Source organism: Spermophilus citellus (genome assembly GCF_964194105.1).
Source record: "Spermophilus citellus genome assembly, chromosome: 18".
NCBI classification, from domain to species: Eukaryota; Metazoa; Chordata; class Mammalia; order Rodentia; family Sciuridae; genus Spermophilus; species Spermophilus citellus.
This window is the reverse complement of record NC_138200.1, coordinates 12,957,072-13,027,694: the sequence shown is the minus strand read 5'-3', so window position 1 is coordinate 13,027,694 and position 70,623 is coordinate 12,957,072. Positions and strand designations below refer to the sequence as shown.

At 54.1% G+C, this 70,623-nt stretch overlaps 2 protein-coding genes across 2 annotated transcripts in view; both read left to right on the top strand.

Annotated features, from left to right (window-relative positions):
- The window catches only part of LOC308637395 (cell adhesion molecule CEACAM1-like), a gene marked incomplete at both ends in the record, with an annotated part of 14,892 nt that extends 739 nt beyond the window's left edge, over positions 1 to 14,153 (top strand). The window contains 9 exons of the mRNA XM_081273699.1: positions 6,038 to 6,271; positions 9,755 to 10,033; positions 10,534 to 10,788; positions 10,916 to 11,182; positions 11,820 to 11,940; positions 12,872 to 12,924; positions 13,268 to 13,299; positions 13,790 to 13,831; positions 14,088 to 14,153. Coding sequence (XP_081129825.1) covers positions 6,038 to 6,271; positions 9,755 to 10,033; positions 10,534 to 10,788; positions 10,916 to 11,182; positions 11,820 to 11,940; positions 12,872 to 12,924; positions 13,268 to 13,299; positions 13,790 to 13,831; positions 14,088 to 14,153 — 1,349 coding nt within the window. The remainder of the gene's footprint in view (positions 1 to 6,037; positions 6,272 to 9,754; positions 10,034 to 10,533; positions 10,789 to 10,915; positions 11,183 to 11,819; positions 11,941 to 12,871; positions 12,925 to 13,267; positions 13,300 to 13,789; positions 13,832 to 14,087) is intronic.
- A 12,634-nt stretch (positions 14,154 to 26,787) lies between these two features.
- Positions 26,788 to 50,362, top strand: LOC308637394 (cell adhesion molecule CEACAM1-like; the record flags this gene model as incomplete). The annotated part of the gene is made up of 14 exons (XM_081273698.1): positions 26,788 to 26,851; positions 27,708 to 28,015; positions 28,861 to 29,017; positions 29,514 to 29,634; positions 30,575 to 30,627; positions 31,067 to 31,098; positions 31,598 to 31,639; positions 39,994 to 40,162; positions 47,114 to 47,353; positions 48,019 to 48,139; positions 49,069 to 49,121; positions 49,465 to 49,496; positions 49,998 to 50,039; positions 50,297 to 50,362. The coding sequence occupies 14 exons, from the start codon at positions 26,788 to 26,790 to the stop codon at positions 50,360 to 50,362; spliced, it is 1,500 nt and encodes a 499-aa protein (XP_081129824.1).
- Between the last annotated feature and the right edge of the window lie 20,261 nt (positions 50,363 to 70,623).

The following is a 70,623-nucleotide window of genomic DNA, read 5'->3' as shown; positions in this document are numbered from 1 at the left end:
AACTAATTCAGAATGCCCCACGTTGGGCGCCAATTCTACCACGCGGCCTGCGCAGTGGTTTCATTAATGAGGTTCTGGCATTAAGTTAGTTAGAAGAGATCAAAATAAAACACACAAACCAGTACCTTTTTTACATTGCTAGGTCCAAGACGGCTCCAGCCGCCCAGCAGGGCAGCGAGGATTACTCTGGGCTAGCAGGAGAGAGAGAGAGAGCGAACACGCCTGGGAGTAGCCCTTTATTGGGGAACAAGAGATTCAGGGGAGAATTCCATCCAATGAAGGTTGAGGGGGGCTGCACTCCAAGGTCAGGTTCAGTGATTGGGTCTCCGGGGTCAATGGTCAGGCACACCCCCACACGGATGGGCTCTCTCATCAGGAAAGGGTCGGAAAAGCTCCGACACAGCCAGAGCGCCTCAGGCCCTTAACGGGAGTCACCCAATCACGTGTCAGAATGGCTCCCCACACCCAGCACTCCCACGGCTGGGCATGTGCCCACAGGATGGGAAACAGGGACTCCAATAGCTCCCCAAGGCTAAGGCTCGCCACACCATTCTTCACAACAGGCAGGTGTGGAAACAACACCGTGTCCATCAGCAGAGGAATACATAAATAAACATGGCTTACAAATATGTTGGCTTATGATTAGCCATAAAAAAATTAAGTTCTGATGCACATTACAACTTGGGTCAACCTAAAAACATGATTAAACAAGAAGCAAAATGGTATGTGGTTGTATAATTTCATTTATATGAGATATCTAGAATTGGGAAATTCATAGAGACAGGAAATAGATTCAAGGTTACCCGAGGCTAGAGGGTCCTGCGCCTTGATAGCTTAATGGTCAGAGTTTTAGTGCAGGTGATGAAAAAATTCTGGAAATAGTATTGATTGTTGTATATTTGAATGGACTCATGGCATGTATTTCTACAGTTAAAAGGGTTAATAGAGCACATTTTTGTAATAAGTATTACACAATGAAAAGTTTTTAGGAAAGATGTGTAAAATACACCCACTCTGCTGAGTGTGTGTATGTGTGCATGTGCGTGTGCATGTGTGTGTGTGTGTGTGTGTGTGTGTGTGTGTGAGAGAGAGAGAGAGAGAGAGAGAGAGGCAGAGAGTGACAGAGAGAGAGGTGTGAGGCCTCTAAAATCTGGAACAAGACAGGAATGCCCTCTCTCACCACTTCTATTCAATATAGTTCTCGAAATACTGGCCAGAGCAATTAGACAGACGAAAGAAATTAAAGGCATTAAGATAGGAAAAGAAGAACTTAAATTATCACTATTTGCAGATGACATGATTCTATACCTAGAAGACCCAAAAGGGTCTACAAAGAAACTACTAGAGCTAATAAATGAATTCAGCAAAGTGGCAGGATATAAAATCAACACACATAAATCAAAGGCATTCCTGTATATCAGAGACAAATCCTCTGAACTGGAAATGAGGAAAACCACCCCATTCACAATATCCTCAAAAAAATAAAATACTTGGGAATCAACTTAACAAAAGAGGTGAAAGATTTATACAATGAAAACTACAGAACCCTAAAGAGAGAAGTAGAAGAAGATCTTAGAAGATGGAAAAATATACCCTGTTCATGGATAGGCAGAACTAACATCATCAAAATGGCGATATTACCAAAAGTTCTCTATAGGTTCAATGCAATGCCAATCAAAATCCCAATGGCATTTCTTCTAGAAATAGATAAAGCAATCATGAAATTCATATGGAAAAATAAAAGACCCAGAATAGCAAAAGCAATTCTAAGCAGGAAGTGTGAATCAGGAAGTGTAGCGATACCAGATTTCAAACTATATTACAGAGCAATAGTAACAAAAACAGCATGGTACTGGTACCAAAACAGGCGGGTGGACCAATGGTATAGAATAGAGGACACAGAGACCAATCCACAAAATTACAACTATCTTATATTCGATAAAGGGGCTAAAAGCATGCAATGGAGGAAGGATAGCATCTTCAACAAATGGTGCTGGGAAAACTGGAAATCCATATGCAACAAAATGAAACTGAATCCCCTTCTCTCGCCATGCACAAAAGTTAACTCAAAATGGATCAGGGAGTTAGATATCAAATCAGAGACTATGCATCTGATAGAAGAAAAGGTTGGCTCCAATCTACATATTGTGGGGTCGGGCTCCAAATTCCTTAATAGGACACCCATAGCACAAGAGTTAATAACTAGTATCAACAAATGGGACTTACTTAAACTAAAAAGTTTTTTCTCAGCAAGAGAAACAATAAGAGAGGTAAATAGGGAGCCTACATCCTGGGAACAAATGTTTACTCCTCACACTTCAGATAGAGCCCTAATATCCAGAGTATACAAAGAACTCAAAAAATTAAACAATAAGAAAACAAATAACCCAATTAACAAATGGGCCAAAGACCTGAACAGACACTTCTCAGAGGAGGACATACAATCAATCAACAAGTACATGGAAAAATGCTCACCATCTCTAGCAGTCAGAGAAATGCAAATCAAAACCACCCTAAGATACCATCTCACTCCAGTAAGATTGGCAGCCATTATGAAGTCAAACAACAACAAGTGCTGGCGAGGATGTGGGGAAAAGGGTACTCTTGTACATTGCTGGTGGGACTGCCAATTGGTGCGGCCAATATGGAAAGCAGTATGGAGATTCCTGGGAAAGCTAGGAATGGAACCACCATTTGACCCAGCTATTGCCCTTCTCGGACTATTCCCTGAAGACCTTAAAAGAGCGTACTACAGGGATACTGCCACATCGATGTTCATAGCAGCACAATTCACAATAGCTAGACTGTGGAACCAACCCTGATGCCCCGCAATAGATGAATGGATAAAAAAATGTGGCATTTATATACAATGGAGTACTATGCAGCACTAGAAAATGACAAAATCATGGAATTTGCAGGGAAATGGATGGCATTAGAGCAGATTATGCTAAGTGAAGCTAGCCAATCCCTAAAAAACAAATGCCAAATGTCTTCTTTGATATAATCAGAGCAACCAAGAACAGAGCAGGGAGGAAGAGCAGGAGGAAAAGATTAACATTAAATAGAGTCATGGGGTGGGAGGGAAAGGGAGAGAAAAGGGAAATTGCATGGAAATGGAAGGAGACCCTCATTGTTATACAAAATTACATATAAGAGGTTGTGAGGGGAATGGGAAAAAAATAAGGAGAGAAATGAATTACAGTAGATGGGGTAGAGAGAGAAGATGAGAGGGGAGGGGAGGGGGATAGTAGAGGATAGGAAAGGTAGCAGAATACAACAGTTACTATTATGGCATTATGTAAAAATGTGGATGTGTAACCAATGTGATTCTGCAATCTTTGTAATTTTTTGAATAACCTATAAAAAAATTAAAAAAATAATAAAATAAAAATGAAACAAATTTAAAAAAAAAAGAGAGAGAGAGAGAGGTGTGAGGGACTAGGGATTGTCCCCAGGAGCAGTCTAACACTGAACTACGTTACATTTTTTATTTTGAGACAAAGTCAAACTAATTTGTATGGGCTGGCCTCAAACTAGCAATCCTCCTGCCTCAGCCTCCTGAACAGCTGGGATGAGAGGCTGTGTCATGTGTCTGGCCAGAGAATCTCCATAATACTCACACGACACCAGCCAACCGCAGACATACCTCATAAAGCCAGTGCTTGCCCCCTAAAGTCTCAGGAGACACCTCCCCATGTCCTTCCTTTGAACCCTCAGGCACAGAAGGCCCCTCCTGAGGCTGCCCATCCCCTGGTGGCACAGTCCTCCCTACTCTGGAGCAGGAGTCCCCAGGACAACTCCCGTCCTCTCCCTAGACTCACCCTGTACTGGACAGAGTCATGTATCCTGGGGACACTCAGTAAACAGAAACAACTCTTCAGCCAGTCGGTCAGGGCCACCTGTGCCCAGGGACAGGGCCAGCTCTTACCATTTGGACCCTGGACAGCATCCCTGCTACAGTCCCTGACACTGGCCATAGTTCTCCTCATGACCACCAGGGGGCGACATGGGACTCACAGTCAACACTTGGCAAATGGATTCTGAAACTTGGACTATGGTTCAATAGGTGGAAATGTGGCCTGATTTCCATCCACAATAGACTACGGGGTGCCTCCCACGAACCTGCTCAGCTCCCACCCGCACTCCTTCCTAGGCCTGTGAGGACCTGGCACTGCCAGGGGTCTCTGAGCAGGCCTTTGCCTCTGGGTAACACCCATGGAAAAAGTCAGGGTGACCACAGGAGACTCACTAGGTAGAGGACAGAGGCCACCCAAGGAAGGCATGGGCAGGCCTGAGCCACAGCTGCACCAAACAATGAAGAGGGAGGGTCTCCCTAAAATCTCTCCCTGAGGACCAAGGAGCCCATGGTCACCTACCTCCACTAGCACAGTCCTCCCCTCCCAGGACACAAAGGATGTGAATATCCTGAGATAGCCACTCCGAGGCCAGGCTGGAGATACCAGGTACAGAGAGCAGGTCCCCTCACCAGCCATCACTCACTGGGCCTCTTTCTAGACCCCAGAACTGTTTCTGTCCCCTTCCTGTAGGGAGGAAATCCACCTTCCTAGAGCATTTGAGAAATTGGGGAAGACACAGGACAAAACCGTAAAGGGGAAAATGCCCAGGGTGAGGGGACCCCAGGGGCTCCCTGGGTGGTGCTGAGAGCCCTGAGGCCAGGACACAGCTGAGGCCAGTGCTGGGTGAGCCACTTCTCTCAGGGGACAGCGTCCCCACCTGCCTTGCTCCTCAGGGTGTGGCATGCAGTAGTGAAACCCAACAGGGAAAGCAGAAGGGACAGGAGGCAGGACTGAGAGGGAGGGGACAGAGAGGTTCCTCCACAGAGACCCCGCCCCCAGCCCTGTGACCCAGGAAAGTGCTCCTGCCCTGGGAGGAGGCTGAGCTCAGAGAGGAGCAGGGCAGCAGGGCTGACTGGCCTGGACCTCGGCTTCCCAGCGGGTCTGCAGTGAAGCTCCTTCCACAGAGGGGACAGAGCAGCAGGGACCATGCAGCCCCCTCAGCCTGTCCATGCAGAGGGGGCATCCCCTGGCAGGGGGTCCTGCTGGCAGGTAAGAGGGGACAGTTCCCTGAAAGAGGGTGGGAGGTGGGAGCAAAGTCCTGCTGGTGTCCCCAGGGAGGACCCAACCCTCACAGGGGACACAGGGCTTTACTCTGTCCATTGGGAACAGAACACAGAAGACAAAAGCTCACCAACAGGAACAGATGAAGGGGGATGGAAAGCTCAGGGGTTCTCTTCTCCAAGTAACTCACCAGAGGCCTTTATATTTTGAAAATTGACATTAACAGCTCTGTCAGGGCCACTATCCAAATAGAAAGGCAACTTGAGCATTGGACACTGTCTGTAGCCACCAGCTTCAGACATTGGCACAGACACCTGGATGCTCAGTGTGGGGACCCTGCTTCACTCATCCACAGGAGGCTGAGCCTGGTCCAGGCCCTGGGCTACAACAAGGGTCAGACTAGTCTCTGCCTCCTGGAGCTTCTCTCTAGAGGGCAGGAAGCCAGGCCACAGGGAGATCTGCAGGTGAGGACTGTGCTGTGTAGATCTAGGAGGGCAGAGAGCAGGGGAATGTCCACAGGGAAGACCTGGGGTCTCTAAGGAGGTGGTCAGGGGAGGCGGGTGCCCAGGTGCCCTGGGTGTGAGCAGGGATCTGAGGGCACTGAGGGGCCAGCCTTGAAGACCCATGGGGAAAGGTGTTCCCAAGAGAGGATGACAGATACAGGGGTACTGAAGGAAATAAGGTCAGGCTGCTAGCCTTGACACAGGGACAACCATGTATACACCCAACACACCCCCGAGGCTGAAATGAAGCCTCCTGCTGAGGTCCTGGGCCCCATCTTTCCACCTATATTAAGGACCCATATTGATGGATTTCTCTCTCTTCCCTCCTAGTCTCACTGTTAACCTTCTGGAACCCACACCCCACTGCCCAGCTCACTATTGAACCAGTGCCTTCTGACGTTGCTGAAGGGAGAGACGTTCTTCTCCTTGTCCACAATGTGTCGTGGAACGCTGTAGGCTACACCTGGTTCAGAGGGCAAATAACAGACCGCAGCCGTCTAATTGTATCCTACTCGAATATCATACACTCAGCTACCCAAGGCCCTGCCTTCAGTGGTCGAGAGATAGTATACCCCAATGGGTCCCTGCTGTTTGTGAATGTGACAAAGGAGGACATAGGATTCTACACCCTGCAAACCACAGCTGCCAATTTTGTTACTGAAACAGCAACTGGAGAGTTCCGTGTACATGGTGAGTGATGCCCAGCCTCTGGGTGTTGGAGGGTCAACTCCACTGCACACACAGGACCCTGAGATCCGGGTCTGCCTCCCTCCTCCTATGCATTGTGTCCCCACAGTGGAGTTGGAGCACTTACTGAAGGACACACACAGGGCAGACAGACTTCAGAAGACCTGAGTCCTCTGCCTGAATCCACTGGCAGAGAGCAGGCTGGTCTGGTGGGAGACTCGGCCCAGTCAGAGCAGTCTCAGCCCAGCCCCTGTGTCCTTCCCAGGAGCATGGCCCTGAGAAAGACCCTGCAGGACTGAGTCAGACCTGGCCTGAGGGCCCTGGAGTCCTCACAGAGAAGGTTAGTCCTAGGGTGTACCTGCTCCAGACCTCTGTCCCAGGCTCCTGGCTCCAGGTGACCCTGAGGACGCGTGGCCAGGGTTGGAGTTTGGCTTCCTGCTGAGGGCTGCTGGGGAGCAAGGATTTACTGGCCACCTGATCTGGTAGCTCCTGGAGGTGGTCACCAGCCAGGGCACAGTCCCAGGAGCCACATCTGGGCAAGGGCACCTGGGCATCTCCTTCTCCTGGGACTAGGTGTGGTGAGCACAGAGGGACAGGAGCCTCAGGCCAATCAGGTGCCCTGATGGACCTCTATGAGGCTCCACAGGAAGGTCCATGTCCCCAAGGGGAGGAACAGAGGAAAGAGATGCTCCTGGTCCTCCCGGGACCAGCCCAGGGCTCTCACTGGGAGGCAGATCAGAGTAGGGGCTTTTTCTTTAGGGACAGCTCCTCTAAGCCCAGGTCAGGTTACTGAGAGTATTTCAAGGTTAATTTATAGACAACATGGTGAACCAGACACCACTTCCCATGTATCCAATAAAGGGAAACTGAGGCACAGGGAACACAGACCACGGGTGGCAGGTCAGTGGTGCATGTCACTCTGTAGCCAGAGCCCCGTGCTCTGCATGCTGAGGGCCTATTAGGCGTCTGTGGACCAGAGACCAGTCATTGGCTCAGCTAGTTTAGTCCTGGGCACTGGCAGCCTGGAGAGGACAGTGTGGTCTGGGAGTGAGAGCAAATGGAGAATAATCACTTTTACTCTGGAACCAAATCACCTTCCTCAACAAAATATCTAGGCCTCCATTCACACAGCCGGTCCACACACTCCCTTGCTGGACTTGAGGTCACATGTTTCCTGGTGTGTTGGGTGTCACTCCCTCTGGAGCATAAGGGACAGGACTTTCTCACTCCCCACTGGACCCTGCAACCAGCACAAGGCCCAAGGTGTAGACAAGTCTCAGTGGTTTTGTGGGGAAGGAGGGAGGGATCATGAATGAATGACCCTGAACCTCTTCAGAGCCTGGAACCTGCATGTGCAATCCCAGGGGGTTCTGCCAGCTGCTCCCTGTCCCTCCTGGAGGCTGAGGCTCTTTCTCCATCCCAACAACCACCTCTCCTGAGGCCACCCAGGAGCCACATCACAGGATGCCCTTAGGGTGGCTGGGCTGTGGAGGGTCTTTAGGGTGGCCCTGGGTCAGTTCTGAGGCAGCCATGAGGCTCTTGGACCTGGGGCTTTAAGTCACTGTAGCCCCACTGCTCCCTGCCATGGCGATTCTGGCTGTCTTGCTCCTGCCTGTCCGTCCTCTCCCTCCTTCTCATTCAGGCAGGACTGGCCCTGCCCTGCACAATGAGCCATGCCCTTCCCTCCTGCACTAATGGCCATCTGTCCTGTCCACTTCCTGCTAACACCTGGGGCCAGACCCCTCCTGGCCGTAGTAAAGGGCACAGAAACAGTTGAGACAGGTGCCCCTGTCACTTCACCCACTATGAAGGAGGCCCCATTGTGTCCCTTCCAGGGCTCTTTCCTTCCATGACAATGACATGTGAAATAGGCCAGGACACAGCCTGAGCATCTCCCCATCTACTCTCTGCACTGACTCAGCGAGGGGGGCAGAGGCAGGACAGGGCGGCAAGCCCCTAGGTCCCAGGCTCCTTACACCCAGATGACTGGTGGCTCCATCCTGGTCCCTAAGTGGAGCTCACGCTCCTCCAGTGACTCCCAGGACCTTCCCCAAGGGGGCGCTGGACTGAACGGTGCTGTCTCAGGGCTAACTGTCTATTCCATATGTGCCTGTGTCCCCATGAGGACACCATCACCACAAGGGAGGTCTGTCCCCACATGGTGTGATGCTCCAGCCACGGTCACTTACATTAGGCTCTAGGCTCTGATTTGGATCAATTTGATGATCTCACTGCACTTCCTGGGGTGAAAAGAAAAGGAAGAAGGCATTCCACAGGCCTGTGTCAGGTTCTTCCCCACTTTGCTGAGTCTCCATAGCAATTGGGAACATAGACTTCTAGATTGATTAACATGATCAATAATACTTCTCTGAATTAGGTGTTGTGCCTCATTTTACTTAACAGAGACCCTCAGATGTCCCCTCTGACCATTCAGTCCTCCACCAGGACCCACAGGTCTCTCCTTACTCAGGAGGCTGCTAAGGTTTCAAAGTGACCTTAGCATCTGCCTTGGGTCATAATGTGACCCCTCAGGACTTCAGAGCTCAGTCTAAGACACTGTGCTCCTTAGAGAAATTTTTCTTTCAGAAAGGAGTCTTAGATCATGGGTATCTAAAACTATTTTCCCATATGGGATAACTTTAACATCCCTCATTTCTACTCCAGGTCTGCCACACACAAGCCTACGAGGGACCTATTTTCAGCAGGGTCCTGGTCCCCTTTTCCACCTCTTAGTGCTAATGTGTTTGGAACCATCCACTGGTCTCTCAGGACAATTCCACATGCCTCACCGGCTCTCTGCAGGGGGAGAGGGATGTAAAGACCAAGGACAGGAACATGATTCTGCTCTAAACCTTGTCTGTCCCCCTCACCCTAGAGCATTCTTTGGACTCATGCTTTGCCTTTCAGGTGTCACTGGCTCCTGTCCATCACCAGGAAACACCTGAGCAGAACTGCCCCCCTTCTGGCCCCAGGATGACCACCAAACTGAATGCCAAGCTTGCCCCTGGTATCCTGGTTTCTGTTCACACACCCCATTCTCAGATGAGGCTGTGGGGTTTTCTTGGGGTTTAAGCACAGTGGGGTGTCCCACCATGACCCACCTCTAGGATGGCCTTGAGAACCAAAGGCTCAGAGGACACACACGTGGGCTGAGCCCTGGAGTCTGTGCAGCTGGAGGGACTCTGCGTCTCAAGGCCAGCCAGGGCCAGCGAGGACCAGAGGAGACACGGGGTTGCTAACTCCCAGTCCTGGGTCTGTCCAGGACCAAACTCTGCAATTAAGTGCACCTGTGAGAAACTCTGTGCTTCTCCCAGACACAGCCCAAGGGGCCCCACCTCCTCTGATCCCTCAGATCCTCCTGCATCTGCCCAGGATACCCACTCTGCCTGGTTCTTCAGGACTCAGGTTGGTGGGAGGTGAGAGGCCAGCCCAGGTGGAAAGACGCTTTTGCGGGGATCACAGGGCAATCCTCTGTTGTCTGCACAGAGAAATTACCCAAACCCAACATCACAATCAACAACTCCCAACCCATGGAGGGTGAGGACTCTCTAGCATTAACCTGTGAACATGAGATTAATTATGCAACCTACCTGTGGAAGATAAACAATCAGATGATCCCAGATGGTGAGAGGCTGAAGCTGTCCAACAACAACAGGACTCTCACTTTATTCAGTGTCACAAGGAATGACCCAGGACCCTATGAGTGTGAAATCCAGAATCTAGTGAGTGCCAGCCGCAGTGACCCACTCACCTTGTATATTTCCTGTGAGTAACTTCTATTCCTCCATTACCCTGGCTGTGAACTCAAATACACAGGGCCAGAGGCTGGGCCACTTAGTCCCTCTTGGGTCCAAGTACACAGACCCTCTCTCCTGGGCACTTGGACTGGCTGTGCCATTTACCCCAGGCACATCCAGGCAGGTCCCGCCTTGGGCCATGAATAGGAGAGGAGAGCTTGTGGTTCCCTGGGTAGGCCTGGAGTCAGCCACCTGGGACAGAGAAGCAGGGGAATGTCACAGACTAATTTCAGTGAACAAGGGATTTGGTTGAGACTTTCTGTGAGTGTGTATGTTGCTGGGATTTGAACCCAGGGCCTCATGCATGCTGGGCAGGTGCTGTACCACTGTACTCCCCAGCCTAGTTGTGACTTTTAAAAAAAACCAAGGTTGTGACATGGATCAGTAGTTATATTGTGGTCTTCTACAGTCTAGGATCTTCCACTTCCCTCTGATGACATTACATGTGGCTTTATCTGTTTGCTCCAGATGGTCCGGATGCCCCCATCATAAACCCCCCAGACTCACATTTCCGTCCAGGGACAAATCTCCACCTCTCCTGCCACACAGACTCTAACCCGCCTGCTCAGTTCTCTTGGTCTTTCAATGGGAGGCCCCTGGAATCCACACAAGAGCTCTCAATCCCCAACCTCTCTACAAATAATAGTGGATCCTATGTGTGTGTCGCCCATAACTCTGTCACTAACCTCAATAGGACCACAACCAAGAACATTACCATCTCTGGTAAGTGGACCCAGGAGCACAGTATCAAGTGCTGGGTGGAGTCTTGATTTTTCTGGAAACAACGTGGAAGAAGTTATTTGCTAGCCTCAGGCCCGCTGTCAGTCAGCCCCTTGCTGTTTTTCCACAGGGCTAGTGGCCCAGCCCTCCCTCAGAGCCACCAACACAGAACCACACTCTGTGGCCATGACCTGCCTCTCAGGTGACCCTGGAATCTCCATCACGTGGATCTTCAATAGCCAGACTCTGCAGCTCACAGACAGGATGCAGCTGTCCCCGGACCACAGGACCCTCAGCATAGACCCCGTCAGACAGGAGGATGCCGGGGAGTATCAGTGTGAGGCCTCCAACCCCACAAGTTCCACCAGGAGTGACCGCTACAGACTGGCTGTGATCTGTGAGTGGCCCCCGTCCCACCCAGTGCTTCCCTCACATATTTCACCGTCAAGGGCCATCATATGGCACCAGCCAGGAGCATGGGGTAGATGCCAGAGCTTGGAGAGAATGTGGTTGACTACCCAGAAATTAGGTGCCTTGATGTCACCTTGGTTCTGATCTGACCTGAGGCTAGGCCTGGGCTAGATAGTCTGTGAGGGCTGCCCACTGACACTGTCCTGAGATGGGAAGGAAGAGAAGAGGAAGAGGGGGTGCGGTGGGGCTCAGTGTTAGAGCACTTGCCCGGCCTGTGTGAGAACCTGGGTTCAATTCTCAGCATCATACAAACAATGAATAAAATAAAGGTCCTTCAATATGTAAAAAATATATTAACATGAAAGAGAAGAGGAAGAGACCTTAACAGGAGCATGAGCAGGATGTGGCCCAGCTCCATGTGGAGAGGGTCAGGCTAGAGCACATGCAGGTTTCAAAACCAAACGTGAAGAAATCGCCAGAAGCAGAGTCGGGAGGACATGGTGACGACATGACAAACTGCACTGGGTCCTTGGTGCCATTTCCTTCCACCCTCTGTGGCCCCCTGCAGGGCCCAGCTGGTTCCCCTGAAGACCTGACCTTCAGCCCTTTCTCTTCTCTTTCAGCAGAAGAGAGGACCCCAGGCCTCCCTGTGGGGGCCGTCGCTGGCATCGTGACTGGGGTCCTGGTCAGGGTGGCTCTGGTGGCTGCTCTGGGGTGTTTCCTGCTCCACACAAGAACTGGAAGGTACCCAGGCTTCCCCCACCTGATCCCACCCAGGTGACCCCAGGCCTGAGGGAGGAAGGCCCATCCTCAGACTCTGGACTGACTCCGACCTCCCCACTTCCCGAGGAGCCTCCCCTCTCACCCAGTCGCCCCCCCGTCCCTCACCAGCTGCTGGCCCTGGGCTGATTGCTCAACAGCTGCCTCCTCTGCACATTGGTCACCAGGACCTGTCCCCACAGCACTGGTGTCCCTCCCTAGACTAGTGTTCAACACGGCACCTCCTGCAGTATTTGCCCCCACACCAAGAGAGGGATGAAGCTATGTGTATGAGGGGTCCTGTCCCAGGTCACTCAGGGCAAGGGCTGGGGCCTGGAGAGGTAGGAGGGTCCACTCTGCACACCTCCTGTGTGACCCAAGGCCCCTGATGTGTGAGGTGGGATCCCAGGGCCCAGCCAGATAGTGTGTCCTGGAAAGTTCTTTGCCTCCTGGCCACGTGGGTGGAGAGCACTAAAGGCCACTGTCACATTACCTCATCTCCTGGCCTGAGCAGAGGGTCCTCCACAGCAGGATCACCACTGGGGGTCGGGGATTTTCAAGATGCACGTGGTTCCCAGACGTCTTGCCTACGTGGTGACCCTGCTTGTCCCCAGGGCTCTGGACCCTTTTACTCACTCAAACTCTCCTGCTCTAATTCTTCCTCAATCCTCAGTCCCTTTTCTGGGTCCCTCAGCCAACGTTCTCCTGGGTCTGCACCTGGGAGGGTCCTTCACCTTGGCCCAGGGCAGCGGTGTCTTCTTAAGGCCTTTCCTCTGCTCCCCTCCCCTGGGCCCCCTGGTACACAGACCTGATGGGGAGAGGAAGCTTTCACACCCTCCTTGGAAATGGGGTGCCCTCCTCATCCTCTATCTGACCCCAGTCCATGACCCTCATGAATAAGCCTGACCTTTCCTAGGGCCAGTGTCCAGCATGGCCTCAGAGAACACTGCACCCCAGCATCAAGACCCGGTAAGTGCCCCCTCAGCCTGAGGGTGGCTGGGAGCCCCTAGGCCTGCCCCACAGTGTCCACCCTTGCCCACAACCACACGTCCAGGGTTGAATGTTTACACTGGGGATTCAAGGATCCCTGTCATCAAATACAACAGGGGACCCACCTGGCCAAGCCAGCCCAGACTTGTGGCATCTGGTCTCCTCCTCAGGTTCCTTGGCTCCTTGGGCCACTGCAAGGGCTACAGGGTCTCTCCCAGGACATGCTGTCTCCCTGACACTCTGAAAGTTGAGGGCCCCTAACCCCTCCTGCAGCAGGGGCCCAGCCCTCCTCATGTCTGCTAACTCTTGTCTCTGTCCCCAGGCCAAGGTCCCTCTGACAGCTCCACCTCCCTGGTGAGTCCCCCAGCTATCTCTACACAGGGGACTAGCTCTGCAGGCTCAGGGGCACTGTCAACCCCCACACAGCACAGACACCCCCACTCATGCTGGACCAGGACAAGGTTAGCCTGGCCCTGGCCAGAGACTTGGCCACGCTCAGGGACAGAACCACCATCACTCTGTCCTCAGCCCAACATACTTCCTGCCATCTCAGGGGAGTCCTGGTGCAGAATGGGTGCTGGGAGCTTCTATCGGTGGCCCTGGGTTAATGATGGGGACCATAGTCAGGACAGAAACTGGGGTGTCTGTCCTGAAGTGGAGGCTGGTGCTCAGGACCCAGAGCTGGTAACTCCTGAGAAGAAAGGGCTAAACAGACACAGGGAGTAAGCTCTGGCCTGTCAGAGACCAGAACCTTCCAGGCACCACCCAGCACCTGCTCCCTGGAGTCTCAGCCTTGATGACCCTCCCTTTGCTGACCCTGATTTCCAATCTCCCTTCTTGCCAGGCCCCACTCCCTGGCCACGGAGCTGCTGTCCCCATCTACCAGGTGAGTGTGGGTGATGACCCTTGCCCACAGTCCAGGGCGTACCCAAGAGATGCCCCTCCCCACACCTTCCTGATCTTGCCAGGAAACAGCAGCCAAAATGGGATCAGGGGGTGGTGAGCAGGGGAGGGGGGGGCCTAGGAACAGGAGCCTCTGAGCCCAGACAGACACAGGGACAGAGCAGTCCCAGGTGGGCCAGGGCCTAGGAGTTCATGGTCCCCTGGTTCAGAAGGGTCAGAGCCTCTTTGTTCTTTTTCAGGAATTACTAAACCCTGACCTGGACACCTACTGCCGGGCCGACCACAAGGCTGATGTGGATTCTTAGTTTCCACCACACGATGCTCCATGTGGGCTGAGGGAGGGTCCTGCTAGACCCCAGATGCTGGGTGATGGGACAGAGGTGGAGCCTGACCCTACTGGACTCTGGAACCTAGAGGGGGAGGGGTCCCTGGGGATTCTAGAGACACAGGCTGCCCTGGGCTGTCAATGGCCAGAACCAGGCTGCCTGTGCCCAGGGGCAGGGGCTTCCAGGGAGAGGGAAGGGCCCCTATAGGTCACCTGGAAAGGTGCTGAATAAAGACCCCCTTCCCTCCTTCGCTCTTTTGGTTCCTGTGGGAACGTCTCTTGGCAGACACTCCCCTCAGGTTCCAGGTCAGCTCTCTCCTGTGTCACGCAGGGGAATCATGGTCTCTAAGTTGTTCCCACAGGGTTTCTCTTCCTGGGAGACAGGAGCTGGGAGGTGGAGCCAGGGCAAAGGTCAGGTCTGTTCACAGGGAAGGGTGAGGGTCCCAAGGCCCTGCAGCCAGCAGAGCACTCAGTGGCCCTCACGCTCCAGGGACCTAGGGTGGCTAGCTGTGGCCAAGATTTCTTCTCTGTCCAAAGGCCCGTACTCAGGACAGCTTCACCTCTGCTGGACAGAGACAGTAACTGTCAGAGTAATCAGGGGACAGGGCCATGCTCAGACTCAGGCCCTGAACAAGGGACTCAGGCCCTACCCGAGGCTCCAGCCCTGCCCTCCCATCACCTTCCACTCTGCCCTGCCTGGTCTCTCTGGGACCAGCTTCCTCTCCACACTTCAGCACCCAAGGCAGAGGCTCAGGGCTCCCCACATGGGGCTCTCCAGGCTCCATGGTGATGGGACAGAGGGTCTCCTCCTGACCAGGATGTGCTCTACAGCCTCCTCGATACACCTGGCCACTGCTCTGACTCCTTCCCTGAAGGCTGGGCAGGGGACATTCTCATGTAGGTTCATGTAGATCAGGCCTCTACACTCCTGGAAATTAGAGGTAAATTTCATAAAGATTAGGGGACACTCTGCTGATGCCTGAGAGTTGTCTGTCCTGAGATGAGAAGTAGGAAGTCATCCTCAGAGATTCCGCTGTGACTCAGCTCTAATGAGGCTTGTCCTGCGTGAACATAGCATCAGGTCACACACGATGACTTCTCTTTTCTTGGTTTCCTGGTGCAGCTGCCACAGACTGGCTCCCACACAGTGGCTCCAAACAGCAGATACCAAGGTTTCCTGAGCTGCATTCTTCTGGAGGCTCTAGCGGGTGTGCACAGCAACATAAGTCCCCTGAGACTCAGGCCACTGCTGCATCCTAAAAGCTCGTGGAACCCTTTCCCCCAGGTCCTGCCCTGGGAACCACAGCAGCTGGAGCTCCCCCTGAGCACCGCATCCTGCTCCCTGAGCCACACACAAGCCCCTGGGAAACTGTGTCAAACCAAGCCCTCCAGGAAGTGTCATGCTCAGGCAGAGTCATGTCAGGTCCCAGTCACCCCCCAGGTTGCCCAGTGGAAGAGTCACCTGTGCACTCAGGGGAGTCTCTCTGACATGGATGGGGTGGATTCCTCTTCACCTTCTGCATCTGAGCAGTCCCCAGGGTGCTCTGTACCCTGTCCCTGTGCCCAGTGTTTCTCCCTGGACACAGCCTCAGACCCTGACCCTGACAGGGGCAGATGAGGGGCTGACTCTCCAGCAGTCCTTCCCATTTTCCCCAGGTCAACCTGCTCAGACCCCGAGACCCTCCCTCTACAGGAGCCATGTGCTCTGAGCTGCTGAACACCTGCCCCCACACATGCCAGCTTCAGGTCAGTGACAACCACCAGCTCTGACATCTGCCCCCAAGGCAGGTGTCTGAGCAGACTCACCAGGTGGGACACCTGAGGCTTCAGCATGCAGGAGCACCCTAGTCCCTCTCCTCCCTCCCTGAGGGCAGCAGGCCCCACAGGGTGTCTGTGAAAGCAGCCCTGGGTCCAAAACACAGCTTCAGGTCCCTCCTGACCCTCTACAGGGAGAGGCGCTGGGGCAGAAGCAGCCACTAGGAAATTTGACTGTCAAGGAAACACTCGCCCCATCCCTCCTCATACCTGTGAAAGGACAGACACGTACAATACCGCTGGCCTCACCATATGGCCCAGAGTCATTCCCAGGCAGCTGCAGCCAGAATAGCAATCTACTTGCTGGTCTCTCCCTGTGACAGCAGGTGCTGCTTTTGCATTGTGGCTGGGGTGCCCTCCACCCCCCCAGGGAACCCAAACCTGCCTGTGCCCCGTCTCAGCCACACTTCTCAGCCTCCTGCTCCCCTCCACCTCCCTGACCTGCACAGAGAGGGGACAGCCCTCCTAGCCCCTCCCTGCTCACTGTCAGCCCTGGGTGCTCATCAAGGGGTCTGTAGGAGTCACTTCTGCTCAGGTTGGACATTTGAGGGACCAGGCACACAGGAAAAGCCTCCCACATGCCTTCGACTATCAGGGAAAATAAACAGAGAACAACTCCAACCAAAAGTCAGAGGCAAGAGCGTCCCGTGGGTTCCTAACAGTGCACCATCCTGGTTGTGATCTTCTTCAAGAGACACCTCCTTGTCCTTCTTTTGAAACCTTAGGACAGTTGGCTCCCCCTGAGGCTACCCATCCTTGTTTGCAAAGTTCTCCTGACTCTGAGCAGCAGTCCTCAGGACAACCCCGTCCTCTCCCTAGACTCACCCTGCACTGGGTGTCAGGCACCCTGGGGACCCAAGGTGAACAGGACCTCTCCTATAGCCTGTAGGTCAGAGCCACCTGAGCCCAGTGTCAGGGCCAACTGTCACCATTTGGACCCTAGGCAGCATCCCTGCTACAGTCCCTCACAATGGCCATGGGTCTCCTCATGGCCTTCAGGGGCAACAATGGGCCTCACAGTCAAATTCAACCTTGGGATTCTTTGAGACAGGAGTGTGGCTTTGGCTGGAGATGGAGGGGGAGATGTTGCCTGATTTTCAGCTGGGCACCAATGGCCCTGTGGGCTCCACCTCCATGCCTGCTGCCCCTGATGGAGACAGGCTCTAGAGCACATCCTGATCAGGGAGGAGACCCTCTGTCCCATCACCATGGAGCCTGGAGAGTCCCCTGTGGGGAGCCCTGAGCCTCTGTGCCTGGGAGAACCCTGCTTGGCCATGGGTCCCTTGTAGTCGCCTGCTACCTCCATCACTCATGGGGAAAAGCAGGGTGACCACAAGAGAACCATCCAGGCAGAGGACAGAGGCCACCCACAGAGGACATGTGCAGGCCTGAGCCACAGCTGCACCAACTAATGGAGAGAAAAGCTCTCCCCGATCTCTTTCCCCAAGAGCAGAAGAGCCCAGGGTCACTGTCTGCCATTGCCAAACCTCTTTCTAGGACACAGGTCACCTGCCCTTGCACAACCAGGCCTGAAGTTCCCTCTGGGACACTTGGATATGGGATCTGAGCTAGGCTGGAGACACGTAAGATAGAGCGCAGGTCCCTATACCAGTCATACCTCAGTGGGGCCAATTCTAGCCTCCAGAGCCAAGGTGTCCCTTTACTGCTGGGAGGAAAGCCACCTTCCCAGAGCTTTGAGAACAGGGGGAAGATGCAGGGCCAACCTGGGATTCTCCATCATAAAGGAAATATGCCCAGTTTTGTGGAACCTCAGGGGTTCCCTGTGTGGAGCTGAAAGCCCTGAGGCCAGGACACAGCTGAGGCCAGTGGTGGGGTGAGACCGTTCTCTCAGGGGACGGTGACAAAGCTCTGTTTACCATGCACAATGCCCTGAGTTCAGTCCTCAGCTCTGGTGGAAACTGAAGGGAATAAATAAAAGCAAGTAGTGACAGGACAAGGGACCCTTAGGACAGAGGCATCCCAGTGTCCCCACCAAGGGGGTGACTGGTGAATGAGCAGGCAGCCCCTCCAGCTGAGCGCTCACTGTGTCCCTCAGCCTCCCCCCACCCCAGCACCCAGGACTGACCACATCACCAGAGAAGGCCTGAGACAGAGAGCTCGGAGAGAAGTGGACACATGGAAGCCCTGGGCCCTGCTGCTTGCCTTCCAAGGACAAGTCCCTAGGTCATTGTCCAAGAGGGGGGGCCTCTGCCCAGCCTGGCTCTGTGGACAGTGCCTGTGTCCTCCTGCCCTGCCCCGCACACTCCCTGGGTCCTTCTCCAGGTGCCTCTAGACAAACCTGGTGTGGCTGTGCCCCTGTGAGGTGTGTGGAGAGGCTGAGTCTCTGGGGCATGTGTCTCAGAGCCACGTCATGAACATCTCTGGTGTCCAGGATGGGAGAGGAGGGACAGAGCTCCAGCTGCTTTATGTGAGACAGGAGGTGCCAATCCTGGGTTCCCTAAGTGCTGCATGGGTCCTTCTGGAGGGAGTCAGGCCTGGTCACCCTGGAGCAAGACCTGGGCCAGGCCCTCCTGTGTCAGCGCATCCTGAAGTCTGTGTCTGGGGAGGCCGATGCTCTGTTCCTGGGACACCAGGCCCCGATGGGACACTTCCTGCCTGACCTTCAGGAGGCAGGCCCCTCAGGCCTCAGTTCTGTGTGCACAGAAAGGGTCTTTCCGCCCATAAATAAAGTGTGTCTTCACCCTGCTCAGACCCCTCCTCCTCCTAGTCTCAATCACTGGATGAATGTCACACATCAGTCACCTCAGAAGCAAGGAGGTCCCATCTCCCCCTCCTCCTGTCTCACAGAGCTCTTCCAGATCCTTCTCTGAAAAGAATCACAGGACACTTGGGGGAGATTTTGGCCTGGCTACATGCAGGGTCATGTCTGCTGGACCATCCAGGGATTGCAGACGGTGGCTACTGCTGGGATATAGAGAACTGGGGGTGCTGGGGGGAACCACATGTGGCCAGGCATCGAGCTTCCTGCTGGGAGGACCGCAGAGCTCCAGACACAGTGGTGACCTGGGGGGATGGGCAGATTCCACTAATGAGACAACACCACTAGAGGACCCCTCCAAGCTGACCATGAGAGTCTGCCCCATCCTGCTTTCAGACCTGCCCTAGAGGGGGTTTGGCCCAGTCAGGTGAAGTCACACTGAGGGCCACATGCAGCCCACGGTTCTGACCTTGCCAGCCAGCAGGACAGCAGACTCAGATTGTCCTCAGTGTAAATCACTAGGTCTATTTCCCCAAATCCCAGCACGTTTGCCCTCCTCGGGGCCTTTGCTGTCTCCCAGGGGATGCCAGGGCACCGGGATGCCACATGTTCCTCACAGGTCCATCCTTTTCCCCCCTGATCCACGTCAGGAGCCATAAACACACAGGGATAGAGCAAACCCTCAGCACCTGGTGTCTGGCACCGGAACTTTCCAAGGCTGAGCGCCCACACCTCCTCCTGAAGACCTCACTTTCCTTCCCACAAAGGCACCCTCCCCTTGTATTTGAGGGAGACCCTAAGTGCACTCTCCAGCTTCACTTTATTTTAGTTGACTTTAAACAGCACTAGTTTTGGAGTCACACCCTGGAGCAAGACACTGTTAGCCTCCCACTAGCTCAGCTCTAGAGGACAATTATGAGCAATGCGCTCTGGGGTTAAAACTGTTCTCCAGCAAAAGTTGGGGTTCTTTTTAAAATTGTTTTTGGCTTTTGCTCTTCTCCCTTGTTCTGATATTTTTTTGAGGGGTGCTTTCAGGATCCAACCTAGAGGTGCATAACCACTGAACCACATCCTCAGCCCTTTTTATTTTGAGGCAGGATCTCACTATATTTTTGGAGCCTTGCTAAATTGCTGAGGCTGGCCTCAAACCTAGGCTCCTCCTGCCTCAGCCTCCAGAGTTGCTGGGATTACAGGTGTGCACCACTCTGTGTAGCTTTTGTTCTGTTATCTTAAACAATGAGGTCAGCTATTCCTGAGAAAAGACAGTGTGTAATCAGTAACTTTTCTCTAGAGTTACAGACCCCAGAACATTTGGTGACTCTCAGATAACAGTAGCACATGCATCAGAGAAGCAGACCCCCACTGGGCCCAGTGTCAGTTTCCTGGAATCCCAGTGACTCAGGAGGCTGAGGCAGGAGGTCACAAGTTCAAGGTCAGCATCAGCAACTTAGGAAGACCCTGTTTCTAAAGAAAAAACAAAAAAAGCTGGGGATGTAGTTTGGTGGTAAAGCACCCAGGGCTTCAGTCCCTAATTTAACATAAAAAGGAAGAAGAAACAGAGAGAGGAAGAAAACAGACCACACAGGATTTATGAGCCCCTAGCACCCAGACTGTCTGAGTCTAAGGAGATTGTTCACTAAAGTCCCCACCCAGGCCCTGGGCCTGTGTCCCCCTGGCAATGGAACTCCCCATCTCCTAATGGCAAGTTTGTCATCAAAAATACTCTCCCCATCACTTCCATGAGCATGGGTGTGCCATCGACATGAACAATGTTCCAAACAGAAAATGAACTGTGAAGAAGAGAGGCCAATCCACAACAGGAAACACCATTGATTATCAGTGTAGGTCCAGATTCTCGCATTTAAATAAATATTTGTTAAATGACTCTCAAAATCCCTTGGCCTGAGGTTGCATGACTATTCTGGTGCTTTCTGTCCCTCTCTCTCTCCCTTCTCAGGGTACCTGCAGGATTTGGACAGCACCAGGAGACCTCAGGAGCACACACAGCGAATGACCAGCACGATGCCCCTGGGCAGTCAGCTGTCTGACTCTAGGGGAAGGTTCCAGATCCTCCTCTGCCCTGCAAGGGGGTGGTGGGAAACCCCATTCCCTACAGACAACCAACACACACGCCCAACCTCCTGGTCCCGACTCAGGGGTGACAGTGAAGCCCAGAGACCCCCTGCTCCCTAGGACCCTGATGGACATCTGTGCCTGGTGACTGTCACACCCCTCCTGATTCTTCCAAGTGAGGATACCTGGGAGGACCCGTCTCCCACTGTAGAAGGTCCACTCTGGAATATTCCACCGCAGCCCTGATGACACCTATTGACACAAATCCCAGGTGACACAGCCTTTAGGGACACAGGCTCAAAGCCATTTTCCCCAGTGGCCATAAGGCAGGAACATCAGGGCCCTGAGTGTCCATTCACTGAGTCTGGGACCTTCTCCCTCCCCACTGTCGAGTGCCCTGGAGTTGGTTTCAGGTCACCAGTCCATGTGCCCACGCCTCCTACGAGAGGTTCTTCCCTGGGTTCCCTGGTGCCTTCCCAGGGGCTTCCTCCTGAGCAAATCTGCAGCTCAGCCCAGGACTTGGGGATGGGACAGGAAAAGCAGCTGCACAGGTCTCAGAGGAGTGGGAGGCTCCCCTGAACTTGGGGAAGAGCCTGCTTGCCCTCTGGTGGACACGCCAAGGGGCCCATAGAGTGCAGGTGAGGGCTGACCTGGGGCAAAGGGCAACTTTGGAGGATGGAACTGAAGATGCAAAGGGAGGAGGTGGATTTTGGGGATAGGTGAGGAGGGGTGGGAAGGAGCAGGTAGGGGAGACTCTGGGGAGGCCAGAGAAGGGCGCAGAGCAAGGCTCCGCTCTCCTCTCCACTGACACTGGGGCTGGCCATCCTTGGGGGGCTGTGTGCTGTGGGGTGTTGAGCACCATCTGGGATTCCACCTACTAAGTCCAGTAGGACTCCCTCCCCCAGCTGTGACAATCAGTTGGTCATCTCTGAGGATGTCCTTGAGTTTGGGATATTCCCATGTCCCCAGATGTCCCCTGGGTGGCAACATGGCCCCTGGCTGAGACTCACTGGTCTACACCAACCTGCACTAAACAACTCCACAGATGAAATCCACCCCTCTTGTTAGGAGACCTGAGTGTAAGAGGGCAGAGACTGACTGGTGCTGGTCACTATCAATCACTTGAAGTCTCTGGAGAAGACGTGTTTCCAGGTGATGGCCGCACACCTGCCTGAACCTCCACGGCACTGTGGGCTTCCCAAGGGTCAGTAGCCCCACATCAGTGACACCTGCTGGGTTTCATGACACCATGGACATAGGGAGCACTGGGAAGAGGAATCCCGTGATCTGAGCCCACACCCAGCACCTGGACAGTCCCTGGGCCACTCTCACCATCTCAGGAGGCCTCTGAGCAAAGACAGCAAAGTCATTTCTAAGTTAGGAAGAAAGGTCTTAGAGGAAAGGACAGCACAGGAATTTACTTCATGTTTGAAGTTGTAGACAGTGGATCATTCATTAAGTTGACTTGACCCCACACAGACCAAGTGGTTGGACAGAGCTGGGATCTCACCACCCCCTGGGCCTGCAGCACTCTGCTGCCCCAACCCTGGGCCCACTCGGAGCCACAGGGGTCTTGTTGCTCTTCTTCAGGGGGCAGGTGACAGGGGAATCGTTAAAGTCCTCACCATTCACCTGTCACCTCTCAGGCTCTGGGCGATTCTCTTGTCCACTCTTGCGATGTCCTTGTTCCTGACCTCTGCTCCTCTCACTCATCTTGACATCATCACAGGCCCAAGTGACCCCTGCACGTGATCTGAAGGGACACATTCTCATGTTCCCTTCACATGACCCTGAACAGACCTCCACCTGGGGTCCCAACACTGTGACCAGCAGAATTTGGACCATTCTGGGTGGTGGGATGAAGGGGAACCAAGACACTTTTCAGCTCTTGGGGGAGTGTGAGCCTCCTCCCGCTGTGTGCAGGGGTGACCAGTGGACAGGGACACGGAGCACCTCATTGCTGTGCAGAGAGGGTGAGCCACACAAATGTATGACAGCACAGTCCACATTGTGTGGACAGCTCTCCCATCCTTAAGAGATAAAGTGCTAATTCTGACATTCACAGGCTTCTAGAAGAACAAAACACGCATCACAGTTACTGGAACTATTTTCCTTACAAGTGCGTTCTGCTCATTTTTAAGGTATGGGAGGGAGGCCTTTCTGCTCACACATTATCTACAGCATTGAGTTCTGGTGGAAATGACTAGGCTCTTCCTCTTTGAATTTGTTACATTACTAAAGGTGGCTCCTAACCCCCTCCAGGACCATCAGCTGCTTCCTGCTGCAGTTGGTCATCTCTGAGGATGTCCTTGAGTTTGGGATATTCCCATGTCCCCAGGTGGCTGAGGGGCTGGATGTGGAGAGTCTCACACTCTTTTTTTTTTTTTTAATTGCAATTCTCCCTGGGGTCCTGCCTTCTCTGCCACTGACTGTGCTCACAGGAACTGGAAACTTCTGGAAGCTGAACCTATGAAAGTAGCAACCTATGCTCAGGTCTGTTTGCACTGCCTGGTCCCACCCAAGCACCGGGAGCTCTGTGGGGCCACAACCAGCTGTGGGAACAGCTGCCCCACTGCATCATGGGGGAGATGCGGCTGGTACCCCCACATGTGTGCCAGCAGAGAGACACTGGGAACGACTTTACAGAGCAAAACTGATGGCACAGGAAAACTAACTCTGACATTGTCCCCATTCCTAGAATGCCATGAGTGGATCAGAATGTCCTCTTTCATGTTTGGACAGGGCCATCCGCATCAAGATTTTGTAGCAAAATGAGGTCAGAATCTGTCTTTGAAGGTAAAGAGAGTGGCTGGCGCTCCTCTCAGGCTTAGTGCAGAACTCTAAAAGTTTTGCACAAACTCTACCAACACAACTGCTTTATGACCGTGACCAGCTTGTCCATGTGCTCGAGGGACAGAGTAGCAGCAACTCCAAGAAGAGCAGGTTTAGCAGAAACTCTGCACAGAGAAGAGCAACTGCAGGAAGATAAGCTGCCCCAGTCCTCTGAGCTGTTGGGAGAGAAAGAAAAATGCCCAGGACACAAAATCCTCTGCTTCTGGAAGAGAGAGAGGGAGAGGCCGAGAAGGGGGAGAAGAATCCCGAACAGACCCACCTCAACAGCACCTCCCAGGAAGCAGGAGGCAAAGGGACAATGGATCCTCACTTGTAAAGACGTTCAAATGTGACAATGAATTTATTTTTTAGAACCGTAAAGTATTTACCATAAAAGACTGAATTTGTTTTTGTAAATGAATATTGATCTAGGCTTTTAACAAAATTACTAATAAAATAATGAGTGAAGGAATTACAAAAAAAGAAAAAGAAATTGAAGTGACAGAATGGAAGAAAATATTTGCAAATCATATATGTGATATGGGTGTCATGCTAGAATATATAAAAAACAGGTACAAATGTGCAGCCAATGAATATCCTATGTTTAAAAGAGGCCAAGGAGCCGGGCACAGTCCTGGGTGTCTGTAACCCCAGGCATCTAAGACATGAGATTGGCAAGTTTGAAGCCAGTTTGGGCAACTGTCTCAAAGTGAAAATAAATAAATATATAAAGTGCTGGGGTGTAGCTCAGAGCTGCAGAACTCCTCAGATCAATCCCTTATTGAAAAGGATGGGGTGGTCAAAGGGCTTGGATAGCACATCTCCAGAGATGTTCCAGTGGCCAATAAACACATGACAAGATGCTCAGTGCCATGAGTCACTATAGAAACAAATCAATGACTCCACACCTTCCTACATTAGCCCAGGGACTCTGAAGCGCTGTGGAGAGCACTTGGGCACTTCCTGCCAGAGCCAGGCAGAAGCTCATCTCCCCAGCACCCCCATGGCTGGGCACGTGCCAAGAGTGGACACCCAAGTGTCCATCAACAGAGGAATACATAAATAAACATGACTTACAAATATATATGTTGGATTATTAATCATCCACAAAAAATACTACAACCTGATTAAACTGAAAACATGATTAAACAGGAAGCAAAATGGTATGTGGTTGTATAATTTCATTTATATGAACTATCTGGAATAGGCAAATTCACAGAGACAGGAAATAGATTTACATTTACCTGGGGCTTGGGGGTCCTGTGACGTGATTGTATAATGGTTAGAGTTTTAGTGCAGCTGATGAGAAGATTCTGGAAATAGTAGCGGTCGTTGTATACTTGACTGGAATCATGGCATGTATTTGTACGGTTAAAAATGTTAATAGAGCACATTTTTGTTATAAATATTACACAATGAAAAGTCTTTAGGGAAGATGTGTAAAATATACCCACTCTGCTTAGATTGAGTGTGTGTGTGTGTGTGTGTGTGTGTGTGTGTAAGAGAGAGAGAGAGAGAGAGAGAGAGAGAGAGAGAGAGAGAGAGAGAGAGAGAGAGATGAGGGACTAGGGATTGGCCCCAGGGCACTATATCACTGGACTACATTTCATTTTTTATTTTGAGACAAGGTCTCACTAAGCTGCCCTGGACTGGACTCACCTTGTGATCCTCCTGCCTTGGCCTCCTGAACAGCTGGGATGAGAGGCTGTGTCATGCATCTGGCCAGATAATCTCCATAATACTCATCTGACAACCCACAGGCCCTTTGGACTAAGATCCAAAGATTTAAAGACAAGAAGCAAACCAGCCAACTGCAGACCCAGCTCACAAAGCCAGTGCTTACACCCTAAAGCATCAAGAGACACTTCCGGAGGCCCTTCCTTTGAAGCCTCAGGAACAAATGGCTTCTCCTGAGGCTGCCCTTCCCCTGGGCGCTCAGTTCTCCCAACTCTGGAGCAGGAGTCCCCAGGACAGCTCTCGTCCTCTCCCTAGACTCACCCTGCCCTGGACAGAGTCAGGCAGCCTGGGGACCCTCAGTGAACAGAACCCACCCTGCAGCCTGTAGGTCAAGGCCACCTGGGCCCAGGGTCAGGGCCAGTTCTCACCATTTGGACCCTGGACAGTATCCCTGCTAGAGTCCCTGATACTGGCCGCAGGTCTCCTCATGACCTGCAGGGGGCGGCATGGGACTCAAGTCAACACTTGGCAGATTGATCCTGACACTTGGACTAGGCTTTCCAGGAGGTGGAAATGTGGCCTGATTTCCATCCCCAACACACTGCGGGGTGTCTCCCATGAACCTACTCGGCTCCCACCCCACTCCTTCTTGGGCCTCGAGGACCCTGTGCTTCCAGGGGTTTCTGAGTCGGCCCTGTCTCCTGGCATCAGCTCTGGAAAAAGGCACAGTGACCACAGGAGAATCACTAAGTAGAGGACAGAAGCCACCCAAGGAAGGCATGGGCAGGCCTGAGCCACAGCTCTGTCAAAAAAAAATGGAGAGGGAGGGTCTCCCTAAAACACCCTGAGGACCATGGAGCCCACACTCACCAACCTCCACTACCACAGTCCTTCCCTCCCAGAGCCGAAAGCTTATGAAGTCCTGAGATAGCCACTCAGAGGCCAAGCTGGAGACACCAGGACAGAGAGAAGGTCCCCTCACCAGCCATCTCTGTGGGCCCCTTTCTAGTACCCAGGGCTCTCTGTCCCCTTCCTGCTGGGAGGAAGTCCTCCTTCCTAGAGCTTTGGAGAAAACACAGGGCTAACTGGGACTCTCATCATAAAGGAAATATGCCCAGGGGTGAGGGGACCCCAGGGGTTCCCTGGGTGGTGCTGAGAGCCCTGAGGCCAGGACACAGCTGAGGCCAGTGCTGGGTGAGCCACTTCTCTCAGGGGACAGCGTCCCCACCTGCCTTGCTCCTCAGGGTGTGGCATGCAGTAGTGAAACCCAACAGGGAAAGCAGAAGGGACAGGAGGCAGGACTGAGAGGGAGGGGACAGAGAGGTTCCTCCACAGAGACCCCGCCCCCAGCCCACGTGACCCAGGAAAGTGCTCCTGCCCTGGGAGGAGGCTGAGCTCAGAGAGGAGCAGGGCAGCAGGGCTCACTGGCCTGGACCTCGGCTCCCCAGCAGGTCTGCAGTGAAGCTCCTTCCACAGAGGGGACAGAGCAGCAGGGACCATGCAGCCCCCCTCAGCCTATCCCTGCAGAGGGGGCATCCCCTGGCAGGGGGTCCTGCTGGCAGGTAAGAGGGGACAGTTCCCTGCGGAGGGAGGGAACTGGGAACATAGAGTCTTTCTGGTGCCCCCTGGGGAGGACAGGACCCTCACAGGGGACACAGGGCTTCACTGGGAACCCGATGGGAACAGAACACAGAAGACTGAAGCTCACCAACAGGAAACTCTCAGTGACCTGGAGCTGATGAAGGGGGACGGAAAGCTCAGGAGTTCTCTTCCCCAAGATACTCACCAGGGGCATTATATTTTGAAAATCGGTGTTAACAGCTCTGTCAGGGCCACTCTCCAAACAGAAAGAACAGTGGACACTGTCTGCAGCCACCAGCCTCAGACATTGGCACACAGATACCTGGGCGCTCAGGGTGGGGACCCTGCTTCACTCATCCACAGGAGGCTGAGCCTGGTCCAGGCCCTGGGCTACAACAAGGGTCAGACTAGTCTCTGCCTCCTGGAGCTTCCTCTCTAGAGGGCAGGAAGCCAGGCCAGCAGGGAGATCTGCAGGTGAGGCCAGGTGCTGTGTAGATCTAGGAGGGCAGAGAGCAGGGAAATGTCCACAGGGAAGACCTGGGGTCTATAAGGAGGTGGTCAGGGGAGGCGGGTGCCCAGGTGCCCTGGGTGTGAGCAGGGATCTGAGGGCACTGAGGGGCCAGCCTTGCAGACACCTGGGGAAATGTGTTCCCAAGAGAGGATGACAGGTACAGGGGTCCTAAAGGAATGTAGATCAATCTGCTGGCCTTGACCCGCAGACACCCATGCACATACACCCCAAGGCTGAGGATGAAGACTCCTGCTGAGGACCTGGTTCATCTTTCCACCCCATATGAAGGGCCCAGTATTAATGGATATCTCTCTCTTCCCTCCTAGTCTCACTGTTAACCTTCTGGAACCCACACCCCACTGCCCAGCTCACTATTGAACCAGTGCCTTCCAACGTTGCTGAAGGGACAGACGTTCTTCTACTTGTCCACAATGTGTCGGGGAACACTGTAGGCTACCACTGGTTCAAAGGAAAAACAGCAGATGGCAGACATGAAATTGTATCATACATAGTATCCATACAAGTAACTATCCTAGGGTCTGCATCCAGTGGTGGAGAGAAAATATACCCCAATGGGTCCCTGCTGTTACAGAAAGTGACACAGAACCACACAGGATTCTACACCCTGCAAACTGTAACTGCCAATGCTAGGGTTAAATTAGCAACTGGAGAGTTCCATGTACACAGTGAGTGATGCCCAGCCCTCTGGGTGTTGGGAGGGGTTAATTCCAGTGCACACAAGGACCCTGAGACCTACCTCTACCTACGTCCTCCTGTGCATTATGTCCCCACAGTGGAGTTGGAGCACTTACTGAAGGACACACACAGGGCAGACAGACTTCAGAAGATCCAAGTCCTCTGCCGGAATCCACTGGCAGAGAGCAGGGTGATCTGGTGGGAGACTCAGCCCAGGCAGAGCAGTCTCAGCCCAGCTCCTGTGTCCTTCCAGGGAGCATGGCCCTGAGAAAGACCCTGCAGGACTGAGTCAGACCTGGCTTGAGGGCCCTGGAGTTCTCACAGAGAAGGTTGGCCCAGGAAGCTCCTGTCCCAGACCTCTGTCCCAGGCTCCTGGCTCCAGGTGACCCTGAGGACATGTGGCCAGGGTTGGAGTTTGGTTTTCTGTTGAGGGTCGCTGGGGAGAAATGATTTACTGGCTACCTGATCTGATAGCAACTGGAAGTGGTCAGCAGCCAGGCACAGTCCCAGGAGCCACATCTGGGCAAGGGCACCTGGGCATATCCTTCTCCTGGGACTAGGTGTGGTGAGCACAGAGGGACAGGGACCCTGAGAACAGGCAGATGTTTCTGAGGACAGACAAGGCCCCAGGCCTCAGGCCCGCTCTCAGTCAGCCCCCTGATGCTTTTCCACAGGGCTTGTGGCCCAGCCCTCCCTCAGAGCCACCAACACAGAACCACACTCTGTGGCCATGACCTGCCTCTCAGATGACCCTGGAATCTCCATCACGTGGATCTTCAATAGCCAGACTCTGCAGCTCACAGACAGGATGCAGTGTCCCTGGACCACAGGACCCTCAGCATAGACCCCGTCAGACAGGAGGATGCCGGGGAGTATCAGTGTGAGGCCTCCAACCCCGCCAGTTCCACCAGGAGTGACCGCTACAGACTGGCTGTGATCTGTGAGTGGCCCCCGTCCCACCCAGTGCTTCCCTCACATATTTCACCGTCAAGGGCCATCATATGGCACCAGCCATGAGCATGGGGTAGATGCCAGAGCTTGGAGAGAATGTGGTTGACTACCCAGAAATTAGGTGCCTTGATGTCACCTTGGTTCTGATCTGTACCCAAGGCTAGGTGTGGGCTAGATAGTCTGTGAGGGCTGCCCGCTGACACTGTCCTGAGATGGGAAGGAAGAAGAGAGGAAGAGGACTTAAAAGGAACAAGAGCAGGATGTGGCCCAGCTGTATGTGGAGAGGGTCAGGCTAGAGCACATGCAGGGTTTCAGCCCAAACCCGAGGAAATGGCCAGAAGCAGAGAGTCAGGAGGACATGGTGACAACATGACAAACTGCACTGGGACCTTGGTGCCATTTCCTTCCACCCTCTGTGGCCCCCTGCGGGGCCCAGCTGGTTCCCCTGAAGACCTGACCTTCAGCCCCTTTCTCTTCTCTTTCAGCAGAAGAGAGGACTCCAGGCCTCCCTGTGGGGGCCGTCGCTGGCATCGTGACTGGGGTCCTGGTCGGGGTGGCTCTGGTGGCTGCTCTGGGGTGTTTCCTGCTCCACACAAGAACTGGAAGGTACCCAGGCTTCCCCCACCTGATCCCACCCCAGATGACCCCAGGCCAGAGGGAAGGAGGCCCGTCCTCAGACTCTGCCCTGACTCTGACCTCCCAATCTCACGAGGACTCTTCCCACTCATTCTGCCTCACCAGCTGCTGAACCTGGGCTGCTGCCACATCAGCTTCCTCCTGTGCACATTGGTCACTAGGGATCTGTCCCCAGAGCACTGTCCTCCTTCCCTCACACAGAACACATCCGGAGACAGTTTAGTGTTCAAAAACAGCACCCTGCAGTTTATTTCACCCACACCAATTGAGGGGCGAAGCTCTATAACTGAGCGGTGGTCCTGTCCCAGGTCACTCTGCATAAGCTGGTGGGGTCAGCTCCCTACATCTTCTTGGTTACCTGTGGCCCCTGATATGGAGGTGGGAGTTCTGGGGCCCAGCCAGGATAGTGTGTCCTAGAATATCCTTTGCTTCCTGGCCAGGTGGGTGGAGAGAGGTCAAGGCCACTGTCATATCTCTAAACCTCCTGGCCTGAGCAAATGGCCTGGCTACAGCAGGATCACCAAGGTCAGAGAGGGTCAAGATACAAACTGCTCCCACAATGTCCTACCCATTTGGTGACCCTGATTCTTGCCCAGGGCATGGACCCTTTCACTCACTCAAACCCTCCTGCTTTAATTGGTCCTGATTCTTTAGACTCTTTTCTGGGTCCCTTAGGCAATGTTCCCCTGGGTCTGCAACTCAGAGGGGCCTTCACCTCCGGCCCAGGGCAGAAGTGGCTTCTTAAGGCCTTTCCTCAGTTCCCCTCTCCTGGGCCCCCTGGTACATAAACCTGATGGAGAGAGGAAGGTTTCACACCCTCCTGGGAAATGGGGTACCCTCCTCATCCCCTATCTGACCCCAGTCCATGACCTCTCTCTGCACCCTCATGAATAAGCCTGACCTTTCCTAGGGCTGGTGTCCAGCATGGCCTCAGAGACCCCCGCAGCCCAGCATCACCACATGGTGAGTACCCCCTCAGCCGGCGGGTGGCTGGGCCCCCTAGGCCTGTCCCACAGTGTCCACTCTTGCAGTCAAACACCTCTCCAGGATAGGGATCTTTCCCTGGTGCTTCAAGGAACCCTGTCATCAAACACTCAAGACAGCGGACCCATCTGGCCAGTTCAGCCCAGACCTGTGGCATCTGGTCACCTTCTCAGGTTCCTTGGCTCCCTGGGACTCTAAAAGGGCTACAGGCTCTCTCTCAGGACAGGTTGACTGCCCTGTCACTCTGTCAGCTGAGTACTGAGGGCCCCTCCCTCCCCTGCTCACCACCCACTGATCCTGTTTTGGCTGCTGCTTTGAGCAGGGGAGGGAGGGGCCTGGGAACAGGAGCCTCTCAGCTCTAAAGGCAGGGGCCCAGCCCTCCTCACACCCTCCTGCTAACTCTTGTCTCTGCCCCCAGGCCCAGGTCCCTCTGACAGCTCCACCTCCCTGGTAAGTCCCCCAGCTCCCTCCACACAGGGACCCAGCTGAGCAGGCTCAGAGCAGGGGCACTGTCAACCCCAGTACAGCACAGACACCCCCTTTCATGTGGGACCAGGACCAGGTTAGCCTGGCTCTTGCCAGAGGCTTGGCCACTCTCAGGGACAAGATCACTGTCCCTCTGTCCTCAGTCCATCCTGTTTCCCTCTGTTTGTTTCAGTGAGCCCTGGAGGCCAGAAAGTGCACAGAGGGTGCAGGGAGCGTCTATCAGTAGTCCTGTGTTAATGATGGGGGTCGGGAATCTGGGCGGAAACTGGGGTGTCTGTCCTGAAGTGGAGGCTGATGCTCAGGACCCAGAGCTGGTACCTCCTGAGAAGAAAGGAATAAGGCAGACTCAGGGAAGTAAAAACTGGCCTGTCAGTGAGCACCGCCCAGCACCTGCTCACTGGATTCTCAGCCTTGTTGACCCTCCCTTGCTGACCCTGATGTCCACTCTCCTTCTCTTGTCCAGTCCCCTGTCCCTGGCCACAGGTCTGCGGTTCCCATCTACCAGGTGAGTGTGGGTGATGAACATTCTGGCCCACAGTCCAGGGGGGCCCAGGAGCTGCCCCTCCCCACACCTTCCTGAGCTTTCCAAAAGCAGCAGCCAAAACAGGATCCGGGTGGTGAGCAGGGGAGGGAGGGGCCTGGGAACAGGAGCCTTTCAGCTCAGGCAGGCACAGGCACAGAGCAGTCCCAGGGGGCCAGAGTCAAGGTATCCCTGGTCCTTGTTCTAAGAAGGCCACAGAGTCAGAGTCCTCTTTGTGTTTTTTTTTTTTCAGGAATTACGAAACCCTAACGTGGACATCTATTGTCGTATTGACCACAAAGCTCACATGGCTTCATAGTTGCCACCAGACAATGCTCCATATGGGCTGAGGGAGGGTTCCACCTGGACTCTTGGAGATGGAGCAGAGGTGGAACCTGAACCCTGGGAGACTCTTACACATGGTATGTGTGTGTGGGGGGGGGGAGGGGGGGTCCCTGGGTTCCTGGAGACCTAGAAAGGCTGCCCTGGGCTCTGAATGGCCAGAACCAGACTGCCTGTGCCCAGGAACAGGGGCTCCAGGGAGAGGGAAGAGCCCTGTGGTCACCTGGAAAGGCGCTGATAAAAGACCCCCTTCCCTCCTTCGCTCTTTTGGTTCCTGTGGGAACGTCTCTTGGCAGACACTCCCCTCAGGTTCCAGGTCAGCTCTCTCCTGTGTCACGCAGGGGAATCGTGGTCTCTAAGTTGTTCCCTCAGGGTTTCTCTTCCTGGGAGACAGGAGCTGGGAGGTGGGACCAGGGCAAAGGTCGGGTCTGCCCACAGGGAAGGGGGAGGGTCCCAAGGCCCTGCAGCCAGCAGAGCACTCAGTGGCCCTCAAGCTCCAGGGACCCATGGTATCTAACTCTGGTCACTGATTATTTCTCTTCCCAAAGGCCAGTACTCAGGACATCTTCAACTCGGCTGGGACACAGACTGAGGCTGTCAGAGTAATCAGGGGACAGGGCCAGACCCAGACTCAGGCCCTGAACAAGGGCCTCAGGCCCTGCCGGAGGCTCCACCCTGCCCTCCCTTCACCTTCCCCTCTGCCCTGCCTGGTCTCTCTGGGACCAGCCTCCTCTCCACACTCCAGCACCCAGGGCAGAGGCTCAGGGCTCCCACATGGAGCTCTCCAGGCTCCATGGTGACGGGACAGAGGGTCTCCTCCCTGAACTTGGACCCAGGATGTCCACTGCAACCTCCTCCACACACCTGGCCACTGCTCTGACTCCTTCCCTGAGGGCTGGAAGGATGATGTTCTCAGGTAGGCTCCCTTGGATCAGGCCACTACGCCTGGAAATAAGAGGTCCATGTACTAAACTCAGGGGACACTCTGCTGATGCCTAGAGTGGTGGGCCCTCAGATGAGGAGTAGGAAGAAACCATTGGAATTTCCAATGTGACTCAGCTCTAGTGAGGCTCATCCTGCATGAACACAGCATCAGGTCCCATCAGCATGGTGACTCCTCTTGCCTTGGTTTCCTGGTGCAGCTGCAATACAGTGGCTCCAACACAGTGGCTCCAACATAGGGCTCCAACACAGGGAACAGCAGACACCAAGGTGTCCTTGCAGCTGCTTTCTGGAGGCTCCAGGAAGTGTGTGCACATAAGCACAAGTCCCCTGACTCTCAGGTCACTGTTGCAGCCTAAAACCCGATGGGTCCTGTCCTGGGAACCACACCAGCCTTGGCACCTCCAGAGCATAGCACCCTGCTCCCGGAGCCACAGATTCACACTTGGGAATCTGTCCAGCTGAGCCCCTCCAAGCCAGGCATGCCATCTTATTGTCCTCATTCCCATCTCATCCCATCCACTGAGGCAACTCTGCTCATATAGAGCCAGCCCTGGCCCTATGAATGAGTCAGACACAATCAACACACCTGACCTCACAATCTGTCCTGGAGGTCACTCCCAGTCTACTTTATACCCCAGGACAGCTACTGTCAGAATAGCGACCTCCCTGCTTCTCTCCCTGTGACAGCAGGTGCTACTTTTGCATTGTGGCCTGGTAGCCACCCCTCCAGGGAATCCAAACCTGCGTGTTCCCCCGCCTCAAACAAAATCCTCAGCCTTCTTCTTCCATCCACCTTCCCTGACCCAGCACAGAGAGGGGACAGCCCTTCTAGCCCAGTCCCCGCTCACTGCCAGCCTTGGGTGCTAGTCATGGGGTCTTCAGGGGTCACCTGTGCTCAGGTTGGTCATTTGTGGGGCCAGGTAGAAAGAAAAGCCTCCCACATGCCTGAAAATCTCACAGGAGAAAATAAAATGAAAACAACTCTAACCAAAAGTCAGAAGGCAAGAGAGTCCATGGATTCCTAATAGTGCACCATCTTGGTTATGATCTTCTTCAAGAGACACCACCCATGTCCTTCCTTTGAGTCTTTGGGACAGATGGCTCCTCCTGCGGCTGCCCATCCCCGGGTGCAAAGCTCTCCCAACTCTGAGCAGGAGTCCTCCAGACAATTCCTATCCCTTCCCAAACTCTCCCTGCACTCGGTTTGAGGCATCCTGGAGACGCTCTGAACAGAACACACTGTGCAGCCTATAGGTTAGAGCCACCTGTGCCCAGCGGTCATAGGCCAGCTCTTGCATTTGGACCCTGGGCAGCATGCCTGCTACAGACCCTGACACTGGCCACAGGTCTCCTCATGACCACCAGGGGGCGATATTGGGCTTACAGTCAGCACCCAGCATATGATTCTTTGAGACAGGAGCTTGGCTTTGGCTGGATGTGGAGGTAGAGATGTTTGATGACCACCTCAGCACCAAGGGCCTGGTGGGTACCCTCCCACATGTCAGCTTTCCCCTGATTCCCTTCATGTGCCAAGGAGAAGTCTGCTCGGCCATGGGCCCCTGTGTCGTCCCCTCCTTCCTGGCATTACCCATGGGGAAACAAAGGATGACCACAAGAGAACCACCCACACAGAGGACAGAGGACACCCACAGAGGACATGGGCAGGCCTGAGCCACAGCTCCACCAACAAATGGAGAGCAAAACTGTCCCTGAAATCTTTCCCCAAGGGCAGCAGAGCCCAGGGTCTCCTGCCTCCCCCTGCCACATCCTCCCTTCCCAGGACCCAGGTCGCCTGCCCCTCCACGCCCAGGCCCTAAAGTTTTCTTGAGTCACTTGGAGTGGGTTTCTGAGTCTAGGCTGATGACACCAGAGACAGAGGACAGGTCCCTGTAACAGTCATACCTCAGTGGGACCTGTTCCAGCCTCCAGAGTCAAGTCTGTCCCCTTCCTGCTGGGAGGAAATCCACCTTCCCAGAGCATTTGAGAACTTGGGGAAGAAGCGGAGCCAATCTGGGGTTCTCTATCATAAAGGAAATACGCCTAGGGTGAGGGGACCCCAGGGGTTCCCTGGGTGGTGCTGAAAGCCCTGAGGCCAGGACACAGCTGAGGCCAGTGCTGGGTGAGCCACTTCTCTCAGGGGACAGCGTCCCCACCTGCCTTGCTCTCCAGGTGTGGCACAGGGGACTGAAAGGGAACAGGGGGAAAGTGGAAGAGGAACTAAAGGCAAGACTGAGAGGGAGGGGACAGAGAGGTTTCCTGGACAGAGACCACCTGACCTAGGAAAGTGCTCCTGCCCTGGGAGGAGGCTGAGCTCAGAGAGGAGCAGGGCAGCAGGGCTGACTGGCCTGGACCTCGGCTTCCCAGCGGGTCTGCAGTGAAGCTCCTTCCACAGAGGGGGACAGAGCAGGACCAGGAAACCCTCCATTGTAGTCACCAACACAAAACTGCCTCCCAGATGACACAGGATCTTCATCATGTCAATCTGCCAGAGTCTGCAGGTCACAGAGAGGACGCAGCTGTCCCAGGACCACAGCACCCTCAGCATAGACCCCAGCACACAGGAGGATGCTGGGGTATATCAGTCTGAGGTCTCCAACCCCGTCTTTCTAGCAAGAGTGACACCCTAAGTTGGCAGTGAATTATGACCCTCCTTTGGCCCCACCTATCAGTTATTCAACTCGGAGTTAAATATTTTTTGCTGTAAACTGGTAGTTATCAGGCACTTATGTTTATACAGCTGTGGAGAATCATTAATCAAGTGAAGTTGGACAGTCCTCAGAACTTGAACTGAGTCAGTAAATGCTTGGGACCCTAAATTGACAGGCCCATTATTCTTGACCTAAGGTCCTAGGCAACACTAGGTCCCACCCTTTGCAGGTCTCACAGGCACCCTCTCTAAGGCAAGGTGGTGTTCTGTAGGGACAGGGGCACCTGAGCTGAGACCCAGTGAGAGATGATGCTGAGAGGACAAGAAACACACGATGTGGTCTCACCATCACCCTGAAAGATGCTCCCAGGCACACCTGCCCCAGGGGACTCAAGCCTAGACTGAATCCTGCTAAGGCTGAGCCCCAAAGTCCCGAGCACCCACCACCAGGCCTGACCAGCCCCTGCAGGCCTCACCCTCTTTGGCCAGCAAACACCAGCCCCTACCCTGGGAGTGACCTTCATCCACCATGTCGCAGAGGATTCCTGGACACATGTAATGTTGTTGGAGTGAGGACCACAGCTTCTCCATAACAGGCCTGGCCTCTGTCCTCCCCAAGGCCCAGGGCTCGCTCTCTCTGGGTTCTCCCCCTCCCTAAGAGCTCTGGGTTCTCTGTACCTCTGAGTCCCAGTTTAAAGGAGGCTGCCCCAATGTACTCTTGACCCTGTGAGGGACAGCAGGGCACAGGTGGGCACCATCATAGACATCTCCCAAGGTCCCCCATGACCTGGAGCTATAGAGGGTCCCTAGTGGAGCTGCTGGTGGGTGAGCCTTTCCACACTCTAGGCTTCATATCCTCAACCACACCTGTCCCCAGGGAGGACATGGCCCTCAGGTCCCTTCCCTGAGTTTAGTGGTGGGTTCTGTCTACAGAGCCTGCTTAGGGGGAGTTTTTCCAAAGAGGTCACAGGACAGGAGTTGGGGATTTAGCTCAGTGGCAGAGTACTTGCCGAGCATGAGCAACGCCCTGGGTTCAGCACTCAGCCCTGGGGGGAAAAAAAAGGAAAGAAAAGAAAAAAGCAAGAAGTGACAGGACAAGGGACACTCAGGACAGAGGCATCCCAGTGTTCCCACCCAGGTGGGTGACTAATGAATGAGCTCTCACTCTGTTCCCCCACCCCCAGCACCCAGGACTGACCACATCACCAGAGAAGGCCCTGAGACAGAGAGCTCAGAGAGAAATGGACACACGGAAGCCCTGGGCCCCTGCTGCTTGCCTTCCAAGGACATGTCCTGAAGTCACTGTCCAAGAGTGGATGCCTCTGCCCAGCCTGGCTCTGTGGACAGTGCCTGTGCCCTCCTGCTCTGCCCTGCCCTGCCCCGCACACTCCCTGGGTCCTTCTCCAGGTGCCTCTAGACAAACCTGGTGTGGCTGTGCCCCTGTGAGGTGTGTGGAGAGGCTGAGTCTCTGGGGCATGTGTCTCAGAGCCACGTCATGAACATCTCTGGTGTCCAGGACGGGAGAGGAGGGACGGGGCTCCAGCTCCTCCATGTGAGACAGGAAGTGCCAATCCTGGGTTCCCTAAGTGCTGCATGGGTCTTTCTGGAGGGAGTCAGGCCTTGTCACCTGGAGCAAGACCTGGGCCAGGCCCTCCTGTGTCAGCGCATCCTGGAGTCTGTGTCTGGGGAAGCTGATGCTCAGTTCCTGGGACACCAGGCCCCGATGGGACACTTCCTGCCTGACCTTCAGGACGCAGGCCCCTCCTCCTCCTCCTAGTCTCAACCACTGGATGGATGTCACAAACCAGTCATCCCAGAAGCAAGGAGGCCCCATCTCCCCCTCCTCCTGTCTCACAGAGCCCTTCCAGATCTTTCTCTGACAGACTCAGAGGACACTTGGGGGAGATCTGGGCCTGGCCACAGGCAGGGTCACGTCTGCTGGATCATTCAGGGAATGCAGATGGTGGCTACTGTTGGGATATGGAGAACTGGGGGTGCTGAGGGGAACCACATGTGGCCAGGTATTGAGCTTCCTGCTGGGAGGACAGCAGAGCTCCAGAAACTGGGGGAATGGGCAGATTCCACTCACCAAGACCCCACACAGAGGACACTTCCAAGCTGACTATGGGAATCTGCCCCACCCTGCCCTAAAGGGGATTTGGCACCAACAGTTGGAGTCACATTGAAGGCCACATGGGGCCCAAGGAACTGACCTCAACAGACAGCAGGACAGACACTTCAAATTGTCCCTTCAGTGCAAATCACAATGGCACAAATTCTAATTCCCAAAATTCCAGCACATTTGGCCTCTTCAGGGCCTGTGCCATCTCCCAGAGGATTCCAGGACACGGGTATGCCACATGTACCTCATAGATCAACACTTTTCCCACTGACCCACGTCATCAGCCAAAAACACAACAAGGATTACAAACCCTCAGCACCTGCTGCTGTGACACCGAAACTTTCTGAGGCTGTGCACCCACACCCCCTCTTGAAGACCTCACTCTCCTCCCCCAAAGGCACACTCTAGCTTCTCCTCCTTCTAGTTGACGTTGAGGTCACAGCATGGAGCAATATACTATTGGCCTCCCACTAGCTTTGCTATAGATGATAATGATGACCAGAGCGGCCCCCTGGGTAAAACTGTTCTCCAGCGAAAGTTGGGGTTCTTTTTTAGACTGTTTCCGGTTTTGCTGGATTTTTTTTAAGCTCTTCCCCATTGTTCTGCCTTTTTTTTTCAAGAGGGCTTTCGGGATTCAGCCCAGGCATGCTTAACCACTGAACTACATCCCCAGCCCTTATTTTTTGTGTAAGGATCTCACTAAGTTTGGGAGCCTTGCTACATTGCTGCAGCTGCCCTCAAACCTAGGTTCCTACTGTCTTGGCAGGCAGAGTTTCAGGGTTACAGATGTCACCACTGTGTCCAGCTCTAGTTCTGTTATCTTAAACAATGTGGTCAGCTATTCCTGAGAAAAGACAGTGTGTAATCAGTAACTTTTCTCTAGAGTTACAGACCCCAGAACATTTGTGACTCTCAGATAACAGTAGCACATGCATCAGAGAAGCAGACCCCCACTGGGCCCAGTGTCAGGTTCCTGAAATCCCAGTGACTCAGGAGGCTGAGGCAGGAGGGCACAAATTCTAGGCCAGCCTCAGCAACTTAGCATGAGGATAACTGCTTCAATCCCCAGCATTAAAAAAAAAAAAAGAAGAAAACAAAAGGTGGAGGAGAGAGAGAGGGAGAGAGAGAGAAGCAGACAATCACAAAATTTATGAGCTGCCTAGCACGCATACCCACTGTCTAGAGCTAAAGAGATTTTTCACTAAAGTCCCAACACAGGCTATGTGCCTGTGACCCCTTGGCCTGGTGGCTTTCTCAGGATGGAAATCCCCATCTCCTAACTTGCCTCCTCGTCATCAATAATGCTGTCTTCCCACATCACTCCCATGAGCATGGGTGTGTCATCTAATGTATGGACAATGTTCCCTACAGGAAATAAAATGCAACAAGAGTGGCCTAGTCCACAACAGGGGACACTGACTATTATAAGTACAAGTCCTGCTCCTTGGATCCTTGCATTTCAATAAATATATGTTAAATGACCAGGGTCTCAGCTGGGAGAGTGGCTGTGGCGAGGAGCTCAGAAACAGAACTGAGGAGCTCAGAGATGGGAAGTTCTGGAACATTTGCAGGGACATGGCTGGATTCCCAGAGGACCACTCTGACACTGTCACATGTTCCTCACAGATCTCCTCCAACCAGAGGTGGGCGCCTCCTGGCTGCCCATCAACCAAGAGCTCCCACCTCCATCTCCTAGCTCACCTGCCTCCCTCCACTGTCTGACTCTAGGGGAAGGTTCCAGATCCTCCTCTGCCCTGCAAGGGGGTGGTGGGAAGCCCAGTTCCCTACAAAAAACCAGCAATGGCCCCTGCTGAGGTGAGTGGGCAGGACCACACAGGTCCAATTTCCTAGACCCAACTCAGGGGTGACAGTGAAGTCCAGAGACCTCCTGGTCCCTCAGGCCCTGATGGGCATCTGTGCCTGGTGCCTGTCACATCCCTCCTGATTCTTCCAAGTGAGGATAACAGGGAAAACCCATCTCCCATTGTAGTAGGTCCACTCTGGAAGGTTCCACAGCAGCCCTGCTGACACCTATTTGCACAAATCCCAGGTGAAACTGCCTTTAGGGACAGACTCAGACCATTCCCCCAGTGGCCATATGGGCAAGGACATCAGGGCCCTGAGTGTCCATCCACTGAAGCTGGGACCTTCCCCCTCACCACTGACCTGGGCACTGGTAATTGTGCCCTATTGCCAGTCCGTGTGCCCACGCCTCCTGCGAGAGGTTCTTCCCTGGGGTCTCTGGTGCCTGTCCCAGGGGCTTCCTCCTGGGCATATCTGCAGCTGCAAACAGAACTGGCACTGTTCTCGGAGGACAGGAAGGCTCACCTGAGCTCAGGGAAGAGCGCCATCACCTCCTGCCAGAGGCGCCAAGTGGCCCTCAGAGGGCAAGTGAGGGATGACTTTGGTCAATGGGCACCTTCAGAAGATGGCACTGAAGATGCAAGGGAATGTGAGTAGAGGTGGAGGAGTGGTGGTGAGGGCTGGGAAGGAGCAGGTGAGGAAAGGCTGTGGGGAGGTCAGAGAAGGGCGCAGAGCAGGGCTCCCCTCTTCTCTCCACTGACACTGGGGCTGGCCACCCTTAGGGGGCTGTGTGCTGTGGGGTATTGAGTACCATCTGGGATTCCACTTACTAAGTCCAGTAGGACTCCCTCCCCCAGCTGTGTCAATCAGAAGTGTCTCCAGGTGCTGCCAGATGTCCCCTGGGTGACAACATGGCCCCTGGCTGAGACTCACTGGTCTACACCAACCTCCAGTAAAACCCTCCCACTCCTGGAAGGAGAACTGACTATATACGGGGCAGAGACTGACTGGTGCTGGTCACTCTCAATCACTTAAAGTCCCTGGAGAAGACATGTTTCTAAGTGAAGGCTGCACAGCTGTCTCAACCTCCACAGCACTGTGGGCTTCCCAGGTCTGTAGCCACACATCAGTGACACCTGCTGGGTCCATGACATCATGGACGTGGGGAGCTTAGTGCACACCGAGAAGAGGAAGCCTGTGATCTGAGCCCACACCCAGCACCTGGACAGTCCCTGGGCCACTATCACCACCTCAGGAGGCCTCTGAACAATGAAGGCAAAGTCGGTTCTAAGTTAGGAAGAAACGTCTTAGTAAGAAGAAAAGGACAGCACAGGAATTTCTCTTCATATTCCAAGTTGTAGACTGTGGATCATTCATTAAGTTGACTCAACCCTAAACTGACCAAGTGGCTGGACAGAGCTGGGGTCTCACCACCCCCTGGGCCTGCAGCACTCTGCTGCCCCAACCCTGGGTCAACTCGCTGCTCCTCTTCAGGGGGCAGGTGAGAGGGAGACTTTAGGGTCCTCACCATTCACCTGTCACCTCTCAGGCTCTGGGCGATTCTCTTGTCCACTCTTGGGTTCAATGTCCTTGTTCCTGACCTCTGCTCCTCTCACTCATCTTGACATCATTGCAGGCCCAAGTGACCCCTTCATGTGATCTGCAGGGACACATTCTCAGGGACTGTTCCCTTCACACGACCCTGAACAGACCTCCACCTGGGGTCCCAACACTGTGACCAGCAGAATTTGGACCATTCTGGGTGGTGGGATGAAGGGGAACCAAGACACTTTCCAGCTCTTGGGGGAGTGTGAGCCGCCTCCCGCTGTGTGCAGGGGTGACCAGTGGACATGGACACGGAGCACCTCATTGCTGTGCAGAGAGGGTGAGCCACAGTTACTGGAACTATTTTCCTTACAAGTGCGTTCTGCTCATTTTTAAGGTGATGGAGGGAGGCCTTTCTGCTCATGCACCATCTACAACATTGTGTTCTGGTGGAAATGTCTATGTTCTTCCTCATTGAATTTGATACATTGCTCAAGGAGGCTCCTATCCCGCTCCAGGGTTACTGGTGTTACCGGTGCAACTGGACACTCCCTGGGGCTGTCCTTGAGCCTTGAATATCTCTGTGGCCACAGGGACCCTGATGGTAGCTGAGAGAATGGATGAGGAGGGTCTCACGCTGTTGTTGTTGTTGTTGTTTTGTTTGTTTGTTTGTTTTTTTACAATTCCAGTTCTCCCTGGAGTCTTGCCTTCTTTGCCTCTGACTGTGCTCACAGGTACTGGACACTTCTGGAGACTGAACCCCCACTGGAAAGCAGCCACCTATATGCTCAAGTCTGTCGGGTACTGCCTGGTCCCACACAAGCACTGGGAGGTCTTTGGGGCCACATCCACCTGTGGGAGCAGCTGTCCTACTGCTTCATGAGGGAGATACATCTCCGTACCACCAGAGTTGTGTCAGAGGACAGACACTGGGAAGGACTTCCATGGAACAAAACCGATGGAGAGAGATATAGAGAGAGAGGAAGGGAGGGAGGGAGGGAGGGAGAGAGACAGGTGTAAGGAACTGGGTATTGGCCCCAGGGCACTCTACCACTGGACTACATTCCATTTTATATTTTGACACAAGGTCTCAATAAATTGCCCAGGCTGGCCTCAAACTTGCAATCCTCCTACCTTAGCCTCTTAAATAGCTGGGATGATAGGCTTGTGTCATGCATCTGGTCAGATAATCTTCACAATATTCACATGATGACCTGCAGGACCTTTGAGACTCAGATCCAAGGATTTACAGACAAGAAGTAGATCAGCCAACGACAGCACACGAACTCACAAAGCCAGTGCTTGCCCCCTAAAGCCTCAAGAGACACCTCCCCATGTCCTTCCTTTGAACCCTCAGAAACAGATGCCCCTGATGAGGCTGCCCATCCCCTGGGGACCCAGTCCTCCCTACTCTGGAGCAGGAGTCCCCAGGACAGCTCCCGTCCTCTCCCTAGACTCACCCTGCACTGGACAGAGTCAGGACCCTCAGTGTACAAGACCCACCATGCAGCCTGTAGGTCAAGGCCACTTGTGCCCAGGGTCAGGGCCACCTCTCACCATTTGGACCCTGGGCAGCATCCCTGCCACAGTCCCTGACACTGGCCACAGGTCTCCTCATGACCACCAGGGGGCGACATGGGACTCACAGTCAACACTTGGCAAGTGGATTCTGACACTTGAACTAGGCTTTGGCTCAGGAGTGGAAATGTGGCCTGATTTCCATCCCCAACACACTGCAGGGTGCCTCCCATGAACCTGCTCAGCTCCCTCCCCCACTCCTTCCTGGGCTTGTGAGGACCCTGAGCTGCCAGAGGTCTCTGAGGAAGCCCTTACCTCCTGGCATCAACCATTGGAAAAGTCAGGGTGACCACAGGAGAATCACTAGGTAGGGGACACCCAAGGACCTTGACCATGGGCAGATCTAAGCCATAGGCCCACCAAAAACTGGAGAGGAGGGTCTCCCTAAAATATATCCCTGAGGACCTTGGAGATCACTGTAACCTACCTCCACTACCACAGTCCTCCCCTCCCAGGACACAAAGGGTGTGAAGTCCTGAGATAGCCACTCAGAGACCAGGCTGGAGACACCAGGTACAGAGAGTGGGTCCCCTTAACAAGCCATCACTCAATGGGCCCCTTTCCTGACCCTAGAGGTGGGAAGCAATGCACCTTCCCAGAGCATTTGAGAACATGGGGAAGATGCAGAGCCAAACAGATTCTCTACATTGAAGGGAAATACGCCCAGGGTGAGGGGACCCCAGGGGTTCCCTGGGTGGTGCTGAGAGCCCTGAGGCCAGGACACAGCTGAGGCCAGTGCTGGGTGAGCCACTTCTCTCAGGGGACAGCGTCCCCATCTGCCTTGCTCCTCAGGGTGTGGCATGCAGTAGTGAAACCCAACAGAGAAAGCAGAAGGGACAGGAGGCAGGACTGAGAGGGAGGGGACAGAGAGGTTCCTCCACAGAGACTCCGCCCCCAGCCCACGTGACCCAGGAAAGTGCTCCTGCCCTGGGAGGAGGCTGAGCTCAGAGAGGAGCAGGGCAGCAGGGCTGACTGGCCTGGACCTGGGCTTCCCAGCAGGTCTGCAGTGAAGCTCCTTCCACAGGGGGGACAGAGCAGCAGGGACCATGCAGCCCCCCTCAGCCTGTCCCTGCAGAGGGTGCATCCCCTGGCAGGGGGTCCTGCTGGCAGGTGGGAGGGGCCAGTTCCCTGAAAGAGGGTGGGAGGTGGAGCACAGTCTTTCTGGTGCCCCCTGGGAGGACACGACCCTCACAGGGGACACAGGGCTTCACTGGGAACCCGATGGGAACAGAACACAGAAGACAGAAGCTCACCAACAGGAAACTCTCAGTGACCTGGAGCTGATGAAGGGGGATGGAAAGCTCAGGAGTGCTCTTCCCCAAGTGACTCACCAGGGGCCATTGTATATGGAAATCAGCATTAACAGCTCTGTCAGGGCCACTCTACAAATAGAAAGGCAACTTGAGCAGTAGACACTATCTGCAGCCACCAGCCTCAGACATTGGCACACAGACACCTGGACCCTCAGGCAGGACCCTGCTTCACTCATCCACAGGAGGCTGAGCCTGGTTCAGGCCCTGGGCTACAACAAGGGTCAGACTAGTCTCTGCCTCCTGGAGCTTCCTCTCTAGAGGGCAGGAAGCCAGGCCAGAGGGAGATCTGCAGGTGAGGACTGTGCTGTGTAGATCTAGGAGGGCAGAGAGCAGGGGAATGTCCACAGGGAAGACCTGGGGTCTGTAAGGAGGTGGTCAGGGGAGGCGGGTGCCCAGGTGCCCTGGGTGTGGGCAGGTATCTGAGGGCACTGAGGGGCCAGCCTTGCAGACACCTGGGGAAAGGTGTTCCCAAGAGAGGATGACAGATACAGGGGTACTGAAGAAAATAAGGTCATGCTGCTGGCCTTGACCAGGGACACACGCACACACCACACACCCCAAGGCTGAGGAGTGAGGACTCCTGCTGAGGACCTGGGTCCCAACTTTCCACCCAGTACGAGGCCCCAGTATTGAAGGATTTCTCTCTCTTCTCTCCTAGTCTCACTGTTAACCTTCTGGAACCCGCACCCCACTGCCCAGCTCACTATTGAACCAGTGCCTTCCGACGTTGCTGAAGGGAGAGACGTTCTTCTACTTGTCCACAATGTGTCGAAGAACACTGTAGGCTACACCTGGTACAGAGGGCAAATACCAGACCGCAGCCATCTAACTGTATCCTATTCAAATCTCACACACTCAGCTATCCAAGGCCCTGCATTCAGTGGTCTTGAGACAATATACCCAAATGGGTCCCTGCTGTTCATGAATGTGACAAAGGAGGACACAGGATTCTACACCATTCAAACCACAGCTGCCAATTTTGATACTGAAGCAGCAACTGGAGAGATCCGTGTACATGGTGAGTGATGCCCAGCCCTCTGGGTGTTGGAGGGTCAACTCCACTGCGCACACAGGACCCTGAGACCTGGGTCTTCCTCCCTCCTCCTGTGCATTACGTCCCCACAGAGGAGTTGGAGCACTTACTGAAGGACACACACAGTGCAGACAGACTTCAGAAGTCTTCAGAGTCCTCTGCCTGAATCCACTGTCAGAGCAGGGTGGTCTGGTGGGAGACTCGGCCCAGGCAGAGCAGTCTCAGCCCAGCTCCTGTGTCCTTCCAAGGAGCATGGCCCTGAGAAAGACCCTGCAGGACTGAGTCAGACCAGGTCTGAGGGCCCTGGAGTCCTCACAGAGAAGTTCAGCCCCAGGAAGATTCTATTCTAGAGCTCTGTCCCAGGGTCCTGGATCCAGGTGAACCTGAGGACATGTGGCCAGGGTTGGAGTTTGGCTTCCTGTTGAGGGCCGCTGGGGAGCAAGGATTTACTGGCCACCTGATCTGGTAGCTCCTGGAGGTGGTCAGCAGCCAGGGCACAGTCCCAGGAGCCACATCTGGGCAAGGGCGCCTGGGCATCTCCCTCTCCTGGGACTAGGTGTGGTGAGCAGAGGGACAGGTGCCTCAGGCCAATCAGGTGCCCTGATGGACCTCTATGAGGCTCCACAGGAAGGTCCATGTCCCCAAGGGGAGGAACAGAGGAAAGAGATGCTCCTGGTCCTCCCGGGACCAGCCCAGGGCGCTCTGACTGGGAGGCAGATCAGAGTAGGGGCTGTTTCTTTAGGCAGCTCCTCTAAACCAAGGTCAGATACTGTATTTCAAGGTTAACTTAGAGACAACATGGTGAACCAGACACCACTTCCCATGTATCCAATAAAGGGAAACTGAGGCATGGGGAACACAAACCACGGGTGGCAGGTCAGTGGTGCATGTCACTCTGTAGCCAGAGCCCCGTGCTCTGCATGCTGAGGGCCTATTAGGCGTCTGTGGACCAGAGACCAGCCATTGGCTCAGGGCACTGGCAGCCTGGAGGGGACAGTGTGGTCTGGGAGTGAGAGCAAATGGAGGATAATCAATTTTTACTTTACAAGCAAATACCCTCCCTCAACAGAGTGCCCAGGCCTCCCCCTCACACAGCCGCCCAGGAAGAGAGTGTCAACCCTGGGTTAACTGAGAAATCCTTTACATGTGAATCCAGCCATCTAAGCCATCAGGACTGGGCTGGGCGTCCTCACTCCCTTGTGGCCACTGAACTGCTCTACTCCGGGCAAATCCTGCCTGGGTCCAAGGTGGACAGGCTGATAGTCCCTCCTTCCCCAACATACATGGCAGAGGTTCCAGAAAACACAAACCAAACTTTTATAGAGTCACTGCTGTGGTGTGAATGTGCCCCCAAAAGCATGTAGTGGGAACTGAACTCCCAGGGATCTGAGGTGTGGCCTCAGGGAAGGACGTAGGTCCCTGTGAAAGGAACAAGGGAACCCCGTCCTGAAGAGGTGGCTTTCTGAAAAGGGGTGAGTGTGGCCCCTTCCCCTTCTTCTCTCCCAGGAGCTCTCTCACCATGGGGAGCCCCCCACTGTTAAGATGCAGCAAGCAGCCCTCTTCACATGGGGCCCCTAGATCTTGAACTTCCCCGGCTCCAGAACAGTGAGCAGGATTCTCTCTTCTTCACACACCACCCGTCTCAGGTGCTCTGTTAGAGCAGCACAAGATGCACCAGGACCAGCACAGAAGTTCTGTAAGATAAGACACAAGAGTCCACGGGAAAACCCACTTGATAATGAGGTGGCTGGACCTGGGGCCTGAGAGGATCCCAGAGGGATATCAAGGGGACCAGTTTGGGGTCACCCTGAGGTCATCTAAGGAGGTTGAGCAACTTCCTATTTTAAGATGAGGACCGTGAGGAGGTTGCTGGGTCGTCCAAGGTCAACGTATTGCACTATATTTTGTAGTTTCCCAGAACAGACTTGAACCATTTCAGAACCAAGATCATAACAAGGGCATCTTATTTCTGGGTCCTCAACCACTGTCCATGGCCTCAACCATCCAGCTCATCCTCTGGACCCCTCACCCACATCCTGATGGCCCTGAGAACAGGCAGACGTCTCTGAGGACAGACAGGGTCCCAGGCCTCAGACCCGCCGTCAGTCAGCCCCCTGATGCTCTTCCACAGGGCTTGTGGCCCAGCCCTCCCTCAGAGCCACCAACACAGAACCACACTCTGTGGCCATGACCTGCCTCTCAGGTGACCCTGGAATCTCCATCACGTGGATCCTCAATAGCCAGACTCTGCAGCTCACAGACAGGATGCAGCTGTCCCCGGACCACAGGACCCTCAGCATAGACCCCGTCAGACAGGAGGATGCCGGGGAGTATCAGTGTGCGGCCTCCAACCCCGCCAGTTCCACCAGGAGTGACCGCTACAGACTGGCTGTGATCTCTGAGTGGCCCCCGTCCCATCCAGTGCTTCCCTCACATATTTCACTGCAAAGGGCCATCATATGGCACCAGCCATGAGCATGGGGTAGATGCCAGAGCTTGGAGAGAATGTGGTTGACTACCCAGAAATTAGGTGCCTTGATGTCACCTTGGTTCTGATCTGACCCGAGGCTAGGTCTGGGCTAGACAGTCTGTGAGGGCTGCCCGCTGACACTGTCCTGAGATGGGAAGGAAGAAAAGAGGAAGAGGGGGTGGGGTGGGGCTCAGTGGTAGAGCACTTGCCTGGCCTGTGTGAGAACCTGGGTTCAATTCTCAGCATCAAACAAACAAATGAATAAAATAAAGGTCCTTCAACATCTAAAAAATATACTAAAATAAAAGAGAAGAGGAAGAGAGTTAACAGGAGCATGAGCAGGATGTGGTCCAGCTCCATGTGGAGAGGGTCAGGCTAGAGCACATGCAGGTTTCAAAACAAAACGTGAAGAAATCGCCAGAAGCACAGTCCGGAGGACATGGTGACGACATGACAAACTGCACTGGGACTTTGGTGCCATTTCCTTCCACCCTCTGTGGCCCCCTGCAGGGCCCAGCTGGTTCCCCTGAAGACCTGACCTTCATCCCCTTTCTCTTCTCTTTCAGCAGAAGAGAGGACCCCAGGCCTCCCTGTGGGGGCCGTCGCTGGCATCGTGACTGGGGTCCTGGTCGGGGTGGCTCTGGTGGCTGCTCTGGGGTGTTTCCTGCTCCACACAAGAACTGGAAGGTACCCAGGCTTCCCCCACCTGATCCCACCCAGGTGACCCCAGGCCTGAGGGAGGAAGGCCCATCCTCAGACTCTGGACTGACTCCAACCTCCCCTCTTCCCGAGGACCCTCCCCTCTCACCCAGTCGCCCCCCGTCCCTCACCAGCTGCTGGCCCTGGGATGATTGCTCAACAGCTGCCTCCTCTGCACATTGGTCACCAGGACCTGTCCCCACAGCACTGGTGTCCCTCCCTAGACTAGTGTTCAACACGGCACCTCCTGCAGTATTTGCCCCCACACCAAGAGAGGGCTGAAGCTATGTGTATGAGGGGTCCTGTCCCAGGTCACTCAGGGCAAGGGCTGGGGCCTGGAGAGGAAGGAGGGTCCACTCTGCACACCTCCTGTGTGACCCAAGGCCCCTGATGTGTGAGGTGGGATCCCAGGGCCCAGCCAGATAGTGTGTCCTGGAAAGTTCTTTGCCTCCTGGCCACGTGGGTGGAGAGCACTAAAGGCCACTGTCACATTATCTCATCTCCTGGCCTGAGCAGAGGGTCCTCCACAGCAGGATCACCACTGGGGGTCGGGGATTTTCAAGATGCACGTGGTTCCCAGACGTCTTGCCTACGTGGTGACCCTGCTTGTCCCCAGGGTCTGGACCCTTTTACTCACTCAAACTCTCCTGCTCTAATTCTTCCTCAATCCTCAGTCCCTTTTCTGGGTCCCTCAGCCAACGTTCTCCTGGGTCTGCACCTGGGAGGGTCCTTCACCTTGGCCCAGGGCAGCGGTGTCTTCTTAAGGCCTTTCCTCTGCTCCCCTCCCCTGGGCCCCCTGGTACACAGACCTGATGGGGAGAGGAAGCTTTCACACCCTCCTTGGAAATGGGGTGCCCTCCTCATCCTCTATCTGACCCCAGTCCATGACCCTCATGAATAAGCCTGACCTTTCCTAGGGCCAGTGTCCAGCATGGCCTCAGAGAACACTGCACCCCAGCATCAAGACCCGGTAAGTGCCCCCTCAGCCTGAGGGTGGCTGGGAGCCCCTAGGCCTGCCCCACAGTGTCCACCCTTGCCCACAACCACACGTCCAGGGTTGAATGTTTACACTGGGGATTCAAGGATCCCTGTCATCAAATACAACAGGGGACCCACCTGGCCAAGCCAGCCCAGACTTGTGGCATCTGGTCTCCTCCTCAGGTTCCTTGGCTCCTTGGGCCACTGCAAGGGCTACAGGGTCTCTCCCAGGACATGCTGTCTCCCTGACACTCTGAAAGTTGAGGGCCCCTAACCCCTCCTGCAGCAGGGGCCCAGCCCTCCTCATGTCTGCTAACTCTTGTCTCTGTCCCCAGGCCAAGGTCCCTCTGACAGCTCCACCTCCCTGGTGAGTCCCCCAGCTATCTCTACACAGGGGACTAGCTCTGCAGGCTCAGGGGCACTGTCAACCCCCACACAGCACAGACACCCCCACTCATGCTGGACCAGGACAAGGTTAGCCTGGCCCTGGCCAGAGACTTGGCCACGCTCAGGGACAGAACCACCATCGCTCTGTCCTCAGCCCAACATACTTCCTGCCATCTCAGGGGAGCCCTGGATGCCAGCAGGTGCAGAATGGGTGCTGGGAGCTTCTATCGGTGGCCCTGGGTTAATGATGGGGACCATAGTCAGGACAGAAACTGGGGTGTCTGTCCTGAAGTGGAGGCTGGTGCTCAGGACCCAGAGCTGGTAACTCCTGAGAAGAAAGGGCTAAACAGACACAGGGAGTAAGCTCTGGCCTGTCAGAGACCAGAACCTTCCAGGCACCACCCAGCACCTGCTCCCTGGAGTCTCAGCCTTGATGACCCTCCCTTTGCTGACCCTGATTTCCAATCTCCCTTCTTGCCAGGCCCCACTCCCTGGCCACGGAGCTGCTGTCCCCATCTACCAGGTGAGTGTGGGTGATGACCCTTGCCCACAGTCCAGGGCGTACCCAAGAGATGCCCCTCCCCACACCTTCCTGATCTTGCCAGGAAACAGCAGCCAAAATGGGATCAGGGGGTGGTGAGCAGGGGAGGGGGGGGGCCTGGGAATAGGAGCCTCTGAGCCCAGACAGACACAGGGACAGAGCAGTCCCAGGTGGGCCAGGGCCTAGGAGTTCATGGTCCCCTGGTTCAGAAGGGTCAGAGCCTCTTTGTTCTTTTTCAGGAATTACTAAACCCTGACCTGGACATCTACTGCCGGGCCGACCACAAGGCTGATGTGGATTCTTAGTTTCCACCACACGATGCTCCATGTGGGCTGAGGGAGGGTCCTGCTAGACCCCAGATGCTGGGTGATGGGACAGAGGTGGAGCCTGACCCTACTGGACTCTGGAACCTAGAGGGGGAGGGGTCCCTGGGGATTCTAGAGACACAGTCTGCCCTGGGCTGTCAATGGCCAGAACCAGGCTGCCTGTGCCCAGGGGCAGGGGCTTCCAGGGAGAGGGAAGGGCCCCTATAGGTCACCTGGAAAGGTGCTGAATAAAGACCCCCTTCCCTCCTTCGCTCTTTTGGTTCTTGTGGGAACGTCTCTTGGCAGACACTCCCCTCAGGTTCCAGGTCAGCTCTCTCCTGTGTCACGCAGGGGAATCATGGTCTCTAAGTTGTTCCCTCAGGGTTTCTCTTCCTGGGAGACAGGAGCTGGGAGGTGGAGCCAGGGCAAAGGTCAGGTCTGTTCACAGGGAAGGGTGAGGGTCCCAAGGCCCTGCAGCCAGCAGAGCACTCAGTGGCCCTCACGCTCCAGGGACCTAGGGTGGCTAGCTGTGGCCAAGATTTCTTCTCTGTCCAAAGGCCCGTACTCAGGACAGCTTCACCTCTGCTGGACAGAGACAGTAACTGTCAGAGTAATCAGGGGACAGGGCCATGCTCAGACTCAGGCCCTGAACAAGGGACTCAGGCCCTACCCGAGGCTCCAGCCCTGCCCTCCCATCACCTTCCACTCTGCCCTGCCTGGTCTCTCTGGGACCAGCTTCCTCTCCACACTCCAGCACCCAGGACAGAGGCTCAGGGCTCCCCACATGGGGCTCTCCAGGCTCCATGGTGATGGGACAGAGGGTCTCCTCCTGACCAGGATGTGCTCTACAGCCTCCTCGATACACCTGGCCACTGCTCTGACTCCTTCCCTGAAGGCTGGGCAGGGGACATTCTCATGTAGGTTCATGTAGATCAGGCCTCTACACTCCTGGAAATTAGAGGTAAATTTCGTAAAGATTAGGGGACACTCTGCTGATGCCTGAGAGTTGTCTGTCCTGAGATGAGAAGTAGGAAGTCATCCTCAGAGATTCCGCTGTGACTCAGCTCTAATGAGGCTTGTCCTGCGTGAACATAGCATCAGGTCACACACGATGACTTCTCTTTTCTTGGTTTCCTGGTGGAGCTGCCACAGACTGGCTCCCACACAGTGGCTCCAAACAGCAGATACCAAGGTTTCCTGAGCTGCATTCTTCTGGAGGCTCTAGCGGGTGTGCACAGCAACATAAGTCCCCTGAGACTCAGGCCACTGCTGCATCCTAAAAGCTCGTGGAACCCTTTCCCCCAGGTCCTGCCCTGGGAACCACAGCAGCTGGAGCTCCCCCTGAGCACCGCATCCTGCTCCCTGAGCCACACACAAGCCCCTGGGAAACTGTGTCAAACCAAGCCCTCCAGGAAGTGTCATGCTCAGGCAGAGTCATGTCAGGTCCCAGTCACCGCCCAGGTTGCCCAGTGGAAGAGTCACCTGTGCACTCAGGGGAGTCTCTCTGACATGGATGGGGTGGATTCCTCTTCACCTTCTGCATCTGAGCAGTCCCCAGGGTGCTCTGTACCCTGTCCCTGTGCCCAGTGTTTCTCCCTGGACACAGCCTCAGACCCTGACAGGGGCAGATGAGGGGCTGACTCTCCAGCAGTCCTTCCCATTTTCCCCAGGTCAACCTGCTCAGCCCCTGAGACCCTCCCTCTACAGGAGCCATGTGCTCTGAGCTGCTGAACACCTGCCCCCACACATGCCAGCTTCAGGTCAGTGACAACCACCAGCTCTGACATCTGCCCCCAAGGCAGGTGTCTGAGCAGACTCACCAGGTGGGACACCTGAGGCTTCAGCATGCAGGAGCACCCTAGTCCCTCTCCTCCCTCCCTGAGGGCAGCAGGCCCCACAGGGTGTCTGTGAAAGCAGCCCTGGGTCCAAAACACAGCTTCAGGTCCCTCCTGACCCTCTACAGGGAGAGGCGCTGGGGCAGAAGCAGCCACTAGGAAATTTGACTGTCAAGGAAACACTCGCCCCATCCCTCCTCATACCTGTGAAAGGACAGACACATACAATACCGCTGGCCTCACCATATGGCCCAGAGGTCATTCCCAGGCCAGCTGCAGCCAGAATAGCAATCTTCTTGCTGCTCTCTCCCTGTGACAGCAGGTGCTGCTTTTGCATTGTGGCTGGGGTCCTCTCCACCCCCCCCCAGGGAACCCAAACCTGCCTGTGCCCCACCTCAGCCACACTCCTCAGCCTCCTACTCCCCTCCACCTCCCTGACCTGCACAGAGAGGGGACAGCCCTCCAGCCCCTCCCTGCTCACTGTCAGCCTTGGGTGCTCATCAAGGGGTCTGTAGGAGTCACCTCTGCTCAGGTTGGACATTTGTGAGACCAGGCAGACAGGAGAAGCCTCCCACATGCCTTCGACTATCAGGGAAAATAAACAGAGAACAACTCCAACCAAAAGTCAGAGGCAAGAGCGTCCCGTGGGTTCCTAACAGTGCACCATCCTGGTTGTGATCTTCTTCAAGAGACACCTCCTTGTCCTTCTTTTGAAACCTTAGGACAGTTGGCTCCCCCTGAGGCTACCCATCCTTGTTTGCAAAGTTCTCCTGACTCTGAGCAGGAGTCCTCAGGACAACCCCGTCCTCTCCCTAGACTCACCCTGCACTGGGTGTCAGGCACCCTGGGGACCCAAGGTGAACAGGACCTCTCCTATAGCCTGTAGGTCAGAGCCACCTGAGCCCAGTGTCAGGGCCACTGTCACCATTTGGACCCTAGGCAGCATCCCTGCTACAGTCCCTCACAATGGCCATGGGTCTCCTCATGGCCTTCAGGGGCAACAATGGGCCTCACAGTCAAATTCAACCTTGGGATTCTTTGAGACAGGAGTGTGGCTTTGGCTGGAGATGGAGGGGGAGATGTTGCCTGATTTTCAGCTGGGCACCAATGGCCCTGTGGGCTCCACCTCCATGCCTGCTGTCCCTGATGGAGACAGGCTCTAGAGCACATCCTGATCAGGGAGGAGACCCTCTGTCCCATCACCATGGAGCCTGGAGAGTCCCCTGTGGGGAGCCCTGAGCCTCTGTGCCTGGGAGAACCCTGCTTGGCCATGGGTCCCTTGTAGTCGCCTGCTACCTCCATCACTCATGGGGAAAAGCAGGGTGACCACAAGAGAACCATCCAGGCAGAGGACAGAGGCCACCCACAGAGGACATGGCAGGCCTGAGCCACAGCTGCACCAACTAATGGAGAGAAAAGCTCTCCCCGATCTCTTTCCCCAAGAGCAGCAGAGCCCAGGGTCACTGTCTGCCATTGCCAAACCTCTTTCTAGGACACAGGTCACCTGCCCTTGCACAACCAGGCCTGAAGTTCCCTCTGAGACACTTGGATATGGGATCTGAGCTAGGCTGGAGACACGTAAAATAGAGCGTGGGTCCCTATACCAGTCATACCTCAGTGGGACCAATTCTAGCCTCCAGAGCCAAGGTGTCCCTTTACTGCTGGGAGGAAAGCCACCTTCCCAGAGCTTTGAGAACAGGGGGAAGATGCAGGGCCAACCTGGGATTCTCCATCATAAAGGAAATATGCCCAGTTTTGTAGCACCTCAGGGGTTCCCTGTGTGGAGCTGAAAGCCCTGAGGCCAGGACACAGCTGAGGCCAGTGGTGGGGTGAGACCGTTCTCTCAGGGGACGGTGACAAAGCTCTTGTTTACCATGCACAATGCCCTGAGTTCAGTCCTCAGCTCTGGTGGAAACTGAAGGGAATAAATAAAAGCAAGTAGTGACAGGACAAGGGACCCTTAGGACAGAGGCATCCCAGTGTTCCCACCAAGGGGGTGACTGGTGAATGAGCAGGCAGCCCCTCCAGCTGAGCGCTCACTGTGTCCCTCAGCCTCCCCCCACCCCAGCACCCAGGACTGACCACATCACCAGAGAAGGCCTGAGACAGAGAGCTCGGAGAGAAGTGGACACACGGAAGCCCTGGGCCCTGCTGCTTCCCTTCCAAGGACAAGTCCCTAGGTCATTGTCCAAGAGGGGGGGCCTCTGCCCAGCCTGGCTCTGTGGACAGTGCCTGTGTCCTCCTGCCCTGCCCCGCACACTCCCTGGGTCCTTCTCCAGGTGCCTCTAGACAAACCTGGTGTGGCTGTGCCCCTGTGAGGTGTGTGGAGAGGCTGAGTCTCTGGGGCAAGTGTCTCAGAGCCACATCATGAACATCTCTGGTGTCCAGGACGGGAGAGGAGGGACGGGGCTCCAGCTCCTCCATGTGAGACAGGAAGTGCCAATCCTGGGTTCCCTAAGTGCTGCATGGGTCCTTCTGGAGGGAGTCAGGCCTGGTCACCCTGGAGCAAGACCTGGGCCAGGCCCTCCTGTGTCAGCGCATCCTGGAGTCTGTGTCTGGGGAGGCCGATGCTCTGTTCCTGGGACACCAGGCCCCGATGGGACACTTCCTGCCTGACCTTCAGGAGGCAGGCCCCTCAGGCCTCAGTTCTGTGTGCACAGAAAGGGTCTTTCCGCCCATAAATAAAGTGTGTCTTCACCCTGCTCAGACCCCTCCTCCTCCTAGTCTCAATCACTGGATGAATGTCACACATCAGTCACCTCAGAAGCAAGGAGGTCCCATCTCCCCCTCCTCCTGTCTCACAGAGCTCTTCCAGATCCTTCTCTGAAAAGAATCACAGGACACTTGGGGGAGATTTTGGCCTGGCTACATGCAGGGTCATGTCTGCTGGACCATCCAGGGATTGCAGACGGTGGCTACTGCTGGGATATAGAGAACTGGGGGTGCTGGGGGGAACCACATGTGGCCAGGCATCGAGCTTCCTGCTGGGAGGACCGCAGAGCTCCAGACACAGTGGTGACCTGGGGGGATGGGCAGATTCCACTAATGAGACAACACCACTAGAGGACCCCTCCAAGCTGACCATAAGAGTCTGCACCATCCTGCTTTCAGACCTGCCCTAGAGGGGGTTTGGCCCAGTCAGGTGAAGTCACACTGAGGGCCACATGCAGCCCACGGTTCTGACCTTGCCAGCCAGCAGGACAGCAGCCTCAGATTGTCCTCAGTGTAAATCACTAGGTCTATTTCCCCAAATCCCAGCATGTTTGCCCTCCTCGGGGCCTTTGCTGTCTCCCAGGGGATGCCAGGGCACCGGGATGCCACATGTTCCTCACAGGTCCATCCTTTTTCCCCCCGACCCACGTCAGAAGCCATAAACACACAGGGGAGAGCAAACCCTCAGCACCTGGTGTCTGGCACCGGAACTTTCCAAGGCTGAGCGCCCACACCTCCTCCTGAAGACCTCACTTTCCTTCCCACAAAGGCACCCTCCCCTTGTATTTGAGGGAGACCCTAAGTGCACTCTCCAGCTTCACTTTATTTTAGTTGACTTTAAACAGCACTAGTTTTGGAGTCACACCCTGGAGCAAGACACTGTTAGCCTCCCACTAGCTCAGCTCTAGAGGACAATTATGAGCAATGCGCTCTGGGGTTAAAACTGTTCTCCAGCAAAAGTTGGGGTTCTTTTTAAAATTGTTTTTGGCTTTTGCTCTTCTCCCTTGTTCTGATATTTTTTTGAGGGGTGCTTTCAGGATCCAACCTAGAGGTGCATAACCACTGAACCACATCCTCAGCCCTTTTTATTTTGAGGCAGGATCTCACTATATTTTTGGAGCCTTGCTAAATTGCTGAGGCTGGCCTCAAACCTAGGCTCCTCCTGCCTCAGCCTCCAGAGTTGCTGGGATTACAGGTGTGCACCACTCTGTGTAGCTTTTGTTCTGTTATCTTAAACAATGAGGTCAGCTATTCCTGAGAAAAGACAGTGTGTAATCAGTAACTTTTCTCTAGAGTTACAGACCCCAGAACATTTGTGACTCTCAGATAACAGTAGCACATGCATCAGAGAAGCAGACCCCCACTGGGCCCAGTGTCAGTTTCCTGGAATCCCAGTGACTCAGGAGGCTGAGGCAGGAGGTCACAAGTTCAAGGTCAGCATCAGCAACTTAGGAAGACCCTGTTTCTAAAGAAAAAACAAAAAAAGCTGGGGATGTAGTTTGGTGGTAAAGCACCCAGGGCTTCAGTCCCTAATTTAACATAAAAAGGAAGAAGAAACAGAGAGAGGAAGAAAACAGACCATACAGGATTTATGAGCCCCTAGCACCCAGACTGTCTGAGTCTAAGGAGATTGTTCACTAAAGTCCCCACCCAGGCCCTGGGCCTGTGTCCCCCTGGCAATGGAACTCCCCATCTCCTAATGGCAAGTTTGTCATCAAAAATGCTCTCCCCATCACTTCCATGAGCATGGGTGTGCCATCGACATGAACAATGTTCCAAACAGAAAATGAACTGTGAAGAAGAGAGGCCAATCCACAACAGGAAACACCATTGATTATCAGTGTAGGTCCAGATTCTCGCATTTAAATAAATATTTGTTAAATGACTCTCAAAATCCCTTGGCCTGAGGTTGCATGACTATTCTGGTGCTTTCTGTCCCTCTCTCTCTCCCTTCTCAGGGTACCTGCAGGATTTGGACAGCACCAGGAGACCTCAGGAGCACACACAGCGAATGACCAGCACGATGCCCCTGGGCAGTCAGCTGTCTGACTCTAGGGGAAGGTTCCAGATCCTCCTCTGCCCTGCAAGGGGGTGGTGGGAAACCCCATTCCCTACAGACAACCAACACACACGCCCAACCTCCTGGTCCCGACTCAGGGGTGACAGTGAAGCCCAGAGACCCCCTGCTCCCTAGGACCCTGATGGACATCTGTGCCTGGTGACTGTCACACCCCTCCTGATTCTTCCAAGTGAGGATACCTGGGAGGACCCGTCTCCCACTGTAGAAGGTCCACTCTGGAATATTCCACCGCAGCCCTGATGACACCTATTGACACAAATCCCAGGTGACACAGCCTTTAGGGACACAGGCTCAAAGCCATTTTCCCCAGTGGCCATAAGGCAGGAACATCAGGGCCCTGAGTGTCCATTCACTGAGTCTGGGACCTTCTCCCTCCCCACTGTCGAGTGCCCTGGAGTTGGTTTCAGGTCACCAGTCCATGTGCCCACGCCTCCTACGAGAGGTTCTTCCCTGGGTTCCCTGGTGCCCTCCCAGGGGCTTCCTCCTGAGCAAATCTGCAGCTCAGCCCAGGACTTGGGGATGGGACAGGAAAAGCAGCTGCACAGGTCTCAGAGGAGTGGGAGGCTCCCCTGAACTTGGGGAAGAGCCTGCTTGCCCTCTGGTGGACACGCCAAGGGGCCCATAGAGTGCAGGTGAGGGCTGACCTGGGGCAAAGGGCAACTTTGGAGGATGGAACTGAAGATGCAAAGGGAGGAGGTGGATTTTGGGGATAGGTGAGGAGGGGTGGGAAGGAGCAGGTAGGGGAGACTCTGGGGAGGCCAGAGAAGGGCGCAGAGCAAGGCTCCGCTCTCCTCTCCACTGACACTGGGGCTGGCCATCCTTGGGGGGCTGTGTGCTGTGGGGTGTTGAGCACCATCTGGGATTCCACCTACTAAGTCCAGTAGGACTCCCTCCCCCAGCTGTGACAATCAGTTGGTCATCTCTGAGGATGTCCTTGAGTTTGGGATATTCCCATGTCCCCAGATGTCCCCTGGGTGGCAACATGGCCCCTGGCTGAGACTCACTGGTCTACACCAACCTGCACTAAACAACTCCACAGATGAAATCCACCCCTCTTGTTAGGAGACCTGAGTGTAAGAGGGCAGAGACTGACTGGTGCTGGTCACTATCAATCACTTGAAGTCTCTGGAGAAGACGTGTTTCCAGGTGATGGCCGCACACCTGCCTGAACCTCCACGGCACTGTGGGCTTCCCAAGGGTCAGTAGCCCCACATCAGTGACACCTGCTGGGTTTCATGACACCATGGACATAGGGAGCACTGGGAAGAGGAATCCCGTGATCTGAGCCCACACCCAGCACCTGGACAGTCCCTGGGCCACTCTCACCATCTCAGGAGGCCTCTGAGCAAAGACAGCAAAGTCATTTCTAAGTTAGGAAGAAAGGTCTTAGAGGAAAGGACAGCACAGGAATTTACTTCATGTTTGAAGTTGTAGACAGTGGATCATTCATTAAGTTGACTTGACCCCACACAGACCAAGTGGTTGGACAGAGCTGGGATCTCACCACCCCCTGGGCCTGCAGCACTCTGCTGCCCCAACCCTGGGCCCACTCGGAGCCACAGGGGTCTTGTTGCTCTTCTTCAGGGGGCAGGTGACAGGGGAATCGTTAAAGTCCTCACCATTCACCTGTCACCTCTCAGGCTCTGGGCGATTCTCTTGTCCACTCTTGCGATGTCCTTGTTCCTGACCTCTGCTCCTCTCACTCATCTTGACATCATCACAGGCCCAAGTGACCCCTGCACGTGATCTGAAGGGACACATTCTCATGTTCCCTTCACATGACCCTGAACAGACCTCCACCTGGGGTCCCAACACTGTGACCAGCAGAATTTGGACCATTCTGGGTGGTGGGATGAAGGGGAACCAAGACACTTTTCAGCTCTTGGGGGAGTGTGAGCCTCCTCCCGCTGTGTGCAGGGGTGACCAGTGGACAGGGACACGGAGCACCTCATTGCTGTGCAGAGAGGGTGAGCCACACAAATGTATGACAGCACAGTCCACATTGTGTGGACAGCTCTCCCATCCTTAAGAGATAAAGTGCTAATTCTGACATTCACAGGCTTCTAGAAGAACAAAACACGCATCACAGTTACTGGAACTATTTTCCTTACAAGTGCGTTCTGCTCATTTTTAAGGTATGGGAGGGAGGCCTTTCTGCTCACACATTATCTACAGCATTGAGTTCTGGTGGAAATGACTAGGCTCTTCCTCTTTGAATTTGTTACATTACTAAAGGTGGCTCCTAACCCCCTCCAGGACCATCAGCTGCTTCCTGCTGCAGTTGGTCATCTCTGAGGATGTCCTTGAGTTTGGGATATTCCCATGTCCCCAGGTGGCTGAGGGGCTGGATGTGGAGAGTCTCACACTCTTTTTTTTTTTTTTAATTGCAATTCTCCCTGGGGTCCTGCCTTCTCTGCCACTGACTGTGCTCACAGGAACTGGAAACTTCTGGAAGCTGAACCTATGAAAGTAGCAACCTATGCTCAGGTCTGTTTGCACTGCCTGGTCCCACCCAAGCACCGGGAGCTCTGTGGGGCCACAACCAGCTGTGGGAACAGCTGCCCCACTGCATCATGGGGGAGATGCGGCTGGTACCCCCACATGTGTGCCAGCAGAGAGACACTGGGAACGACTTTACAGAGCAAAACTGATGGCACAGGAAAACTAACTCTGACATCGTCCCCATTCCTAGAATGCCATGAGTGGATCAGAATGTCCTCTTTCATGTTTGGACAGGGCGATCCGCATCATGATTTTGTAGCAAAATGAGGTCAGAATCTGTCTTTGAAGGTAAAGAGAGTGGCTGGCGCTCCTCTCAGGCTTAGTGCAGAACTCTAAAAGTTTTGCACAAACTCTACCAACACAACTGCTTTATGACCGTGACCAGCTTGTCCATGTGCTCGAGGGACAGAGTAGCAGCAACTCCAAGAAGAGCAGGTTTAGCAGAAACTCTGCACAGAGAAGAGCAACTGCAGGAAGATAAGCTGCCCCAGTCCTCTGAGCTGTTGGGAGAGAAAGAAAAATGCCCAGGACACAAAATCCTCTGCTTCTGGAAGAGAGAGAGGGAGAGGCCGAGAAGGGGGAGAAGAATCCCGAACAGACCCACCTCAACAGCACCTCCCAGGAAGCAGGAGGCAAAGGGACAATGGATCCTCACTTGTAAAGACGTTCAAATGTGACAATGAATTTATTTTTTAGAACCGTAAAGTATTTACCATAAAAGACTGAATTTGTTTTTGTAAATGAATATTGATCTAGGCTTTTAACAAAATTACTAATAAAATAATGAGTGAAGGAATTACAAAAAAAGAAAAAGAAATTGAAGTGACAGAATGGAAGAAAATATTTGCAAATCATATATGTGATATGGGTGTCATGCTAGAATATATAAAAAACAGGTACAAATGTGCAGCCAATGAATATCCTATGTTTAAAAGAGGCCAAGGAGCCGGGCACAGTCCTGGGTGTCTGTAACCCCAGGCATCTAAGACATGAGATTGGCAAGTTTGAAGCCAGTTTGGGCAACTGTCTCAAAGTGAAAATAAATAAATATATAAAGTGCTGGGGTGTAGCTCAGAGCTGCAGAACTCCTCAGATCAATCCCTTATTGAAAAGGATGGGGTGGTCAAAGGGCTTGGATAGCACATCTCCAGAGATGTTCCAGTGGCCAATAAACACATGACAAGATGCTCAGTGCCATGAGTCACTATAGAAACAAATCAATGACTCCACACCTTCCTACATTAGCCCAGGGACTCTGAAGCGCTGTGGAGAGCACTTGGGCACTTCCTGCCAGAGCCAGGCAGAAGCTCATCTCCCCAGCACCCCCATGGCTGGGCACGTGCCAAGAGTGGAAACCACCCAAGTGTCCATCAACAGAGGAATACATAAATAAACATGACTTACAAATATATATGTTGGATTATTAATCATCCACAAAAAATACTACAACCTGATTAAACTGAAAACATGATTAAACAGGAAGCAAAATGGTATGTGGTTGTATAATTTCATTTATATGAACTATCTGGAATAGGCAAATTCACAGAGACAGGAAATAGATTTACGTTTACCTGGGGCTTGAGGGTCCTGTGATGTGATTGCATAATGGTTAGAGTTTTAGTGCAGCTGATGAGAAGATTCTGGAAATAGTAGCGGTCGTTGTATACTTGACTGGAATCATGGCATGTATTTGTACAGTTAAAAATGTTAATAGAGCACATTTTTGTTATAAATATTACACAATGAAAAGTCTTTAGGGAAGATGTGTAAAATATACCCACTCTGCTTAGATTGAGTGTGTGTGTGTGTGTGTGTGTGTGTGTGTGTAAGAGAGAGAGAGAGAGAGAGAGAGAGAGAGAGAGAGAGAGAGAGAGAGAGAGAGAGAGAGAGATGAGGGACTAGGGATTGGCCCCAGGGCACTATATCACTGGACTACATTTCATTTTTTATTTTGAGACAAGGTCTCACTAAGCTGCCCTGGACTGGACTCACCTTGTGATTTTCCTGTCTTGGCCTCCTGAACAGCTGGGATGAGAGGCTGTGTCATGCATCTGGCCAGATAATCTCCATAATACTCATCTGACAACCCACAGGCCCTTTGGACTAAGATCCAAAGATTTAAAGACAAGAAACAAACCAGCCAACTGCAGGCCCAGCTCACAAAGCCAGTGCTTACACCCTAAAGCATCAAGAGACACTTCCGGAGGCCCTTCCTTTGAAGCCTCAGGAACAAATGGCTTCTCCTGAGGCTGCCCTTCCCCTGGGTGCACAGTGCTCCCAACTCTGGAGCAGGAGTCCCCAGGACAGCTCTCGTCCTCTCCCTAGACTCACCCTGCCCTGGACAGAGTCAGGCAGCCTGGGGACCCTCAGTGAACAGAACCCACCCTGCAGCCTGTAGGTCAAGGCCACCTGGACCCAGGGTCAGGGCCAGCTCTCACCATTTGGACCCTGGACAGTATCCCTGCTAGAGTCCCTGATACTGGCCGCAGGTCTCCTCATGACCTGCAGGGGGCAGCATGGGACTCAAGTCAACACTTGGCAGATTGATTCTGACACTTGGACTAGGCTTTCCAGGAGGTGGAAATGTGGCCTGATTTCCATCCCCAACACACTGCGGGGTGTCTCCCATGAACCTACTCGGCTCCCACCCCGACTCCTTCCTGGGCCTCGAGGACCCTGTGCTGCAAGGGATTTCTGAGTCAGCCCTGTCTCCTGGCATCAGTCCTGGAAAAAGGCACAGTGACCACAGGAGAATCACTAGGTAGAGGACAGAAGCCACCCAAGGAAGGCATGGGCAGGCCTGAGTCACAGCTCTGTCAAAAAAAATGGAGAGGGAAGGTCTACCTAAAATCTCTCCCTGGACCAAGGAGCCCCCACTCACCTACCTCCACTACCACAGTCCTCCCCTGCCAGAGCCGAAAGCTGAGATAGCCACTCAGAGGCCACTCAGAGGCCACGCTGGAGACACCAGGACAGAGAGCAGGTCCCCTCACCAGCCATCACTCAGTGGGCCCCTTTCTAGAACTCGGGGCTCTCTGTCCCCTTCCTGCTGGGAGGAAATCCTCCTTCCTAGAGCATTTGAGAACATGGGGAAGAAAGAGGGCTAACCTGGGATTCTCTATCATAAAGGAAATATGCCCAGGGGTGAGGGGACCCCAGGAGTTCCCTGGGTGGTGCTGAGAGCCCTCAGGCCAGGACACAGCTGAGGCCAGTGCTGGGTGAGCCACTTCGCTCAGGGGACAGCGTCCCCACCTGCCTTGCTCCTCAGGGTGTGGCATGCAGTAGTGAAACCCAACAGAAAAAGCAGAAGGGACAGGAGGCAGGACTGAGAGGGAGGGGACAGAGAGGTTCCTCCACAGAGACCCCACCCCCAGCCCTGTGACCCAGGAGAGTGCTCCTGCCCTGGGAGGAGGCTGAGCTCAGAGAGGAGCAGGGCAGCAGGGCTCACTGGCCTGGACCTTGGCTTCCCAGCGGGTCTGCAGTGAAGCTCCTTCCACAGAGGGGACAGAGCAGCAGGGACCATGCAGCCCGCCTCAGCCTGTCCATGCAGAGGGGGCATCCCCTGGCAGGGGGTCCTGCTGGCAGGTAAGAGGGGACAGTTCCCTGAAAGAGGGTGGGAGGTGGGAGCAAAGTCCTGCTGGTGTCCCCAGGGAGGACCCAACCCTCACAGGGGACACAGGGCTTTACTCTGTCCATTGGGAACAGAACACAGAAGACAAAAGCTCACCAACAGGAACAGATGAAGGGGGATGGAAAGCTCAGGGGTTCTCTTCTCCAAGTAACTCACCAGAGGCCTTTATATTTTGAAAATTGACATTAACAGCTCTGTCAGGGCCACGATCCAAATAGAAAGGCAACTTGAGCATTGGACACTGTCTGTAGCCACCAGCTTCAGACATTGGCACAGACACCTGGATGCTCAGTGTGGGGACCCTGCTTCACTCATCCACAGGAGGCTGAGCCTGGTTCAGGCCCTGGGCTACAACAAGGGTCAGACTAGTCTCTGCCTCCTGGAGCTTCCTCTCTAGAGGGCAGGAAGCCAGGCCAGAGGGAGATCTGCAGGTGAGGACTGTGCTGTGTAGATCTAGGAGGGCAGAGAGCAGGGGAATGTCCACAGGGAAGACCTGGGGTCTCTAAGGAGGTGGTCAGGGGAGGCGGGTGCCCAGGTGCCCTGGGTGTGGGCAGGTATCTGAGGGCACTGAGGGGCCAGCCTTGCAGACCCATGGGGAAAGGTGTTCCCAAGAGAGGATGACAGATACAGGGGTACTGAAGAAAATAAGGTCATGCTGCTGGCCTTGACACAGGGACAACCATGTATACACCCAACACACCCCCGAGGCTGAAATGAAGCCTCCTGCTGAGGTCCTGGGCCCCATCTTTCCACCTATATTAAGGACCCATATTGATGGATTTCTCTCTCTTCCCTCCTAGTCTCACTGTTAACCTTCTGGAACCCGCACCCCACTGCCCAGCTCACTATTGAACCAGTGCCTTCCGACATTGCTGATGGGAGAGACGCTCTTCTACTTGTCCACAATGTGTCGGGGAACACTGTAGGCTACCACTGGTACAGAGGGCAAGTAATAGAACACAGCCATTTAATTGTATCCTACTCGAATCTCACACACTCAGCTACCCAAGGCCCTGCCTTCAGTGGTCATGAGACAGTATACCCCAATGGGTCCCTGCTATTTGTGAATGTGACAAAGGGGGACACAGGATTCTACACCCTGCAAACCACAGCTGACAATTTTGGTACTGAAGCAGCAACTGGAGAGATCCGTGTACATGGTGAGTGATGCACCAGGTCTTCTGGGTGTTGGAGGGTCAACTCCACTGCGCACACAGGACCCTGAGACCTGGGTCTGCCTCCCTCCTCCTATGCATTGTGTCCCCACAGTGGAGTTGGAGCACTTACTGAAGGACACACGCAGGGCAGACAGACTTCAGAAGACCTGAGTCCTCTGCCTGAATCCACTGGCAGAGAGCAGGGTGGTCTGGTGGGAGACTCGGCCCAGGCAGAGCAGTCTCAGCCCAGCCCCTGTGTCCTTCCCAGGAGCATGGCCCTGAGAAAGACCCTGTAGGACTGAGTCAGGCCTGGCCTGAGGGCCCTGGAGTCCTCACAGAGAAGGTTAGTCCTAGGGTGTATCTGCTCCAGACCTCTGTCCCAGGATCCTGGCTCCAGGTGACCCTGAGGACGCGTGGCCAGGGTTGGAGTTTGGCTTCCTGCTGAGGGCCACTGGGGAGCAAGGATTTACTGGCTACCTGATCTGGTAGCTCCGGGAGGTGGTCAGCAGCCAGGGCACAGTCCCAGGAGCCACATCTGGGCAAGGGCACCTGGGCATCTCCTTCTCCTGGGACTAGGTGTGCTGATCACAGAGGGACAGGTGCCTCAGGCCAATCAGGTGCCCTGATGGACCTCTATGAGGCTCCACAGGAAGGTCCATGTCCCCAAGGGGAGGAACAGTGGAAAGAGATGCTCCTGGTCGTCCCGGGACCAGCCCAGGGCTCTGACTGGGAGGCAGATCAGAGTAGGGGCTTTTTCTTTAGGGACAGCTCCTCTAAGCCCAGGTCAGGTTACTGAGAGTATTTCAAGGTTAATTTATAGACAACATGGTGAACCAGACACCACTTCCCATGTATCCAATAAAGGGAAACTGAGGCACAGGGAACACAGACCACGGGTGGCAGGTCAGTGGTGCATGTCACTCTGTAGCCAGAGCCCCGTGCTCTGCATGCTGAGGGCCTATTAGGCGTCTGTGGACCAGAGACCAGTCATTGGCTCAGCTAGTTTAGTCCTGGGCACTGGCAGCCTGGAGAGGACAGTGTGGTCTGGGAGTGAGAGCAAATGGAGAATAATCACTTTTACTCTGGAACCAAATCACCTTCCTCAACAAAATATCTAGGCCTCCATTCACACAGCCGGTCCACACACTCCCTTGCTGGACTTGAGGTCACATGTTTCCTGGTGTGTTGGGTGTCACTCTCTCTGGAGCATAAGGGAGAGGACTTTCTCACTCCCCACAAGACCCTCCAACCAGCACAAGGCCCAAGGTGTAGACAAGTCTCAGTGGTTTTATGGGGAAGGAGGGAGGGATCATGAATGAATGACCCTGAACCTCTTCAGATCCTGGAACCTGCATGTGCAATCCCAGGGGGTTCTGCCACCTGCTCCCTGTCCCTCCTGGAGGCTGAGGCTCTTGCTCCATCCCAACAACCAGCCTCCTTATGGGTGTTCTGGAGGCTATGGGGGAGCCAGACAGTGGAAGTTGGAGGGGGAGAGGGAGAGAATGTGAGCGCAGAGCAAATGGGGGCTGGGGGACAGGAAATGCAGGCTGCAGGGGAGGAGGCTCCCAGTGAGGGTGCTGACTTGAGGGTGTGAAGACAGGAGGAGCTTCCAGCTCCACCCTGCTGCTAAGACTTTGGAAGAACAGAGCTTTCCTGTGTTGACAGCACCTTTTCTGCCCTGAGTCTGACAGGATGCTCGACACACCTCATGTCATGAACCATCTGCCTCCAGTCTGTAAGGGAACAGTGATCGCCTCAGTTTCCAAATGGCAAAGGATGCTCAAGGGGTTTATGTGACTTTGCCAGTGGTACCTAAGCAACAAGGGGCAGGGCATGTACCAGAACCCAGGCCCATCTGCCCCTGGGCCCATACTCTGTGTGGTACTAGCAGCACCCTCCAGGGGAGGACACAGTCAGGAGCTGGTCAAGGAGGGGCCGGGTCCTGTCCTGTTGCCTGTGAGGATGTTCTGCCTGGGTGTTCCAGTAAGATGACAGGTGCTGTCTACCAAGCAGTTGTCCCCGAGGGAGCACTGTGAGTTGGTGGGGTCATTCAGACTTGGACTTATCTAGATTTAAGTCAATTCTAGGAGCACATAGAAGCCTGTTTCTACAGAGCAGAGTAAAGTACAAAGCCAAAGTTGTCAAGGTGAAAACCAAAGCCTAGACCAAGTCCAGGGTTGAGCTGAGCCAGGTCAAGACAAAACCAAATGCCAAGATAAAGACCAGGGCAACCTTGTCCTAGACACACCTGAGCCGAGCTCAGCTGACAGCTGTGACAGGCAGCAGGACCAGGCGTGCTGAGGCAGGGACAGGCGTGGTGGTGCTGGGTACTTGCTTCCTCCACAGGCAGGTCTGGGATCATCCTGAACTCTGATGCTGGCTCTTGGCACATCAGTGTGTGGATCTTTAAAATATATATATATATATATATATATATTTGTTGATGTGTGATACCTGGAAGGGAAACCAGAGGCACTCTGCCAGACTTTTTTTTCTTTTTAATTTCAACACAGGGTCTCACAAAGTCATCCAGGAAGGCCACAAACATGTGATCCTCCTGCCTCAGCCTCCTGGTAGCTGGCATTAAGGCGTGGCCACTGCACCAGGCTCTATGGATGTTTTGACCCTGTGACCACACTCAATGGAAGACTTGTGCACACAGCAGGGTGAATTCCCACATCTCTTCTGGAGTGATCTACTGGTAGATTCTGAGAGTCTCCTGAGTTTCTAAAGGACAGTGAGGGGTGGGGTAATTTTAGTGTTTGGCAGGGAATGCGGCTGCAGAATATACCCCTGACTAGGGCTGAGATGATGGGTCCAGTCCATGAATGAAAGGGACAGATTGATGGGGACCTTAACTAGAAAAAAGGATCTGACACACATGGTTTGAGGAATAACACAAACCTGAAAAGTGCGTCTTTCTTCCCCTGCAGGGAAGAATAGGTTATAGGGAAAGATAAATAAAAACATAGGCCATCCTCCAGATGCAAAGGCAGTGTTGGCTCTTTGGAAAATTCAGACTACAGTTGTCCCCTGCCAGCTGTGACAATGGCCTTGCTCAGCCCTGCCGAGTGGAAAGAAGGTGAAGGCCTCATCCAGCCCTGGCCAGAGGTGGAGTGGAGGCATCTGCTAAGTTCCTTCCAAGTCAGCTTCAGGAGCGGAATGTGTAAGGCCTCCATCTTCCTGCTCACAGACCCCAGAGATGCCCGCCTGGGCTGAGGTCTCCTGTGCGTCTCCATGCAGGCCACCGCTTCCTCCTGCTCTCACCTTCTCCACCTTCCCCAAGGTTTCCACAGTGTTGTGTGCTGTTTTGTAACACAATAAAGGTAGAATTTAATTGCAGATGGAATGTTTTCCCAAAGATCTTTAGTGTGAGTTAGCAGCTAGGGTTACCTGGTCACGGTTGTGATGCTTAATTGACCCCACAGCTGGGGCATCCAGGAACCTGCCCCTGATCTCAGATGGTCTCCCAGCAAGAACTGCAGGATCCACACTTTTGATGGGGGGAGGATGAGGCAGAGGAGATGAGGGACCCCTTAGCTCTACCATTGGAGGAAGGGTCTAGATTTTGGGACCACACTTAGGTGCATGTACCCCAAGGGTAAACGAGGAGAGGTTCAGGGCTCAGATAGCAAAGTTCTCCATGCATGCAGCATCGGGAGGGTGGGGAATAAGGTAGATCTGAGCACCTGTTTTGAGCCCCATATCGTCCCAGATGTGCCCAGGGACCTTCATGGTGGACAGTCCCAGAGCCCTGGAAAGAAGTGGAGGCCCATAAGGTGAAAGGGGGTCCTGGTAACTTGGACAGAACAGTGACAGCAGCCAGGAAACCTGGAATCCAGGGCTGGGCAAGGGGGCAAATGCTGACCAGGGCCCCTTCTCCACTGCAAGCCCTCCTGGTGCTGCTCCTGATGGACCCCAGGCAAGTGCTTCACGACTCCAAGTAAAAGCTTAGCCCAGGAACTACTCTTTCTAAGCCTGTTTTGTTGCTCAAATTTGGCTCAGAAAGGGTCTTTTGACACTGATCTTAACTTCTGGTCAAGGAGGGACTGGGACCTGTCCCTGATGAGGGGCTAGATCAGACCAAGACAAGTCCATTCTAGCGACTTAGGCCCAACCACTTGATGGACAATCAGTAATGTCTTCAGAAAAGATTATTTGGAGACAGGGGCATTGTCAGAATGAAGATGGGCAGGTGCCAACCCTACCCAAGGAGGCATTGCCAAGGCTTCAGAGCAGGTTTCCCACGTTTTCCACTAGGTGGAAGCAGTGAGCATCTTTGCAGGTTGGCTCTTTTCACTCACAAGCTCAGGGTGCCCTGGAGGGGATCTCAATAAAGGGCCAGAAGACAGGGAGCCCCACATCCCTCAAGACTGCAGGATGGACAAGACGGAGAGACTGAGACCAGGCCCAATAAAAATCAGAAAATTTCAGAGAAATTCCATATTGCCCTTCTCCCTGCCATTTCCTACCAACATCCCAGCTCACTGCAGTCAACCGTCCCATGCCCAGGATGGAAGCTTTGGCCAGATCAAAGCCCTGGCCCAGGAAGGAATGTAGGGCTGGAGGGAACTGATCATGTCCCCAGCAGGGTCCCCTGGGCCTACACAACTGATCTCCCAGCTTTGTTCCTGTGGATGGCAGTGCTTCTGCAGGACAGAAGAGGAAGATCAGATTCTCCCTCTGTCTCCTGGCTTCCTTCCTGCAGATGGAAGGACAGGCAGAGGAAGATCAGCTTCATGCTCCATCTTGGCCAAAATTGTGATTCAGTTCATTTTTCTGTTTTATATTGTCTTCTCTGACACTGGTGAACGCCCCAATCAGTCAGCAGGGACTCCAGATTCTTGGGTTAAAATGGCAGCAACTGGCTCTTACACCAGGCTAGCTAAATACTCATTCTGAAAATGGACCACAGGACTTTGTGTTTCTCCCACCTTCACACTCATCCTCCCTGCCTGTCAACAACCCCTGCACAGTCTCACTGTCCCTTTGAAGGGTAGTGCGACTTAGCGAGACTGGCCCACTGGCTGGGTGGTTGTCCTCACAGACATTGCCCCCCACTTTCCAAGTTTCTGAACTTCTGCTTGAGCAAAGGTGACCCCCTTTGGGACAGTTACTGGGGTCACTGCCAATGTTACCACAGCAACCACCAACGCCTTCTGGCCGCACAGTCCCTGTTCCTCTGGCTGGTGCAGTCTCCCTGGCCAGGCATGGGGGCTGGCAAACTCAAGCCCCATTTACCACCCACATTGGCCCTGGATGAGGCCGGTTCCTGGATGGAAATGGGCTGGCCGGGTGTGCCACAGGCGTGGAGAGCGTCCACCTTACAGGGGTGTCCAACCATTGAGTCGCATCCCCAGCCTTTTTTATTTTGAGAGAGGGTCTCGATTGGTTGCACAGGCTGGCCAGAATTTGAGATCTTTCTGCCTCAGCCTCCCTGGTGGCTGGGATCAGAAGCATGGCCAGGAGGAAGAGGCTCAAGAGCAGAGGCATCCCCTCAAGCTAGCTCCCTGCTGGTCCGGTCCGGGTCCGAAGCCTGGGGGAGGGAGCTGCAAGCCGCCCTGTCTTCCTCCCTTGTGCGTGACGCCGGACCTTTTGCACCCCAGTCTCATTGTGAAGCCTGAGCGGGCGCCATAGTAGACAGCAGCCCTCGGCGGCCGGCGTCCAGAGGGGAGCAGGGAGGTGGGTCGCCGCGTGCCCGCTGCCTAGCTCCCCCTAAAGGTTCCGAAGGAAACCTCGCGCGCGCCCCCAACCGTCGAGAAGGAAACCTCGCAGGCCAGAGGACGGACGGTTCAGGAAGGAAACCTCCCGGGCCAGGTGGGCGACGCCAAGGCAAGTTGTGGGTTTATCTTTACTACTATTTATTTATTTATTATTAAGTTGAAATGGAAAACAAGAGAATTTTAAGAGAATGTCCTGTTTTTTTATTTTAAAAATATAATTTTTATTTTTTTCTAATTAGTTATGCATGACAGTAGAATGTACTTTGATATAGCATACATAAATGGAGTCTGATTTCACATTCTTCTGTTTGCACATGATGTAGAATCCCACAGGTATTATAGTCATATATGTACATAGGGTAATAATGTCGATTCATTCTACTGTCCTTCCTACCCCCAGACCCCTGCCCTTCTGTCATTTTTGACAAACCCTTACACTACTGGTCAGGACAAGATGCTGAGGATTCTTTAAAAAGCCATCAGTCGTTGAGTGGCTCTGGCCTGTAATCCCTGCACCTTGGATGTCTGAGGAGGAAGAACACAAGTTTTAGAGTAGCCTGGGCAACTTCAAGACCCTGTCTCAAAATAAAATAAAAATAGGTCTGTAACCCAGCAGTCAGT